A 71808-nucleotide genomic window follows, 5' to 3' on the forward strand; every position below is an offset into this window, starting at 1 on the left:
CCTGCAAGCTTAAATAATCCACAAACTTCATCCACATATATTAGATGTTCATCAGGATGTTTTGTTCCATCTCCCAAAAAAGGATTAGTTAGCAGTTTTTCTACCATACCCAAAGGAATTGCAAAGCAAGCATTTTCATTTTCAGTAGGTTCAGTAGGTTGAGGAGCAACTCTTTGCTCTACTGGTCAGGGTGAAGATACCCGAACAAGCCCCTCAGAGGATTACTTTCCATAGTAACAAGTGACAGTAAATTTCAGCACACTATATAAATTTTTCCTTACCAAATTCCACCTACCAAAGGCGCTTCACTCCCCGGCAACGGCGCCAGAAAAGAGTCTTGATGACCCACAAGTATAGGGGATCTATCATAGTCCTTTCGATAAGTAAGAGTGTCGAACCCAATGAGGAGCAAAAGGAAATGATAAGCGGTTTCCAGCAAGGTATTCTCTGCAAGTACTAAAATAAGTGGTAACAGATAGTTTTGTGATAAGATAATTCGTAACGAGCAACAAGTAACAAAAGTAAATAAGGTGCAGAAAGGTGGCCCAATCCTTTTTGTAGCAAAGGACAAGCCTGGACAAACTCTTATATGATGTAAAGCGCTCCCGAGGACACATGGGAATATCGTCAAGCTAGTTTTCATCACACTCATATGATTCGCGTTCGGTACTTTGATAATTTGGTATGTGGGTGGACCGGTGCTTGGGTGCTTCCCTTACTTGGACAAACATCCCACTTATGATTAACCTCTATTGCAAGCATCCGCAAATACAACAAAAGTATTAAGGTAAACCTAACCATAGCATGAAACATATGGATCCAAATCAGCCCCTTACGAAGCAACGCATAAACTAGGATTTAAGCTTCTGTCACTGTAGCAACCCATCATCTACTTATTACTTCCCAATGCCTTCCTCTAGGCCCAAACAATGGTGAAGTGTCATGTAGTCGATGTTCACATAACACCACTAGAGGAGAGACAACATACATCTCATCAAAATATCGAACGAATACCAAATTCACATGACTACTAATAGCAAGACTTCTCCCATGTCCTCAGGAACAAAAGTAACTACTCACAAAGCATAAACATTTTCATAATCAGAGGGGTATTAATATGTATATAGGATCTTAACATATGATCTTCCACCAATTAAACCAACTAGCATCAACTACAAGGAGTAATTAACACTACTAGCACCAATCCCGGACTTGGAGACAAGAATTGGATACAAGAGATGAACTAGGGTTTTGAGATGAGATGGTGCTGATGAAGATGTTGATGGAGATTGCCCTCTCCTGATGAGAGGAGCGTTGGTGATGATTTCCCCCTCCGGGAGGGAAGTTTCCCCGGCAGAACAGCCCCGCCAGAACCCTAGATTGGTTCCGCCAAGGTTCCGCCTCGTGGCGGCAGAGTTTCATCCGAGAAGATGGCTTATAATTTTTTTTCCCATCGAAAGAGTCCATATAGCAGAAGATGGTCACTGGAGGGCCACCAGGGGACCCACGAGGTAGGGGGGCGCGCCCAGGCGGGTAGGGTGCGCCCCCACCCTCGTGGGCAGGGTGTGGCCCCCCTGGTGAAGTTCTTGCGCTCAATGTTTTTTATATATTTGGAAAACATCATCCGTGAAGTTTCAGGACTTTTGGAGCTGTGCAGAATAGGTCTCTAATATTTGCTCCTTTTCCAGCTAGAATCCCAGCTGCCGACATTCTCCCTCTTTATGTAAACCTTGTGAAATGAGAGAGAATAGGCATAAGTATTGTGACATAATGAGTAATAACAGCCCATAATGCAATAAATATTGATATAAAAGCATGATGCAAAATGGACGTATCAGATATGATCCTTTGATTCCTTCTACTTTCGATAAGAAAATTTATTATGATAATAGCATGCCTCCTATATATGATGATTACATTGATGAAAGTGGGTTTGGAAGAGTGTCAACTCTAGGTAGCAGTGATCCCACTAATTTGTAGGGTGTTGAATCTTATTACGATATTGATGAAAGTGGATTTGGAGAGGTCATGGCTTTATTTAGTGATACATCCACTATTTTGGAAGAGGTTTCAATTGACTATGACAATAAAGTTGCTATCTATGATGATTATTATGATGACATGTATGCCCTAAAGAGTAATAAATCTTCTATGCTTGTGCATCATGAAAAGAGTGTTGTATGTGATAGTTATATTGTTGAATCCATTCATGATGTTTCTGAAAATTATTATGAGGAAGGAAATTATGCTCTTACCTATCTCAATAATATCAAGTTTCTTCTCTATGTGTTGACTGTTTTGAAATTGCACTTGTTTTGCCTTCCTATGGTAGTTGATTCTTGTTCCCATAAGTTGTTTGCTCACAAAATCCCTATGCATAGTAAGTGGGTTAGACCTAAAATGTGCTAGTAATATGCTTCATGATTCTCTCTTTATGTTTCAATTCTTATCTTTTATGTGAGCATCATTGAATCATCATGCCTAGCTAAAAAGGCATAAAAGAAAAGCGCTTGTCGGGAGACAACCCAACACTTTTACCTACTGTTTTTGTGTGTTCACATGATTATGCTACTGTATTGATCATGTTTTATTGCTTTTGTTTCAATAAAGTGCCAAGTAAAGCCTTTGGGATGGTCTATGGTGATAGTTGATTTGATCTTGCTGAAAAACAGAAACTTTTACGCTCAGGAAAAAATTCTCATTTTTAACAAAAGCGTGATAAAATTCTGATTCTTTTTGCAGAAGATTAATAGACAAATTTCCTAGGTTTTACTAATTTTTCAGAATTTTTGGAGTAGTAGAAGTATGGTTGGAGTACAGATCATTACAGACTGTTCTGTTTTTGACAGATTCTGTTTTCAATACATTTTGCTTGTTTTCTAGGTTCTATGGCTTATATTGCTCAATATAAATTGTGGAAATGATATGCTACAGTAGGAATTGTGTGGAAACAATTATGAATCTTTTCTTTGATAGTACCAAAAGTGAAATGGTTTGCTCTTTATCATACTAACCTATCTCACAAAGTTCCGTTAAGTTTTGTGTGATTGAAGTTTTCAAGTTTTTGGTGAGATGTCAATATGATGAGAATAAGGAGTGACAAGACCCTAATCTTGGGGATGCCCAAGGCACCCCAAGGTAATATTCAAGGAAGATCCAACCAACTAAGCGGGGCATCCCCTCTTTCGTCTCCAACATTATCGGTAAACCTCACTTGGAGCTATGTTTTCATTCGTCACATGATATGTGTTTTGATTGGAGCATCATTTTATTTTGTTATGATTTTCTTGATGTTATTTAGAATAATGTTTTTCATCTTTCATTTCGATAAAAGTGGCAATGATAGCTTTTGCCATGCTTATTTTGCAAATATACATGTTGCTGTTTGAAAACAGAAAGTTTACCGCTGTTGCAAAAATTACCTAGAAAATTCAGAATGTGATAAAATGTTGAAACCTTTTGCAAAATAAGCTCTGATAAATTTTCTACATTTTGGTAATTTTTCATAAATTTTGGAGTTAGGGAAGTATTTATACTCTTGCATTCTTTACGGACTGTATTGTTTTGGCAGATTGCTGTTATGTTTGCATTGTTTGCATATGTTTGCTTGTTTAATGATCCTATTTGAGGATAGGAGTATTAAATATGCAGAGGAATTTAGTATGCAGTGTTTAATAATAATTTTAGTGATTTACTACAGTAGAGATGATAAGGTTTTTGCACTGGTTTATACTAACTTATCTCACGAGTTCTTGTTGAGTTTTGTGTGGACGAAGTTTTTAAGATTTAGGGAAACCGAGATATAAAAGGAATTAAGGAGACACAAAAGCTCAAACTTGGGGATGCCCAAGGCACTCCAAGATAATATTTCAATAAGTCTCAAGCATCTAAGCTTGGGGATGCCCCGGTAGGCATCCCACCTTTCTTCTTCAACAATTATCGGTTAGTATCGGTTGAGCCTAAGTTTTTGCTTCTTCACATGATGTGCGCTATTATTGGAATGTTATTTTATTTTGTTTTTTGCTTGCTGTTGTAATAAAATGCTTAGATCTGAATGTTTTTAAATAAAATAGAGTCCTCAAATAGTTACCAGGGAGGCTAGGTAAGCGGTATTCACATCCCGTCAACGAAGCTCTTTTCTATGTCATTTCCTCTTGTACTTCACTTATATACTATGAGTAAATTGTTGAATAAATTTAATGTCATGAAGTTGAAATCATATCATGCCTAGTGGTAGCTTCACATTGGGTTTAGAAAGTGAAATATTTTCAGGCTTGACAATCACAATATTGGTCATACAAGCAATTCACGAATAATTAGTATAAGGAAGAGAACCTTCACATGCAAACACACTATAATGGAAATCTTTTGTGATTGTGAGCCCCCATCAAAATATTATATGCCAAAATTGTTGAGGTTGGACAAGGAAGACAACATAATGGTTTATGTTTGTTCATATTCACATAGAAGTTATATTGTCATAGACCCTTCAACATGTGGTGCTTGCCCCCATCCTTACTAGCCAAAAATCCCGCACCAAGTAGAGATACTACTTGTGCATCCAAAAACCCTTAAACCCAAATCTTATTTTCAAACGTCCATCATACCTACCTAAGGATTGAGCAAGATATTTCAAGTAAGTTGTCATCGGTGCAATAAGGCAATAAAAATTGCTTCTAAAAGTGTTAGATCATTTAGTGTAAGAGAAAATTGCTGGCAATCCCGTACATTCCTGATGGACCGGAGAGGGGGACATGACCTAGTGACTGCCGACGGCCGGCCATCGTGGAGTGGACAGCTTAAACAACACCAAGTCCATGACCTGAAGCACCGACTCGGTTGCCGGCACAATGATGTTCTGTCCACCACCTCCACAGAGCTTTACCGACGCCACAACACGAAAACACCTCCCCAATCGAACTGCAAGATCCCACATTGGCTTGCAAGAAGCCCGACTCCAAGGCGTACGCACCGGAACTCGCGCAAGGAGCAACCCACCCCAGGCAAGAGGACCACGTCAAACTCATGTCCCAGAGGCAAGGCTGCCTTGCCGGCCCAATGCCAACAAACACACTCGGAGAGGTGAACACCAACCCATCAGATCGGACAACTTCCGATCCAAATGGAAGCACTCATGGCAGCCGGCAACTCTGACGCCGAGCAGTCACATCGGCACCAGCTCCGCCCCCCTCGGCTCACCCAACCAAGTCCCGTCACCCCCATTCAACACCACGCCACAACCCACTAACCTCAGACCCGCCTCCACACCCACGAAAAGAGTTGCAGACACCATCGCCGCCAACAACTGCCACCCAACGACCTCGAGGTCACCAAGCCACGAGGCTCCTAGCACACGCCGTAGGGAGCCTCTGCTCGTCAGGTCCACCATCGCCACATCGCGCCCCCGAACACACCACCGCCCAACAACCACGCCCGTGCCCTGGAAAAGGAAGCTCGATGCGTACCAGCCATCCACGCCACAGGTAGGCCGCGCCGCGAGAGCCCGCCCTTGTGCCGCTGTGCCCTGAAGAAGCGACGCGATGCCATATCGATGTGCCGTCTCGTGCCGCCCAACACAGAGGGAGGGGAGAGAAGGCCCTGCTGCCATCGACGTCGACTGGGCATCGCCTGGCAGGACACCCTGGTGGTGGCCAGGGACGGGGAGGGAGGGATGGGAGGTGGCCCAGTGGCAACTAGGGTTCACCCTCCTCGTCGCTCGAGGGAGCGATGCGAGAGTGGCTTGGTGGATCTAATTGCCATCTCGTGTGTAACCCATTAACTTCCTTTGCGCTTTCCACCGTGCAGCACCTTTTATCTTTTTTCTCATTGTTAACCTTAAACTTATGTAAGGGCATCTCCACTGCTGACCCTTAAATCTCTAAAATCTATCTAACCCGCGTTTTCCAGACCGCGAAAGCGATCCAACGCAGTCCCGTATCGGTCCGCAGCAAGGTTTGGGCGTATTTTGTCCCGCAAACATGAGACACATGTGTGTATGTTGGGGGAGGGGCTTTACAAGAGTCCGAACCACTCACATGCCCGCTTCTGACCGCTCTGGCCCATCCCAAAACCCCTCCTTCACCCCCCACACGCTTCCCGCTCTCTGCCAGCTGCCCGCATTCATGCCGCTGTAGAGCGTGCCGCTACACATTGAAGACAGCTCAGGACGGACGCGACTTCTCACTGCCTTTGTCATTGTAGCGGCGTGCCGGCTCAGGGCGCCGCCTGCTGGACGCCTGGCTGAACATGCCTCCTCACCTCATTCAAACGCCTCCATTAAATCAGCATGGAAGCCGAGAAACCTACTCCGGCCAGATGTTCATTCACGAGTGGGCCGAATTAAACGCAACACCGAGCAAGCTCCTCATGTCCGCCCTCTATTTAAACGAGACCCGGCGCCGAGCAAGAATTGCACAAATCCGCCGCTCTCCATATCCTCCTTCATCATTTTCTCCACCTTTTCGATGGCATCCAAAGAGAAGTTCTTGATATGTCTCCAACGTATCTATAATTATCTATAATTTTTGATTGTTTCATGCTGTTATATTATCAATCTGGGATGTTTTATAATCATTTTATATTCATTTTATATCATTTGGTACTAACCTATTGACATAGTGCCAAGTGCCAGTTCCTATTTTTTCCGTATTTTTACATCGCAGAAAATCAATATCAGACGGAGTCCAAATGCCACGAAACTTTACGAAGATTTTTTATGGACCAGAAGGAACAAGTTGGGCCCTGGTAGCACCTGGGGGTAGTCCCGTGGAGGGGACAACCCACCAGGGCGCGCCAGGAGCGCCCTGGTGGGGTGTTCCCACCTCGGGTGCCCCCCGGACTGCCTCTTTGCTCTATAAATACCCAAATATTCCCAAAACCCTAGGGGAGTCGACGAAATATTCATCCAGCCGCCGCAAAGTCCAAAAATCCAATCTAGACACCATCTCGGATGGGGTTCACCACCTCCATTGGTGCCTCTTCGATGATGCCTGAGTAGTTCTTTGTAGACCTTCGGATCCATAGTTAGTAGCTAGATGGCTTCATCTCTCTCTCCTCAATACAATGGTCTCTTGGAGATCCATATGATGTAACTCTTTTTGCGGTGTGTTTGTTGGGATCTGATGAACTTTGAGTTTATGATCAGTCATATCTTTTTATATCCATGAAAGTGATTTGAGTTTCGTTGATCTCTTATATGCATGATCTCTTATAGCCTCGTATTTCTTCTCCGATATTTGGGTTTTGTTTGGCCAACTTGATCTATTTATCTTGCAATGGAAAGAGGTGCTTTGTAGTGGGTTCGATCTTATGGTGCTTGATCCCAGTGACAGAAAGGGAACCGACACGTATGTATCGTTGCTACTAAGGATAAAAGGATGGGGTCTATCTCTACATAGATAGATGTTGTCTACATCATGTCATCGTTCTTATTGCATCACTTCGTTTTTTCATGAACTTAATACACTAGATGCATGCTGGATAGCGGTCCATATGTGGAGTAATAGTAGTAGATGCAGGCAGGAGTCGGTCTACTAATCTTGGACCTGATGCCTATGTAATGATCATTACCTGGATATCGTCTTAATTATTTGAGGTTCTATCAATTGTCCAACAGTAATTTGTTTACCCACTGTTTGCTATCTTTCTTGAGAGAAGCCACTAGTGAAACCTACGCCCCCGGTCTTCTTCCTCATATATTTGCTTGTGATCTACTTTTCCTTTGCATTTTTATTTAGATGTATTAAACCAAAAATACAAAAATACTTTGCTGCAATTTATTTTATTTGCGATCTATTATTCCAACCTACTACAATTTTCTGGCATCGTTACCCGAAAGGGATTGACAACCCCTTTAACACGTCGGGTTGCGAGGTGTCACTACTAGGAAAATGCTTATACAAAGTAGCATAGTAGTAGTGTTGGAAAAGAGTAAACAAACTGCTGCTTTTTAGCAGTAGCGCTTTTCCTGGCAAGCGCTACTAGTAACTCTATAGTAGTAGAGCTGTGAAGCAGAAACACGCTACTACTATGTGGGGCCAGACAAGGCCACCGATGGTCGCCGGAGTTGTAGCGGTGTATAGAAAATAGTGTTACTACTAACAGTTTAGTAGCAGCGCTTGGTTTTACTGCGCCGCTACTGCTAGTGGACCCCACTTAGTAGTAGCGCTTTTCTTGAAGAGCGCTGCTACTAAGTCCAATAGCAGCAGCGCTTTTTGTAAAGCAGCGCTACTGCTAGTTGCGGCTTCTGCCACCTTTTCCACCCATCCCCCTCCTATCCCCCACTTTGCCCTCTCCCCCCCCCCCTCCTTTCCCCTCTCCTCTCTCCACTCTCCACCATTGTTGCTCTTCTTCTCTCTTCCTCCTACCTCTCTTCTCTCCTCATTAATGGCACCCTCCTCCATAAATGGCCTCTCTCTTTCTCCTACACCTCTCTTTCTCTCCCCCGTTAATGCCCCCATCCACCATAACCCCTCTCCATTAGTTAGCTAGCTAGATTCATCTCTCCTCCCCAACAACTAGATTTAGCTAGCTATTTAGCCAACCACACATGCTCTCTCGACCGTTCTCTCTCATCATCTAATTAACCGCGTTCTCTCTGTCTCTCTCGGGAGATATATAGGCGGTGAGTAAAAAGTTGTCCATTTCAAGAATGGGAATATGTGTGTGAATGAGAATATGTGTGTTTGGGATATATATATATATATATATATATATATGTGTGTGTGTATGTATATATATATATATATATATATATATATATATATATATATATATATATATAGGAAGAGGATTTTCTATCATAGCTTGCCCTAGAAATAGCTACCAGTACCGTTGGTTGTGCTTTGTGATTCGTACTAGCTGTGTGCTGTAGTACTGTTTGAAGCCCATGTGCTCTGAGATTTAGCTTTGTTGGCAGGCCGGTTCTGGCTACTTTATGCCTAGTTGGCTGACGAAAAGCCTGTCTGGGCGCGTGCGTACGAAAGGGTGGCCACCAGTAGCGTTGTGTATATCAGGTTCCAACTACCCGGCAGCACTTCGTGCAGGTTCTTATGTGTACGGCGCGCCGTTACGTCCCGTTTTTCTCGCACGTGACGCCCACCACGAGACGGGCGCAGGTTCGGTCTTGAATCCGTGACGGGTCCATGCATATGCCCAGAAGGAACCTATGTGAGCCACGTGTTGAACCTCTAGCTGCTACACTATGTATACGTACACATGAGTGTCTTCTCGCGTGCAGCACGTCCACGTCACTCGCATGTTGTGCAACACATGTGGTCTGCCATCATACGGCTCATGTGATATGGTCTTGTTGGTTTGAAAAAGTCGTACGTGTGTGTAATGGAGCTGTACTTGTCACACGCCTGTACGTATCAGTCCTGCTGTGGCTTCAGTTTCATGAGATTGGGTTGGTCTTTGAATGCATGTACACAGTTTCACGACCTGCCGTAGTAATGCATGCCCATTTAGGCTGGTGAGCGAGCACTTAAGACGCGTGCGTACAGGCCTGTGCGAGTGTCAGTTGACTCGTCCGACGACGCAATTAAAAGCCATCTGTAAACTTTGTTCGTATAATATGCTCTCACGACCTCCCCGTCGAGCGGTGCAGCCATCATACTAGTTGCGCGCTTACGGAAGTATGAGCCGGGATCCTTCAGGCTTCATGGTGCCGAGCGCGCACGGCGCCGGTGTTGATCCCCTCCTCCGGGCTGAATGGATCCCGGACGGCAACGGAGGCGGCATTACGAGGTGGAAGGTAAGCTTTCATCCATGCCCTCCCCGGCGCTCCGGCCGACGTACATTAAGCTCTTGTGTTTTGACGCCACTTCTCCGCTAAGGACGCACCGCCGGACACCTTGATTCCATGCACCGCGAAGCAGATAAAAGACATGGGCACAGGGATCATTGACGCGTCGAACTATCTCACTGCAACGGGCGTGGAGGTGACTACGGTGAGTATTGAATCCTATATCACCAAAGGTAACTAGACATATGTCTAACTCTTTCGCTAATTGCAGGTCAGGCTGCTAGGAAAAATGGTGAATAAGCAAGTGTCTGATAACTCCGTCTTCTTCACCCTGGCCGACGGGACGGGTTGCGTCAAGGCACGCGTCTGGTGAGTGCGTACAGCAAGAACAGCTTGTCCCCCCTCCCCCGCCCCCACCCAGTTCACCCATGTCTGGCACTTTGTTAGCCTGACCAACATATCTGCCTCTTTTCAGGTCCGAGAACGGCATCGATGTCATGTGTTCAGCGAGCATCAGGTAACCAAAACAGCGAGCGTGATTGTGGGTTAATTCTCTATGGATCCAAAAACATGCAGATTGATTAAGTTTGTGGATGTCATTGTTCGTGCCTTTCTATCAAACCAAAAGTGATGGCGTGTACGTCAAAATAACCGGTCGCTTGCGTGCCGAGCTCGGCGTGCCCGTAGTTGCAGCCTATTCATTGAGGTTAGCATGACTTGTAAGTTGTTATGGTAGTGCTATCATATTGAAACCATGTGTTCGTGATTATTAACCCCGCTTCAGTGTGGTAACAAATTTCAACGATATCACTCATCATTTCCTGGACTGCATCTATGTTCATCTGTGATGTGAAGCGACCATGCTAAACGCGTCGTGCACTCTCTTGCTCTCGTCCCATTTGCCGCATCCGCACCGCTGGCTAGCACTGCACGCCGTGTCCCAGAGGTTGATTAAAATCAGATCAAATCGTGTAGTGTGTGTAGAGTCCAGAGTAGCAGGTTGCTCACCATTCTTTTTTGTGATCCATGCCAGCGTCGTCTGAGTGTGAAGGCCGAGGAAGAAAATCTCACTGATATGATAATGGGATTTCTGGACCAGCCAGGGATCAGGTACGAAATCATCACAAAACGGCACGTGTTAAATCACATAAGAAACAGACATTTTTAGTGTTCTGAATTTTTTTATTTTTTTGCAATGGCTATTTATCAGCGCACTCGAGCATGGAGTTAGTGTGAACCTGGTGGTGGAACGTCTTGGTATACCAGAATCAGAAGCAAGGTGAGTTTAGTCCGGCATGTTATATTGTGTGCTAATTTTATCAGTCACTGCCTAGCTGACAAAACAATAGTAGTTGTGTGCATTCTTATTGTTACTTCTAAAATCACTTGGCAAATGACGACAACCATGCATTCTTATCGATACAGATCGACGCTCGACAAGCTTGCTGATCTCGGATGCGTGTTACAGACAATTGACGATGACCACTTCATATCTTGTGTTGAATAGTATGTCATTCAGTTGTGCTGTCATTCTGAATCGTCGCTTTGAACCAGTTCAAGAAGGCATTGCCCGAATACCTTGTCTTTCTATTAATACATCAGGCATGACCCTACAAATGGACTATGCTTCAGACACGACGGCTTAATTTAGTTTAGATAGAAAAGATACACATCAAGTTCACTCGCCAGCCTCTTTTAGTTCACACGAGGGTTAAGTCTGAGTGCTTGAATGCCGTCAAAAACACTAGTAACTAAGGTGGTGAGGTCAACATCCATACAGCTGTTGAATAAATTCAGTAAAAAAAACTAGCCGATGTTCATGAAAAGTACTGGAACTCTACTCCTTTTGGCACCGATCGAAGGGCTTCGGCAGCTGGATGGGGTTGTCCTTCATACCAAGCACTTCAAACAGCAGGATCATCCTTGTATTGTCAATGTCGCCACCGATCTACAGAAATACCGAGTAAACATGTGTTAACCCCCCTACACCTTTATTATTATCACCTCTCCAATTCCTTACTCACCGAAGACAATTCACGTTGCATTTTAGTCCCCATCCATTGCCTTGCAAAGTGCAAAGCGAATATCCCGCTCGATTCCCTGATTAATACACAAAATGACATATGTTGTCATCCGGTAATCTCAGTGAACAGAGTATTCTGTAAACAAGTATTGTCATCTTACCTCTTGCATACCCAAGGTCCTATGACATTCCTAGGGAACCAGTTGTACCAGCCTGCTGTCTTTGGCTTCCAGCCGTCGAAGTAAGCATCAATGCATTTGATTATGGTAGCCAAAAGCTCGTCCGCCAACTGGCCATGCTCCTCTTGTAGCTCATCCATTGGCTTGTCGCCATTGCTCATCATCGGGTCCAGTATTGTAGTTCGCCTTCTCTGGAAGTCGAAGAAGTATGTCGCCCAGGAGTGGTTGTGATGGATGGGCAGAACAAACTAAAACAGGGCAACAAACCATGTTACAATATATAGATCATCCCTCGTCTTCAAGTAGAATGCTTATAATCGCCAACGGAAAATCTGAAGACATGTACCATCATGCATAGATGAACAATGTGCGCCAACTGGTCGCCCACAAAAAGATCTCTTATATAATCCTCATCGACGTACCCCTCATCCCTGAACACATGATTCTGCACATAGAAAATCGGATACAGAAATGTCAGGGAGCCCCATATCTATCATTACTAATTGATTGCCTGATACGAAGGCACGACACTTCAAAAAAGGAACAACCCTTACCACAAAATCAGGTTCCAGGAAATGACGCCAGCAACTCCATACTTTGCCGCAAAGTCAACGTCAAGCTGCTGAAACCTTCTCATGAATATGTTCATCATCTCGAAGCTGACTACTCCATCGACCACCAGCTCTTTCTGTATTTCAATCGCGGTAAATTCAATGTAGCTTGGCAAGGCAGAGATGATCCAATTGCTGCAAAAAGAAAAAAAAAGCATAATACCTAAATTAAATGCTTTCCCTAAAAATTTAACATAAAAGCAATAAAAAAGGGCTTCAGATTCATGTGGATCATACTTTTTAACTATCTCCCCTGCCAAGCTCATAAATTTCAAATACAGATGGCATATATCTGCCGGCGCGCGTTCTGGCAGTTTGTACTCCATGACGAAAGGGGAACTGGCCAATGGACCTGGAACGACCTTCCTCTTTGGTCTTGGCGCCGACCGAGAGCTTGTCTCGGTCAATGCCACGTTTAGATTAACTGTAGACACAGCAAGCTCCTCGCGGATATCAAGCTCTGCGATCATTATATTTTTGGTCCTGGTTACTGGCGACAGAGAGGGAGTGCTCGCAATTGGGATCAGGCGTGCTTGGCCTGATCTTGGGATGCCGATCGACGGCGCAACCCTGATAGGTGCCATCGGTGTCTCTGCACAAGCCAGCTGATCTGTTCGACGATAAGAAAGGGTTAGCATAATTAGTACCAGGATAATCACAGTCAACACAATATGGAAAAAAATTGTGCTGAAAATTAACACCTTCCGCTCCGATGGCTGCTGTGAACTCCGCTAGTAAAGGCCCACGCCGCACGACATGATTCGTTTGGTTTTTTCTGTCCCCCCTTGGTGATACTGGCCTGCCCGGAACATTGATTGTGTTGTTCTGTGGCGGGTCGTCTATGCGAAGGTCAAACGATGGGCAACCATCGATATCATTGTGTGTGTCCGTCTCATGCTGCACGCCATTGTACGCTTGGTTTAGCCGGTCCCTCATTGGTGGCAATGTCTTGTTTTGTGTATGGACTGACATGGCCTGCGGCGGGGCGTCTTTTTCAAGGTCAAATGATGGGCAGACATTGAAAACGTCATGTGCGTCCACCTCGGTAATACGCAAGTTTCGTCCCCCCTCGGCATCCATTGGCCCTGGCTGTTCACAGTGCACTGGGTAGCTGTCCTCAAGAGCCTGTGAGATGACCAATTCTCTTCCGTCAGATGCATCTATCTCCTCTATGTGTGTGATTGGCTGCGCGGCGGTTGTGCTACATCCGACCCCAATATCTCTTTCGGCCTCCTCTACGAGCTTTCCAAGAGGCGTCCACCCTCTCTCAGAGTCGCTGCCATCCTCCACAGCCTCCACGTTTCTCATTCTTTTCCTGTGAGATGTCTTCTTTATCCTTTTTGGCATCGCTTCCGAACCATTTGGTGATGGCTGAAGCGGCGATGCTCCTCGAGCACCATGTGACATCCTTGGGGTGGGGCTTATCATACATGGAGATGCTGCGTTTTGCTTATCTGAAACATCTGAAAAAAGATTTGTCGTCAGTGAACGAAAATACTGAAACGTAAATATGAAAATTTAACACGATCGGGGGTCGGACCGGGTGAACTTTCTATACCTGTGTCATCATCATCAATGTTTATGATGTCCCTTTTTGATGCATTTGTGTGTTGGTCTGCCGTCGCAAACACACGGGAGATGTCTTCCCTTGATTTCTGAGCTTCGAGGCATAAGCGATGTCTCATCCCTGTGCGGATTTGTGCCCATTCGTTCAAATGCCTGTTGTTCTCCGCATTCATCTCCCTGTCCGATGTCGCCAAAATTTCCTCACAGTTCTGCGTGAATTGAGTCACTTTCTGAATGCACAGAGCTCTCAGCTGCATCACATGTTTGTATGTTCAGTATAGCAATGCACAGAAAGTATACCCACAACCCCTAGGATGCACAGCGTCAATAAACAAAATGGTGATAGTTATGCGTCGTAGACTTACAATGTTATTCGTTTGACGGGGGCTGTAGTTTGCGCGTCCATTCCGTGCATGGATTCTTCCGGCGCCTGCATCGATGTTTCTCCTTTTCGATGGATTCCACTGATAACACACGGAAGTAGGAGCTCGAGGCTTCAGAAAAACATATCAAACAAGCTGGAGTCAGTATGCGTGTTCAAACATTAATCTTTTGTGGACCTAATATATCAACGTGACACCAATATCTAGCACATGTCTTACCAGCAGCTTCCCATACACATGATTAGGAGATCCCTTTTTAGTGTACGAGTCAGCTAGTATAATTTTGTTGATGTCAGTGCTCGTGTACGCCTTCACCCTTGGGAATACATCATGAGGAATGTTGGGAATGCCACCACTTGAAGTGTCTAGATTGTCGATGTAGAACACCTGCCATTTGACATGAATATCAGAGTTAGGATGAAGGACATTCAGGTCACAGGCATTCAGGTCAGAGTTAGGATTGTCGAAAGGACTCCCCACCCACCACCCCCCCACTGACCTGCAGAAAAGGAAGACACCCAGAAATGTTCGGCTTCGATTTCCCTGAGAACAACTCAGATTTCACCCTTGATGCTGATCTTAGCACATCAGCACGCGCGTACCCGGCCCCGTTAAACATATTTATCAAATCTGGCTCATATATAGCTCCCCAGTAGTCTGTCATGAAGTACTCATTCTTCAAATTGGGAGCCAGCACGTACGACACCGCACAAATTACGAAAGCCATCTTGAAGGCCTTGCTCTCAGCCACAGTCATAGGACGGCCATGCTCCATGAGCACCACCTTTGCTACAGAGGCTGGGTTGTGTTCATTCTCTGAAAGGCTGAGTGCCATCCTGATGGTTTGCACAACCTCGTCTGACACGATTGACCCCGACGTCATCACTGATGCTCCTCCGCACGGTATTCCCATGACTGTGGCCACATCTTCATCATAGAATCACGTGTCGCGGCGTAGGCCTGCAATGATGGAGCTAGCTTCCTCATCAACTTTGCTATACACCCATAGCAAAAACTCTCTGTCAGTCCTTGTAAGCTTCGGTATATCAAGTAGCCCTCCAAATCCTATCTCATGCACTAACTTCCTCTTCTCAGGATTCAGTTTGGATATCAAATCTTACAGTTTCAGAACGCTACACCTTGAACCAACCATGGGCTTTTTCCTTTTCCCCTTTCTGTTGTCATCCGAGCCAAATTCAGATGAGCTGTGCGCGACCATGGACGGGATGCAAACCCCCTCACCGTCGTCAGACGAGATGTCATGATGGTCTTCATTCAAGCGCCGGTGCCCGGATGGGCCAACGCCATAGTCCATCCCCCTGTCAGGCCAACCAAAGTCAATAAGAAAAAAAATTGAATGAAGGGGGTTCCCCCCTGCCCCATTATATTAGAATGAAGCAAAGCAGCAGTACAGAACTGAGTTCAAGAAAACTAAAAACCACAGCAACATAATGGTTCCCGGCTTACTAAACCAAATGAGACCAGAAGTTCTCTCAACTACTCAAGTCAATAAGAAATCCACAATCATAATCTCTGCAGCTATCAATTATGGTGTGCGCATGAACAAAGCAGACGTTCAACTATTCTAACAGGCTTGCTGTGCAAGACCGAAGAACTGTGTGTGTACCTGCCTGGAAAACCGAGCCAAACGCCCCGCCGCCCCCGCCCTTGCCCCTCTACCGACGGCGAGGCGCGCAGATCCGATTCCCGCTGTCCCGGAGCCGTAGCGCGTTCGTGCCACCGAGCATCTCACATGAGTAGGTTGTTTCGCTGTGCTTTGCGAATTGAGTGTTGGGCGCGGTGTGAGGGGCGGAAGCGGAAAATGTGCGCGGGTAGCGGCGAGATTGAGGAGGAGGCTGCGCTCTGCGCTGGGTGGGGGTTTAGGACTGGGAGGGCGAAGCGGGCCAGACCCTGTTTGCCACCGCATACGCGTGCCTGGCCACTGTCCCTGTTCACAAGTCTAATCGTATACGAAAACCCCTTCTGCCACCAAAAAATAGAAAAAGAAAATAAATATACTACCGCGCGTTTGGCTCAAATTTTGTACCCAGCTGTGTCCGGAAAATTCACGCGCGCCTTTACGCGACAACGTGTGCGTGATGCGCTCCGCGGACCCCATGATGCAGACAGCCATGTTTTTTATATTGTACTTTGGAATTTTACATTAGGCCTAACAAAAGATTTATTCCGTTCATTACCATAAAAAAGAAAACTTATTCCGTTCATTTCATCCATCCGTTCATTCCATAATTATCAATGTTCCGAGTGTATGATAAGGCAGTTGGCGTCCTCCGTAACCGATATCGGTTCCACGAACAAACGGGTGCACGTGCATCGAGGTTAACTTCGACGGACCCATCACTTATTTTTGGCTGTTCCCATACCAAGGTTACCGGCCCTCCTCCCCCCTAAATCCACCAGCTCCACGGTTGATATCTTCGGTTCCACCTGAGATGGTTTGCCTGGTCGGTTCCGAGTGTGTGATAAGGCGGTTGGCGTCCCTCGTAACTGATATCGGTTCCACGAACAAACGGGTGGCCGTGCATCGAGGTTACCTTCGACGGACCCATCACTGATTTTTGGCGGGTCCCGTACCAGGGTAACCGGTCCTCCTCCCCCTAAATCCATCGGCTCCATGGTTGATATCGTCAGTTCCACCTGAGATGGTTTGCCTCGTCGGTTCCGAGTGTGATAAGGCGGTTCGCGTCCTTCGTAACCGATCGGTTCCACGAACGAACGGGCACACGTGCATCAAGGTTAACTTCGACGGACCCATCACTTATTTTTGGCGCTTCCCGTACCGAGGTTCCGGCCCTCCTCCACCCTAAATCCATCGGCTCCACGGTTGATAACTTCGGTTCCACCTGAGATGGTTTGCCTGGTCGTTTCCGAGGGTGTGACAAGGCGGTTGGCGTCCTCCGTAACTGATATCGGTTCCACGAACAAACGTGTGGCCGTGCATCGAGGTTAACTTTGACGGACCCATCACTGATTTTTGGCGGGTCCCGTACCAGGGTTACCGGTCCTCCTCCCCCCTAAATCCATCGGCTCCATGGTTGATATCGTCAGTTCCACCTGAGATGGTTTGCCTCGCCGGTTCCGAGTGTGTGATAAGGCGGTTCGCGTCCTCCATAACTGATCGGTTCCACGAACGAACGGGCGCACGTGCATCGAGGTTAACTTCGACGGACCCATCACTTATTTTTGGTGGTTCCCGTACCGACGTTACCGGCCCTCCTCCCCCCTAAATCCACCGTCTCCATGGTTGATATCTTCGGTTCCACCTGAGATGGTTTGCCTGGTCGGTTCCGAGTGTGTGATAAGGCGGTTGGCGTCCTCCGTAACCGATATCGGTTCCACGAACAAACGGGTGGCCGTGCATCGAGGTTAACTTTGACGGACCCATCACTGATTTTTGGCGGGTCCCGTACCAGGGTTACCGGACCTCCTCCCCCCCTAAATCCATCGGCTCCATGGTTGATATCGTCAGTTCCACCTGAGATGGTTTGCCTCGTCGGTTCCGAGTGTGTGATAAGGCAGTTCGCGTCCTCCGTAACCGATCGGTTCCACGAACGAACGGGCGCACGTGCACCGAGGTTAACTTCGACGGACCCATCACTTATTTTTGGCTGTTCCCGTACCAGGGTTACCGGCCCTCCTCCCCCCTAAATCCACCGTCTCCACGGTTGATATCTTCGGTTCCACCTGAGATGGTTTGCCTGGTCGGTTCCAAGTCTGTGATAAGGCGGTTGACGTCCTCCCTAACCGATATTGGTTCCACGAACGAATGGGCGCACGTGCATCGAGGTTAACTTCGACGGACCCATCACTGATTTTTGGCGGGTCCCGTACTAGGGTTACCGGACTTCCTCCCCCCTAAATCCTTCGGCTCCATGGTTGATATCGTCAGTTCCACCTGAGATGGTTTGGCTCGTCGGTTCCGAGTGTGTGATAAGGCGGTTCGCGTCCTCCGTAACCGATCGGTTCCACGAACGAACGGGTGCACGTGCATCGAGGTTAACTTCGACGGACCCATCACTTATTTTTGGCGGATCCTGTACCCGGGTTACCGGACCTCCTCCACCCTAAATCCACCGGCTCCACGGTCGATATCGTCAGTTCCACCTGAGATGGTTTGCCTGGTCAGTTCCGAGTGTGTGATAAGGCGGTTCGCGTCCTCCGTAACCAATCGGTTCCACGAACAAACGGGTGGCCGTGCATCGAGGTTAACTTCGACGGACCCATCACTGATTTTTGGCGGGTCCCATACCAGGGTTACCGGCCCTCCTCCCCCCTAAATCCATCGGCTCCATGGTTGATATCGTCAGTTCCACCTGAGATGGTTTGCCTCGTCGGTTCCGAGTGTGTGGTAAGGCGGTTCGCGTCCTCCGTAAACGATCGGTTCCACGAATGAACGGGCGCACGTGCATCGAGGGTAACTTCGACGGACCCATCACTTATTTTTGGCAGTTCCCGTACCGAGGTTACCGGCCCTCCTCCCCCCTAAATCCACCGGCTCCACAGTTGATATCTTCGGTTCCACCTGAGATGGTTTGCCTCGTCGGTTCCGAGTGTGTGATAAGGCGGTTCGTGTCCTCCGTAACCAATCGGTTCCACGAACGAACGGGCGCACGTGCAACGAGGTTAACTTCGACGGACCGATCACTTATTTTTGGCGGTTCCCGTACCGAGGTTACCGGCCCTCCTCCCCCCTAAATCCACCATCTCCACGGTTGATATCTTCGGTTCCACCTTAGATGGTTTGCCTGGTCGGTTTCGAGTGTGTGATAAGGCGGTTGGTGTCCTCCCTAACCGATATCGGTTCCATGAACAAACGGGTGGCCATGCATCGAGGTTAACTTCAACGGACCCATCACTGATTTTTGGCGGGTCTCGTACCAGGGTTACCGGCCCTCCTCCCCCCTAAATCCATCGGCTCCATGGTTGATATCGTCAGTTCCACCTGAGATGGTTTGCCTCGTCGGTTCCGAGTGTGTGATAAGGTGGTTCGCGCCCTCCGTAACCGATCGGTTCCATGAACGAACGGGCGCACGTGCACCGAGGTTAACTTCGATAGACCCATCACGTATTTTTGGCCATTCCCGTTCCAGGGTTACCGGCCCTCTTCCCCCCTAAATCCACCGTCTCCATGGTTGATATCTTCGGTTCCACATGACATGGTTTGCCTGGTCGGTTCCGAGTGTGTGATAAGGCGGTTGGCCTCCTCCCTAACCGATATCGGTTCCATGAACGAACGGGCGCATGTGCATCGAGGTTAACTTTGATGGACCCATCACTGATTTTTGGCGGGTTCCGTACCAGGGTTACCGGACCTCCCCCCCCCTAAATCCATCGGATCCATGGTTGATATCGTCAGTTCCACCTGAGATGGTTTGCCTTGTCGGTTCCGAGTGTGTGATAAGGCGGTTCGCGTCCTCCGTAACCGATCGGTTCCACGACGAACGGGCGCACGTGCATCGAGGTTAACTTCGATGGAACCATCACTGATTTTTGGCGGGTCCCGTACCCGGGTTACCGGACCTCCTCCCCCCTAAATCCACCGGCTCCACGGTTGATATCGCCAGTTCCACCTGAGATGGTTTGCCTGGTCGGTTCCGAGTGTGTGATAAGGCGGTTCGCGTCCTCCGTAACCGATCGGTTCCACGCACAAACGGGTGGCCGTGCATCGAGGTTAACTTCGACGGACCCATCACTGATTTTTGGCGGGTCCCGTACCAGCGTTACCGGCCCTCCTCCCCCCTAAATCCATCGGCTCCATGGTTGATATCGTCAGTTCCACCTGAGATGGTTTGCCTCGTTGGTTCCGAGTGTGTGATAAGGCGGTTCGCGTCCTCCGTAACTGATCGGTTCGACGAACGAACGGGCACACGTGCACCGAGGTTAACTTCGACGGACCCATCACTTATTTTTGGCTGTTCCCATACCAGGGTTACCGGCCCTCCTCCCCCCTAAATCCACCGTCTCCACGGTTGATATCTTCGGTTCCACCTGACATGGTTTGCCTGGTCGGTTCCAAGTGTGTGATAAGGCGGTTGGCGTCCTCCCTAAACGATATCGGTTCCACGAACGAACGGGCGCACATGCATCGAGGTTAACTTCGACGGACCCATCACTGATTTTTGGCGGGTCCCGTACCAGGGTTACCGGACCTCCACCCCCCTAAATCCATCGGCTCCATGGTTGATATCGTCAGTTCCACCTGAGATGGTTTGCCTCGTCGGTTCCGAGTATGTGATAAGGCGGTTCGCGTCCTCCGTAACCGATATCGGTTCCACGAACAAACGGGTGGCCGTGAATCGAGGTTAACTTCGACGAACCCATCACTGATTTTTGGCGGGTCCCGTACCAGGGTTACCGGCCCTCCTCCCCCCTAAATCCATCGGCTCCATGGTTGATATCGTCAGTTCCACCTGAGATGGTTTGCCTCGTCGGTTCCGAGTGTGTGATAAGGCGGTTCGCGTCCTCCGTAAGTGATCGGTTCCACGAACGAATGGGCGCACGTGCACCGAGGTTAACTTCGACGGACCCATCACTTATTTTTAGCTGTTCCCATACCAGGGTTACCGGCCCTCCTCCCCCCTAAATCCACCGTCTTCACGGTTGATATCTTCGGTTCCACCTGACATGGTTTGCCTGGTCGGTTCCGAGTGTGTGATAAGGCAGTTAGCGTCCTCCCTAACCGATATCGGTTCCACGAACGAATGGGCGCATGTGCATCGAGGTTAACTTCGACGGACCCATCACTGATTTTTGGCGGGTCCCGTACCAGGGTTACCGGACCTCCTCCCCCCTAAATCCATCGGCTCCATGGTTGATATCATTAGTTCCACCTGAGATGGTTTGCCTCGTCGGTTCCGAGTATGTGATAAGGCGGTTCGCGTCCTCCGTAACCGATCGGTTCCACGAACGAATGGGCGCACGTGCATCGAGGTTAACTTCGACGGACCCATCACTGATTTTTGGTGGGTCCCGTACCCGGGTTATCGGACCTCCTCCCCCCTAAATCCACCGGCTCCATGGTTGATTTCGTCAGTTCCACCTGAGATGGTTTGCCTGGTCGGTTCCGAGTGTGTGATAAGGCGGTTTGCGTCCTCCGTAACCGATCGGTTCCACGAACAAACGGGTGGCCGTGCATCAAGGTTAACTTCGACGGACCCATCACTGATTTTTGGCGGGTCCCGTACCAGTGTTACCGGCCCTCCTCCCCCCTAAATCCATCGGCTCCATGGTTGATATCATCAGTTCCACCTGAGATGGTTTGCCTCGTCGGTTCTGAGTGCGTGATAAGGCGGTTCGCGTCCTCCGTAACCGATCGGTTCCACGAACGAACGGGCGCACGTGCATTGAGGTTAACTTCGACGGACCCATCACTTATTTTTGGCGGTTCCCGTACCGAGGTTACCGGCCCCCCTCCCCCCTAAATCCACCGGCCCCATGGTTGATATCTTCGGTTCCACCTGAGATGGTTTGCCTGGTCGGTTCCGAGTGTGTGATAAGGCAGTTGGCGTCCTCCGTAACCGATATCGATTCCACGAACAAACGGGTGGCCGTGCATCGAGGTTAACTTCGACGGACCCATCACTGATTTTTGGCGGGTCCCGTACCAGGGTTACCGGCCCTCCTCCCCCCTAAATCCATCGGCTCCATGGTTGATATCGTCAGTTCCAGCTGAGATGGTTTCCCTCGTCGGTTCCGAGTGTGTGATAAGGCGGTTCGCGCCCTCCATAACCGATCGGTTCCACGAACGAATGGGCGCACGTGCATTGAGGTTAACTTCGACGGACCCATCACTTTTTTTTGGCGGTTCCCGTACCGAGGTTACCGGCCCTCCTCCCCCCAAAATCCACCGGCTCCACGGTTGATATCTTCGGTTCCTCCTGAGATGGTTTGCCTGGTCGGTTCCGAGTGTGTGATAAGGCAGTTGGCGTCCTCCGTAACCGATATCGGTTCCACGAACAAACGGGTGGCCGTGCATCGAGGTTAACTTCAACGGACCCATCACTGATTTTTGGCGGGTCCCGTACCAGGGTTACCGGCCCTCCTCCCCCCTAAATCCATCGGCTCCATGGTTGATATCTTCAGTTCCACCTGAGATGGTTTGCCTCGTCGGTTCTGAGTGTGTGATAATTCGGTTCGCGTCCTCCGTAACCGATCGGTTCCACGAACGAACGGGCGCACGTGCATCGAGGTTAACTTCGACGGACCCATCACTTATTTTTGGCGGTTCCCGTACCGAGGTTACCGGCCCTCCTCCCCCCTAAATCCACCGGCTCCACGGTTGATATCTTCGGTTCCACCTGAGATGGTTTGCCTGGTCGGTTCCGAGTGTGTGATAAGGCGGTTGGCGTCCTCCGTAACCGATATCGGTTCCACGAACAAACGGGTGGCCGTGCATCGAGGTTAACTTTGACGGACCCATCACTGTTTTTTGGCACGTCCCGTACCGAGGTTACCGACCCTCCTCCCCCTTAAATCCACCGGCTCCATGGTTGATATCGTCGGTTTCCACTTGAGATGGTTTGCCTCGTTGGGTCCGAGTGTGTGATAAGGCGGTTCGCGTCCTCCATAACCGATTGGTTCTATCATTGATTGTGTGATAAAGTGGTTAGCGTCCTTGGTAACTAATACCGGTTCCACGAACAAAAGGGTGCCCCTACTTCGAAGTTAACTTCGACGGCCCCATCATTGATTCTCGGTGTTTCCGTGTCACGGTTACTAGTCCCCTCCCCTCAAAAATCAGTTGGCTCCGTCGCTTGTCTCGTCTGTTCCACCTGAGATAGTTTGCCTCGTGTGTTCCGAGTGTGTGATAATGCGGTTCGCGTCCTCCGTAACCGATATCGGTTCCACGAATGAAAAGGGTGCCCGTGCTTCGAAGTTAACTCTGACGGGCCCATCATCGATTTTTGGCGGTTCCCGATCCGCGATTACCAGTCCCCCTCTCCTATAAATCCATCGGTTCCATCATTGGTCTTGTCGGATCCACTCCCAGCATCAACCGGTTCCGGTTCTTCACGAGGTATTTCCTCAGTTCCGAGTGTGTGATAAATCGGTTATTCAGACGACTTTTACGGCCCCATAAAATGGAATCGACTAGGCTTAAATGCCATCTTTCACGCAAAATGTTGTCGCGCGCATTCGCCGCAACGGTAATGTGTACGCTTGGCGCGGATGGCTGCCTGTCGCGCGCTAGAGGGGACGAAAACGCTCAAAAGAAAATCTTTTTTCTGGGCAAGCTTGTGAGTTGTGACGACATGGATTGATACCCCACTGGTTATAAAAAGGCTGCAAGACTTTTTCATGGACTCGTCCACTCCACACACAAAGCCACAGCACAGGCTCTCTAGAGAGCGCGCAGGCCATCTCACTGCTCACAATGTCATCCGGTAGCCATGGCAGCTCTGCCTCTTCTCGTTTCCGGAGCGGAGGTACCTCTCCCATCCCGTATCGCGTGCACCCCATGGACTACGAACCTTCCGTTAACTGCTACTGCGGCCGAAAGGCACCGCTCCTGACCTCTTGGACCGACGCCAATCCCGGCCGGAGGTACCTGTGCTGTTCACGGGCGACGGTAAGTGAGATCTGACTCTTATAGCCATGACTTTATCTTCTGTGCGTATTCTTGATATGATAATATTGTGTGATATGGCAGCAGGGATGCGGGTTCTGGCGCTGGTTTGACCCGAGGGCTAGCCCCTACCTTAGACAGCTACTCCTCGATCTGCGAAGCAAGATCGTTCGCATGGAGGGCGAGAACGCACTACTGCACATGTCTCTGGAGCAAGCCCTGTGCAAAGCAAGGCGCCGACAGAGCTTCAGCTCGCGGCTCGTTGCGTTTCTACTGATGGTAATTCTGTTCTTCATCTGCGTCTCGGCTTGGTCTAGTGTACCGTCTGCTTGATCTTTGCATCTGTGATGTCGATGGTCATAAGTTATGTAGGTCCTAAGGCGAGTAATCAAGGCTGTGAAAACACCCAAAAAAATGTATCTGGAAGCTGTGTCGTGGTGGGCGCGTTACTAATGAGAGGGAAACTTGTATTAGACTCTGTGTGAGTGTTGTATGGTGCAAATCGTGTCCATTAAGACTGGAGTGTGCCGGCTGTTCCATTATGCTGTTAGTATAAATAATCATCAAGTTGTTTTCCATGGTATCTCGATCAAAAGCGCGGTAGCTCTGCTAAGTGTCATCAGACTGTACAAGGTGTAAGCGCTGACCTGCGCGTTCTGTTGTGCTGCGGCCTATGATGGACAACCGACAGCTCGTGATCACCGTATCCATCTTGGCAAGCTCTCAGTTATACTTTCGGAGCGTGCGAGCGTTTTTCGGCAAACTGTGGGCGCGCAGTGTATGACGTGACCGTGAGGTCCGTTGCCACACAAAAAAAACACATACTGTATTCGCTGTGTACGCTCATGTCGTCGAGAGACTTGCCGCACGCAAGAACGCGACGCGTGCCATGAGGAGCAAGATGGTGACGGGTGCGGCCATCATGGTCTGGCTGGCTACATGGGCGGGTCTTCTCTTTTTGATCAACTCGCTCACGGCGCTTGTGTGTAACCCATCGGTGTTGAAGTTGTAACACCCTCGATACGACTATAGCTCCCACGTGTCGAGGCACGACTTAGAGACATAATCGCATTGAAGGCATATGTCGCAAGTGAGGTAATCTTCACACAACCCATGTAATACATAAGGAAAAGAGATACATAGTTGCCTTACAATCGCCACTTCACACAATTACATGAATAAACATTACATCAATCAAATACACTCATGGTCCGACTACGGAACCAAAATAAAAGAAGAACCCCAAATGCGACACGGTCCCCGATCGACCCCAACTGGGCTCCACTACTGATCAACTAGAACGAAACAACATAAAGAACACGATCTTCATCGAGCTCCTCCTGAGCTTGGTTGCGTCATCTGCACGGACTCATCGGCACCTGCAAACTGGTTTTGGAAGTATCTGTGAGCCACAGGGACTCAGCAATCTCGCACCCTCGCGATCAAGACTATTTAAGCTTATGGGTAAGGTAAAAGGTATGAGGTGGAGCTGCAGCAAGCGACTAGCATATATGGTGGCTAACATACGCAAATGAGAGCGAGAAGAGAAGGCAAAGCACGGTCGAGAAACTATGATCAAGAAGTGATCCTAAAACAACCTACGTCAAGCATAACTCCAACAACCGTGTTCACTTCCCAGACTCCGCCGGAAAGAGACCATCATGGTTACACACGCAGTTGATTCATTTTAATTAAGGTTAAGTTTAGGTTTTCTACAACCGGACGTTAACAAATTCCCATCTGCCCATAACCGCGGGCACGGCTTTCGAAAGTTCAAATCCCTGCAGGGGTGTCCCAACTTAGCCCATCACAAGCTCTCACGGTCAACGAAGGAATAGACCTCCACCCGAGACATTCCGATCAGACTCGGTATCCCGGTACAACAAGACATTTTGACAGGGTAAAACTAAACCAGCAACACCGCCCGAATGTGCCGACAAATCCCGATAGGAGCTGCACATATCTCTTTCTCAGGGCACACTCAGATGAGCCAGACGTCGGGTAAGCCAGCCCAGAGTTGCCCCTGGTAGCCTCGGACATCGCTTAGTTGGACCAACACTCAGAGGAGCACTGACCCGGGGGGGGGGGTAAAATAAAGATGACCCTTGGGCTGGCCGACCCAAGGGAAAGAAAAAGGCTAGGTGGCGAATGGTAAAACCAATGTTGGGCATTGCTGGAAGAGCTTTACTTAAGGCGAACTGTCAAGGGGTTCCCATAATAGCCCAACCGCGTAAGGGACGCAAAATCCAGGAACATAACACCGATATGACGGAAACTAGGGCGGCAAGAGTGGAACAAAACACCAGGCATAAGGCCGAGCCTTCCATCCTTTACCAAGTATATAGATGCATTAAGATAACATAGCAATATAATGATATCCCAACAAGTAAATAAAAGATGTTCCAACAAGAAACGGCCTCCGATCTTCACCTGTAACTAGCAACGCTATAAGAGGGGCTGAGCAAAGCGGTAACATAGCCAATCAACTGTTTGCTAGGACAATGGTGGGTTAGAGGTTTGACATGGCAATTTGGGAGGCCGACAAGCAAATGGTAGGCATCGTAGCAATGGCATAGCAAAAGAGCGAGCAAACTAGCATAGCAAAGATAGTAGTGATTTCGAGGGTATGATCATCTTGCCTGAAATCCCGCAAGGAAGAAGAACGAGTCCATGAAGAAGATAAACAGACGTAGACGAACGGGTCCTCACAAACGCGACGTTATCGGAATCAACCTGAAGAAACAACACCGGAAAGAAGCAAACAATCATGGTAAACAACCACCACATAAACATGGCATGATGCACAATCAAGTATGATGCATGTCCGGTTTAATGAAGCATGGCATGGCGAGGTGCACAAGCAAACCTACAACTTAAATGGGGCTCAATATGCATCGGGATGCATATTGACAAAACACAACATCAATTATTTAGTTCTCTCTCGTTTATGTACCCAACAATATTAAATGTTGTTAAACATGGCAAGAGAGTGAAGCAAAGCAAAACTACCTATCTAGTCAAGTTTAAATGAGGCCGAGAACAACAAACAACAAATTCCGGTAAATCCCCATATGCATATTTTAGATTAGGTCCTGTTCTGCCCTAAACACAATTTTAGGGTTGTTAAACATGCAAAGTAAGGCCACCATGATAAACTAGGCAAAATTCTACCCCAATTACATATAAATTTTATTAAATTCAGAGTTACGGTTATCTAGTTATGAATTAAATCATTTTAGCATGGCATAGGAGCAATTTTAAACAAACATCATTTTAAACATTTTAAACATAGATGAAAGTTGGATATTATTAATCTACACAAAATTCTGAGCAAGTTTTATATATAAAACATTTTAATCTGATGCACGGTTAGTGAGTTATTAAATGCATGAACTAGAGGGACTTTTCTACAAAACTAGCAATCTCTGGATAAATCGTTAAATGCAGATCTGGAAAAAAATTGGCTATGGGCCGAACTGCACATGGATCCATAGGGCAAACAGGAGAGGGGGGCGGTTCACCCATGGGCTCGGCCCAGGAAGGAGGGGGAGGCAGGCCGACGCGGGGGCGGCGCGCTGGGCCGGACTCGGGCGCTGGGCCTGGGAGGCCAACGCGGCCGACACGCTGGAGCTGGCCTGGTGCGGAGGCTGGGCCGGGCCCACGAGGCGCAGGGCGTCCTCCTCCTCGATCCCGCCTGGATCGAGGGAGGCAGGGGGGCGGCGGCGGCGCCAGGAAACTCCGGCGAGGGCGCAGCAACGGCGGGGGCCGGAGAGTGATGGGGAACGCCGGGGACGGCGCGGGGGCTGCCGGATCTGGCCAGAGGTGGCCGGATCCAGGCGATGGCGACGTGGAGATGGCGGATGCGGTGGCTGGCGATGGCGGATGCGGCGACCGGCGATGAAGGCAGCGAGGCGGCGAGAGGAGGCGGGCGGTGGCGCTGGGCGGCGATGGTCGTCGGCGGGGAGGCGCTAGGCGACGGGCGAAGAGGCGGCTGGCGATGGAATTCTGCGGTGGCGGCGCGGAGCCTCGGGCCCGGGAGGGCCGGATCTGGGCTGCTCCGGGCCCCGACGAAGTGGGGCGGCGCGGGCGCTAACATGGCGCGCTGCGGTTGGTCGAGCGGAGCGGTGGAGCTGAGGTGGCGGGCTCCTATTGGTGGGAGTGAGGTGGCCGGCGAGATGGACACGTCCGGCGCGGCATGGACGCGTCCAGCGGCGCGAGGGGAGGAGAAGCTAGGGTTTCATCCGCGAATTGATCCGAAATTTCGGGGAGGGGTGCTCTTTTATGGGTAGAGGGAGCTAGGAGAGTCCAAATGAGGTGCGGTTTTCGGCCACGCGATCATGATCGAACGACCGAGATGATGGAGCAGAGTTAGGTGGGGTTTGGGCCAAATTGGAGAGGTGTTGGGTTGCAACACACACGAGGCCTTCTCGGTCCCTCGGTTAACCGTTGGAGTATCAAACGAAGTCCAAATGGTACGAAACTTGACAGGCGGTCTACAGGTAGTAAACCAAGGCCGCTTGGTAAGTCTCGGTCCAATCCGGAAATGTTTAATCCCCACACACAAAAGAAAGCTCGAAATGACCACCGAAGGAGAACGAAGCGCCGAAATGCAAAACGGACAACGGGGAAAATTCTCGGATGCATGAGACGAACACGTATGCAAATGAAATGCGCATGATGACATGATATGCAATGCATGACACGCAAGCAATGACAAGGCAACAACAGCGAATAACTGAACGACACCTGGCACATCGGTCTCGGGGCGTTACAACACTCCACCACTACGAGAGGATCTTGTCCCGAGATCTAGAATGGCACCGGAGGGAAAACAAAAGAGAAAGAGAAGCGGTAAAACTAAGTTGCTTCTTTGACAAACGAGTGAAACCAAAGAACCTTGAAAAGGTTAAGCCATTTCGAGAAAAGAATACAACAGAGATAAATGAAGTTGAAAGCACTCCTTTAGCAAAGAGGAAACAAGGAAGAAACAACTTCGGACATCACTCCGATTAAAAGGAAAGGAATTGAATAAGAACTTGGAAGGAGGGCACGACACTCTGGTTAAATGGATAAGCACGAAAGAACATGATCCTCACAATTCGAGATGATGAGAGAAAAGAGAAACATCACAATGCCTCCGGAACAAAAGTAAGAATGGAATGGAGTGAACGAAGGGAAACAAGGTCTTGAGGGAGCACGCTGACACCAAAAGCTAGAACGGAATTGTTGGAAAAAACCAACAACGAAAAGGATAAACTTGATATGGTCTTATGGAATACATCTCAAATTATGAGGTGACAACCCGCCACTCACGTGAAAAGAATTGGATTGGTATCAACAAGGAGACGAGAAACTTATTCGCCGGGAGGATAAATGAAAACTTGGATCATATATTATCACCATTAATAGCATTACTCCTTAGGGGAAAGCTTTAGGTGAAATATAACCCAAGATAACTCCAACAAAGAGATTAATGGATTTAAAATACCCCATTCTTAACAACCTGTGAATCATGAAACATGAACTCAAATTATCAAGAATGGCATAATACCACCTCCAAAGATACGGTAGACAGAAATGCACTCTGGATAACAAGATGAAGAAAGCTTTAGCTCGTTTGAAAAGAATCTCGATGAACACTTCGAGAAAGAATTTAATCCTTGATGAACCACCCTGTAGAACCTCCATGAAGAACTCCGTTAAACAAAAGAATGATTAAACGGAAAGAAAGGGTAGTTGAAAACACAAGGTGGAACCTTGTAATGATTTAGAAAGATCTCCGTGAAGATATAATTGCGAGAACTTTGGACTCCGGAAAAGAAAGATGAACAAAAGAAATCAAGAATTTGATTAGCCTCCAGAATAGGGAATTAATCATTTGGATGAAACAAGAATAAGAATTACATTATGCTTATCCATCACCAATTTAAATTGATGACAATCAACGGATTTGGCACACTACTCATTCTCGTAGAAAGGATTAAGAGAGATATCGCATAACTCGAGAAAATCTTCAACGAACCACCGGTAGGATTGAAAAGAACGAAAGAATTGATATGACAAGAAAGAAGAAAATCTTGAACGAACCATCGTAAGAAATGAAAATGAACGAAGAGAAGATAAAGAAACACCGGAAAGAATTATAAAATGAACAAAGATGCTTGAGAGGATTTAGATACATGAGAACAAAGAGCTCACGAGCCGATTGAAGATTACTTGAATGAAGCACCGGTAAAATTAGGAGAACGAGAGCTGAAGCTGAAATGGATAATCTTCGATGATGGGCTCCGGATAACAGACTGAGAAGACTCTTGAATTACTCCGGATAGGTGAAAAAGAATTCTCACGATCAAAACAATTACGAGAGGATGGCAACACGCTAGAATCACGAATCTTGAAGAGAATGGAGCAAGATTAAAGAGAAACTCTTCTTCGGTCTTCAAAAGATGCGAATGACACCGAGAAACACCACCAAGAATTATTGAGGCACACCGGAAGAATCAAAAGCGAAGAGGTTGAGCCAACTATGAAAAGAATTTGAAAGATCTTGGAGAAAAGTATTTGATTGATGATAACGCATCCTTACGTCAAACTTGGAGAAGAATTTAGGATAGCTCCGGGAAAATTAGAAGAGTCAGGTAAGATCCTGGGAAAAGACCTGTGGGTTAGGGCCCACTCAAAATAAGCACCGTTGAAAAGATTTAAAAGAGAGAAAGCACCGGTTCAATAAAATGACTTAAATAGATAACAACCTCGAAAGATCTTGAACGAACGCAGAGTGGAAGCACAAATCTTCGAGATATCTTGAGCACTCCAGAAAAAATGAATCGGGAGGAGTGGATGATTAAGAGGTGCACTGGCGTAAGAAAAGCATTGGACAAAAAGAAAAGACAATGCTCAATACCAAAGTTTGAATTGAAACCACCGGAGAAGATAAAGAAACGAAGAATGATGAGCTAGAAGCTCCGTTAGTATCTTCATGAGAAACACCGGATACGAATATTGATAGAAGAGAATGGAGAGACTTCACAAGAATAAAAGGATACTTGATTTAAGAAATTTGAGTCCTTAAAGAAAAACAAGGGAGGGAGGGCGGGAAAAACAAAGGCAACTTGGAGACGGATGAAACAAACACCGTTGAGAAAAATGATAATTGATCTTGCTGATGTTGAAATGATCGGATCCACTTGAAGAGAAAACACGCCGGTTGGAAAAAGAATTGACATGACCATCTCGATGATCAAGAAGGATTGGTATCCACATAGAAATATGAGAGCACCACTTAGGAAAGGTATGGAATCAACATTTGACTTCGAAGCAACTCGAATACCACAACTCAAAACAAAACAAAGGATTGGCTTACAGAATAAGCCGAAACAAACATATGATAGAGATTTCGTCCGAAGTTTTTGTGGTGGGGCCTACACGGGCTCGATCGTACAACGCCATCATGTACAAGGCAGTGCACATGACATACGAAGCGTCCCCGAGTCGGCATAGCCAAGGACTCTTTAAGACACAACGAGACCACTGCAAAACCGACCGTGAATAGGCGGACCACTAGACGTCGAACCCCAATTTCATATCACATATCCGTCGGAAATATATCCTAAGAGCTACTTGAATTCCCACCTATGAAACTCCCGAAATTTTCTGGTTATGCAATCAGGTGTTGGGGATGCAGGGGAAGCATAATATCTCACCCAAATCTAGCAAATCCTACATCCAGCTGTATCCATCCTTCAACACATAACCAAGAAACCTTCGGAAATCATCTACCTCAACCTTCGAAAAGCATCCGTTATACAAGTTATGGCGATACTCCCGAACTCCCGCCCCAGTACTGGGTGGCGTCGAGGTTATCTCACCAACGAACTGCATAAAAGAGATTTTCGATGTTGGCGTACTAAACTCAGGTATTCCAGAACTGCAACGATAAAATTATGACGACAACACCTCAGAGCTCAACTCCCCGGGACACTTCCACTAAACCCCTGACAGGAGGCACCAAGACAATGTTCTCATCATAAAACCATCGGAACGATTCCAAGATACCCGCGTGATCCTAAAATTTTTTTTAGTGAAATTTGAGAAAAGAAGAGTCAAAACTCTACGTCAGGATGCCTTACCAGAGCGATGAGGAGACTGGGAAGTAAAAAGAATTCCTAACTCTCCGATATATAATTCCTAGAAGACTCAAAACATTTTTCTAGACACAACTCGACCGCTAAAAACGATCAAGCAATGGGGCTCCTAAGGTCGGGAAGGCTCTGATACCAACTTGTAACACCCTCGATGCGACTATAGCTCCCACGTGTCGAGGCACGACTTAGAGACATAATCGCATTGAAGGCATATGTCGCAAGTGAGGTAATCTTCACACAACCCATGTAATACATAAGGGAAAGAGATACATAGTTGGCTTACAATCGCCACTTCACACAATTACATGAATAAACATTACATCAATCAAATACACTCATGGTCCGACTACGGAACCAAAATAAAAGAAGAACCCCAAATGCGACACGGTCCCCGATCGACCCCAACTGGGCTCCACTACTGATCAACTAGAACGAAACAACATAAAGAACATGATCTTCATCGAGCTCCTCCTGAGCTTGGTTGCGTCATCTGCACGGACTCATCGGCACCTGCAAACTGGTTTTGGAAGTATCTGTGAGCCACAGGGACTCAGCAATCTCGCACCCTCGCGATCAAGACTATTTAAGCTTATGGGTAAGGTAAAAGGTATGAGGTGGAGCTGCAGCAAGCGACTAGCATATATGGTGGCTAACATACGCAAATGAGAGCGAGAAGAGAAGGCAAAGCACGGTCGAGAAACTATGATCAATAAGTGATCCTAAAACAACCTACGTCAAGCATAACTCCAACAACCGTGTTCACTTCCCGGACTCCGCCGGAAAGAGACCATCACGGTTACACACGCAATTGATTCATTTTAATTAAGGTTAAGTTTAGGTTTTCTACAACCGGACGTTAACAAATTCCCATCTGCCCATAACCGCGGGCACGGCTTTCGAAAGTTCAAATCCCTGCAGGGGTGTCCCAACTTAGCCCATCACAAGCTCTCACGGTCAACGAAGGAATAGACCTCCACCCGAGACATTCCGATCAAACTCGGTATCCCGGTACAACAAGACATTTCGACAGGGTAAAACTAAACCAGCAACACCGCCCGAATGTGCCGACAAATCCCGACAGGAGCTGCACATATCTCTTTCTCAGGGCACACTCAAATGAGCCAGACGTCGGGTAAGCCAGCCCAGAGTTGCCCCTGGTAGCCTCGGACATCGCTCAGTTGGACCAACACTCAGAGGAGCACTGACCCGGGGGGGGGGGGTAAAATAAAGATGACCCTTGGGCTGGCCGACCCAAGGGAAAGAAAAAGGCTAGGTGGCGAATGGTAAAACCAATGTTGGGCATTGCTGGAAGAGCTTTACTTAAGGCGAACTGTCAAGGGGTTCCCATAATAGCCCAACCGCGTAAGGGACGCAAAATCCGGGAACATAACACCGATATGATGGAAACTAGGGCGGCAAGAGTGGAACAAAACACCAGGCATATGGCCGAGCCTTCCACCCTTTACCAAGTATATAGATGCATTAAGATAACATAGCAATATAATGATATCCCAACAAGTAAATAAAAGATGTTCCAACAAGGAACGGCCTCCGATCTTCGCCTGCAACTAGCAACGCTATAAGAGGGGCTGAGCAAAGCGGTAACATAGCCAATCAACGGTTTGCTAGGACAATGGTGGGTTAGAGGTTTGACATGGCAATTTGGGAGGCCGACAAACAAATGGTAGGCATCGTAGCAATGGCATAGCAAAAGAGCGAGCAAACTAGCATAGCAAAGATAGTAGTGATTTCGAGGGTATGATCATCTTGCCTGAAATCCCGCAAGGAAGAAGAACGAGTCCATGAAGAAAATAAACGGACGTAGACGAACGGGTCCTCACAAACGCGACGTTATCGGAATCACCCCAAAGAAACAACACCGGAAAGAAGCAAACAATCGTGCTAAACAACCACCACATAAACATGGCATGATGCACAATCAAGTTTGATGCATGTCCGGTTTAATGAAGCATGGCATGGCGAGGTGCACAAGCAAACCTACAACTTAAATGGGGCTCAATATGCATCGGGATGCATATTGACAAAACACCACATCAATTATTTAGTTCTCTCTCGTTTATGTACCCAACAATATTAAATGTTGTTAAACATGGCAAGAGAGTGAAGCAAAGCAAAACTACCTATCTAGTCAAGTTTAAATGAGGCCGGGAACAACAAACAACAAATTCCGGTAAATCCCCATATGCATATTTTAGATTAGGTCCTGTTCTGCCCTAAACACAATTTTAGGGTTGTTAAACATGCAAAGTAAGGCTACCATGATAAACTAGGAAAAATTCTACCCCAATTACATATAAAGTTTATTAAATTCGGAGTTACGGTTATTTAGTTATGAATTAAATCATTTTAGCATGGCATAGGAGCAATTTTAAACAAACATCATTTTAAACATTTTAAACATAGATGAAAGTTGGATATTATTAATCTACACAAAATTCTGAGCAAGTTTCATATATAAAACATTTTAATCCGATGCACGGTTAGTGAGTTATTAAATGCATGAACTAGAGGGACTTTTCTGCAAAACTGGCAATCTCTGGATAAATCGTTAAATCGCAGATCTGGAAAAAAAATTGGCTATGGGCCGAAACTGCACATGGATCCATAGGGCAAACAGGAGAGGGGGGCGGCTCACCCATGGGCTTGGCCCAGGAAGGAGGGGGAGGCAGGCCGACGCGGGGGCGGCGCGCTGGGCCGGACTCGGGCGCTGGGCCTGGGAGGCCAAGGCGGCCGATGCGCTGGAGCTGGCCTGGTGCGGGGGCTGGGCCGGGCCCACGAGGCGCAGGGCGTCCTCCTCCTCGATCCCGCCTGGATCGAGGGAGGCAGGGGGCGGCGGCGGCGCCAGGAAACTCCGGCGAGGGCGCAGCAACGGCGGGGGCCGGAGAGTGATGGGGAACGCCGGGGACGGCGCGGGGGCTGCCGGATCTGGCCGGAGGTGGCCAGATCCGGGCGATGGCGACGTGGAGATGGCGGATGCGGTGGCTGGCGATGGCGGACGCGGCGACCGGCGATGGAGGCAGCGAGGCGGCGAGTGGAGGCGGGCGGTGGCGCTGGGCGGCGATGGTCGTCGGCGTGGAGGCGCTAGGCGACGGGCGAAGAGGCGGCTGGCGATGGAATTTTGCGGTGGCGGCGCGGAGCCTCGGGCCCGGGAGGGCCGGATCTGGGCTGCTCCGGGCCCCGACGAAGTGGGGCGGCGCGGGCGCTGACATGGCGCGCTGCGGTTGGTCGAGCGGAGCGGTGGAGCTGAGGTGGCGGGCTCCTATTGGTGGGAGTGAGGTGGCCGGCGAGATGGATACGTCCGGCGCGGCGTGGACGCGTCCGGCGGCGCGAGGGGAGGAGAAGCTAGGGATTCATCCGCGAATTGATCCGAAATTTCGGGGAGGGGTGCTTTTTTATAGGTAGAGGGAGCTAGGAGAGTCCAAATGAGGTGCGGTTTTCGGCCACGCGATCGTGATCGAACGACCGAGATGATGGAGCAGAGTTAGGTGGGTTTTGGGCCAAATTGGAGAGGTGTTGGGCTGCAACACACACGAGGCCTTCTCGGTCCCTCGGTTAACCGTTGGAGTATCAAACGAAGTCCAAATGGTACGAAACTTGACAGGCGGTCTACCGGTAGTAAACCAAGGCCGCTTGGCAAGTCTCGGTCCAATCCGGAAATGTTTAGTCCCCACACACAAAAGAAAGCTTGAAATGACCACCGGAGGAGAACGAAGCGCTGGAATGCAAAACGGACAACGGGGAAAATTCTCGGATGCATGAGACAAATACGTATGCAAATGAAATGCGCATGATGACATGATATGCAATGCATGACATGCAAGCAATGACAAGGCAACAACAACGAATAACTGAACAACACCTGGTACATCGGTCTCGGGGCGTTACAGAAGTCCAGTTGTGTCTAGGTCGTGGCTTCGTCGGTTTATCCAAGCCACATGTATCGGTCGTTGTTAATTCTGTCGAGTGTGTCCATGGCATTTGTATCACCGTTTCGTTCCTGCATCTTACCCATCTTTTTTTACAATTTTTTTATTCAAATCATAAAATAGTACAAAGTAGTTAACCCTTACAAGCACACTGAAACGTAAACACAAAGGATCATGAACACCTAACCTAGAGTACCCTAAAACAACCATAATACAAGAAGATCTTCGGAGCCCGGTGTCATCATCCCTGAATCTTAAGAGAAGACCCCTGCAGCAGAAGGATATGCAAGCAGGTCATCATCTTCGACCACGGTACAATTGCCGTCATTCTGCTTCCTCCTTTCTTGACACCAGCGCTGAGAGGGCATGGGTATCAATCCAACACCCCTGAAACAGCCGTCGCCATCTTTGGCTTTGAGTACCGCGAAAAGTGTCCCTTCCGAAAGGAAGAGAACTCAAGCCATCCGACCGATCCAGCACCGCGGTCGGGCCAACCGCCCGGATAAAGCAGGATCTTCCACCAGCATCGGCGCAGAGAAAGGAGAAGAACAGCAGCAGCAAATCATACCGACAAGAAAGAAGAAGGATCTTCGTCTCCATACATCCATCGCCCATCTGAGAACCCAAACGGCCAGTGCCAATGGACCTCCATCCACCATAGCCCGCGACCTCGACGAGATCCGAGGATCCCCCACCCCGCTGGCACCTAGACGAAGGCAAAAGCCTCGCCTGACCGCGAACGGAGCTCAGAGAAATTTATTCCGACACGACACCACCGCAACGGCCTCGGCAACGTCTTCCTCAACTCTAACCCTACCACACACCCACCAAGCGAACAGACCCTAGGTTCCCCCTCCCTCCCGCCGTCGGAGCGGCCAACGGAGAGAGAGGGGGAACAGGCGGCGCGCAAGGGAACCCTCGTCGCCTCCATAGATCGCCTCGTGCGATCCTACTTTTCCGGAGCGGAGCAAAAGCAATCGGCCGATCAAAAAACAAGTAACATTTCTGCATCTTACCAACTGATGCGTGTGGTTTCTAACGTGTTATTTTTTGCAGTTTTGCTAAAGCACATCTAGATATGCCATAAGTATTGCACATCTAAGTCCTATGTCATTGATCTTACGTCGAGATTCGTGTGGATATTTTTTTTATTTTCCTCTTTGTGCTTGATTCACTCATTTAGATGTGCAATAACTAGGGCACATCTAGATGTGCCGTAGACACACCTTATTTTTTGTGGTTAAGTAAACGCAATCCGACCTTATTTTTTGTGGTTAAGTAAACGCAATCCGACCCATTGGCGCGCCTCCGTAGGGCAGATCGAACTTTTTTTTAGTGTGGCCAGATCGAATTCAGGGTCGAATAGCCCACTTTGTCTGTGTGTGCATGTGTTACCTGGTGACCAAAAAAATGTACAAAAACATAAATCGTGACTTTAAAAACTGTAAAGCGTTCTCACCGTAAACACGAAATCGTGGGAGTCTGTGTCGTGAGATGCCCGTATTACCACGTACGACCACGTCTATGCAAAAACGATACTCAGAACGTAATGCCCACGATTTGTACGATATATTTTTGTAAACGAATCCCAAATTATGGAGACAAAAAAAGCACTGCGTCATCGGGGTCCCCGGCATGCCGCTTTCGGTGGGTGTCTGAAAACTAAAAAGCCGTGGTGTCGCTAACCATTTTTGTGCGTCCTCGTTTGGCATCTACAACACCAATTGCTGAACGGGGATCTGCGAAAAGACGCAGCCCAGTTGAAGCTCGTCTCCATCGCCGTGCTCGGTAGTGGCGGCTGGAATGGATAGCCCGCATGATGCTACAGCCGGAGGTAAGTAGTAGTTGATCTTCCATTCTATATTCCCTAGTGTTTTTGCTGGTTAGGATCCCCGCATCTGGTATCTTAGCATCTGCCACTCGCTGTAGTGTTCTCGGCAACGCCGCCACCATCGACCGTGGGTACCTCCGAGGGAAGCCAGCTCGCCGGTTCATTACGCGCGCGCGACGTGATCCTGCCGGAAGGCGCGCGTCGCGTCCACTTCATGGGGGCCGGCGCGGGGGGTGAGCCTCTCACGTTTACCGTAGCGTCTGAAGATACGGTGATCGATTGCAATGGAGGGGCTATTCCTGCACCTCAGCCCGCTCGCACGGACGGCGGCACGGCCGGCATGCCCTCGCCGCGGTCTCAGACCAACGTCGACCACGAGTCGTCGCCCCCTACCTCTGTCGCCACCAGGGGCGGAGCCAGAATTTTGGTAGGGGGACCAAGTCAAGTTCATTTTTTCTGGAGCAAAAGTAAATAACTAGAACCTTGCTATACATACAATGAATTTTCGTCCAACACAATTAGTTGTTCGACATATGAAAATTTTGCATCACAAATAGGAAGTTATATAATATAATTCGCATCATGATCACGATTATCTCAAGGACAGTACAAGATAGGATCGTACCATCAGAAATCACACAACCGAAAAAAGTAAACAACAAAAAGCTGATGTATAAATTAAACAACAATACAAGACGGGAATTGAGATTATTAGATGATGTGATGTAGTGATGTGTTAAACCATGTGTCCTTGGTTAGTTCCCGTTGGTTAGATACGGAAGATTTGGCAACTGAAGAAAGTTGCGTCACGCCGTCGCCGTAAGAATAGGATCAAGAGTAGCAGCAGGGCTGGGAGAGCAGAGGCGGCTGGGCAGGCTAGGGCACGGAACGGCTGCGGATATTTTTCTGCGTACTAATCACAGGAGAGCACAACGCCCGAGGAGACTTGAGCCAATAGCCCAACCTGACTACTAGTGGGCTTCACATGGGCCTTATTCCCTTTTCTAAACTTAACGCTTAGATAGGGGGGGGGCAAGTATGTAGATATACGTGGGATTACATGCTTCGTATCGCTAATTAGACAGCATCGCTCGATCGTTAGGGGGGGCCAGGCCCCTGCTCGCCCCCCTTGTCTCCGCCACTGGTCGCCACCGAGGGATACGCGCGCCGTCAGAGGTGATGTGGCGCCCATCACTTGTGATCCAAATTCTGGCTTCCCATATTGATATTTCATACCTACTTGATCTTTTCTCAGAAACCGCAACGGCAGCTCCTGCAGCCGATCGACAATGGAGGGGGGAGGTCGGACCAACTCAATCCAGCGCGCCTTTAGCCTCGCCGCGGAGAGAGGCTCGCCTGTCGTCTTCGAGCCGGCCATGGGTATGGTCTTCTCATCAGAGCAAGAGGCGCACGAGTTTTACAACGCCTATTCTTGGGAAGTTGGGTTCGGGATCAAGCGGGGAAACAAGTATACCACGAAGCCCGCATGCTACAAAACAATGCATGAATTCCTCTGCTCGTGCGAGGTGGGAAAAACTCTTGGATCATACACAGGGTTCCATTTTTTTATGCATTCTTTTGCTTTCGTTCCGCGCACGATAGAGCTTATTAGTGTGTTACATCCAACGCAGGGATCCAACAAGGAGGAGAACACAAAATCTGCTAGGACAAAATGCAAGGCTATGGTCAGGCTAAAGAGGACTGCAGATGATGGATGGTACTTCTCCACAGTCGTCCTGACCCATAACCATGAGCTTGCAGACACTGCGGGAGAGAAGAAGGTGTGGAAGTGCCACAATACCATTGACTCGTCCATCAAAGAACTGATCAAGCATATGTGGTCTAACAACATCCCTGTGAACAAGGTTTATGGCGTGATGTCCGGTATACACGGGCGTCACGAAGAGGTTCCCTTCGGCAAGCGTTGTCTGAAGAATCTATGCGCAACCCTCGTACATGATTCAAGCCTCGACGACATCACGAAGACGCTCGATATATTCAGTAAGATGCAAGCGCAAAACCCTGATTTTTTTTACGCGGTGAAGGTCGACTCAGAGAGGCGTGTGCATGGCATTCTTTGGTGTCACTCGAAGAGCCGAGCTGACTATCATCTGTTTGGTGACGTGCTGACCTTCGACACCACTTATAAGAGTAATCTGTATGAGATGCCTGTGGGTCTTTTCGTTGGAGTGAACAATCACTACCAATCTGCGCTGTTCGGGTGTGTTATTCTCAGAGAAGAAACAGAAGACTCATTCAAGTGGGCATTTTCTACCTTTGTTGAAGCCAACGGCGGGAAGACGCCACAGACGATACTCACAGGTACCAGGCAACTTAGTGTCATGTTTGTCTGTATATAAGGCATGCATTCCTCCTTATAAATCCTGACTCGTTTGTTCTGTGAATTATCAGATCAATGCCGACAGATGGAAGTTGCTATCGCTCGTACAATGCCCTCTACAGTCCACCGTTTGTGCAAATGGCACGTTATGAAAAGTATAAAGGAGAATCTTGGGGCATTATATAAGAAAGGGACCCCATTCCGAATTGACTTAATTCGTCTCACGAATGAGATGATGACTGTCGATGAGTTCGCCCGTGGATGGGCTTATCTAATGGACACCTATGGACTTGCTGGCAACAGGTACATGGCACATATATATGATTGCTGTGACAAATGGGCCAAACCCTACCTCAGCTCGAACTTCTGCGCCAAGATGTGTAGCACGCAATGTAATGAGTGCATGAATAATGTGCTGAAAAGCTATGTTTCGCTTTCAGCACCTCTCAACCGTTTTGTGCTGCAGTATAACAAGCTCATAGCACAGCGGTGCGAGGATGAAGACTTTGAGATGGCACACACAAAGAAGGTAAATAAATTTTTCATCGTAAACTCTCCGCCCCCCTAGCTAGTTTAGGTAACTCTCACTCTGATTGTATTCACCGTAGGGGCGTGCTTATATACATGCACGAGAGAGAGTACAAGAGGGAGGGAGAGAGATTACAACGGCACGAGGCCCACGATCAACTATACGTGCGGGACAAACGTGCGCATGCAGTTAGTGATCCTAGAGACCAGGACGTGGAGAGTTATCCTCCTGTACGTGATGGGGCTGGTGACATGTTCCAACACCCCCCCGCAGCCACAACGTGGGGTTCGCGAACGTTGAGGCTAGAACGGAAGTCGTGGAAGACGGTCGTCGGCGGCCCTTTGGTGAAGACGTCGGCGAACTGCGAGCTTGTTGGAACATGCAGGACGCGTATCTCACCGAGCGCCACGCGCTCACGCACGAAGTGGAGATTGATCTCGATATGCTTTGTGCGTTGGTGTTGCACCGGGTTGCTGGACATGTAGACCGCGCTCACATTGTCACAATAGACCACCGTGGCGCGAGACGGAGTATGATGAAGCTCGGTGAGGAGTTGACGGAGCCAGACAGACTCGGCGACGGCGTGAGCGACCGCACGGTACTCGGCTTCCGCGCTGGAGCGGGAGACGGTGTGCTGCCTCTTCGACGACCAGGTGACGAGGTTAGGCCCGAGGAACACGCAGTAGCCGGAGGTGGACTTGCGGGTGTCGGGACACCCGGCCCAGTCAGCGTCGGAGTAGGCCACCAGCTCAGTAGTGGGGGCACGATGAAGCTGAAGACCAAGGTGCGTTGTGCCGCGAAGATACCGAAGAATCCGTTTCACGAGCTGGAAGTGGCAGTCGCGAGGGGCATGCATGAAGAGGCAGCACTGCTGTACGGCGTAGGAGAGGTCAGGGCAGGTCAGTGTAAGGTACTGAAGCGCCCCGGCCAGACTGCGGTAGAGCGAGGGGTCGTGGAAGAGCTCCCCAGTGGCAGTAGACAGCTTGGCGAGGGTGTCGACCGGAGTGGAGAGCGGCTTGCAGTTGAGCATGCCGGCCCGATCAAGGATCTCGAGGGCATACTGTTCCTGGGAGAGAAACAGCCCGCGGTTGGTGGTGGTGACGTTAATCCCCAGGAAATGATGGAGAGCGCCAAGATCCGTCATGGCAAACTCACGGTGCAAGGCCCGAATGATGGAGTCGAGGGCAGCACGCGAGTTGGCGGTGAGGATGATATCATCCACGTACAGCAGCAGGTAGGCGAGCTGACCCCCGCGGTGAAGGATGAAGAGCGAGGAGTCAGCCCGCGAGTCGAGGAAGCCGAGCGTGCGGAGGTGAGCGGTGAACCGGGCGAACCAGGCGCGCGGCGCTTGTTTGAGACCGTACAAGGAACGGTTCAAGCGGCACACATGGGACGGCGAAGTAGAGTCGACGAAGCCGGACGGTTGGTGACTGTAGACGGTTTCGGTGAGATGGCCGTGGAGGGAGGCATTCTTCACGTCGAGCTAATGGATAGGCCACGATTGCCCCGCAGCGACGCTCAAGACGGTGCGGATGGTGGCCGGTTTGATAACCGGACTGAAGGTCTCGCCGTAGTCCACGCCAGCTTGCTGAGTGAAGCCGCGGAGCACCCACCGTGCTTTGTACCACGAGAGGGAGCCATCAGGATTGAACTTGTGCCGGAATATCCATTTGCCTGTAACAATGTTGGCACCTGCAGGACGAGACACTAGACACCAAGTTTTATTCCGAGTCAGTGCATTAAACTCTTCGAGCATAGCGTTGTACCAGTTAGGGTCTTTGAGGGCCGCTCGGTAGGAAGAGGGAATGGGGCTGAGTGTAGGAGAGGAGGCGTGTAGGGAGATGATCTATTTTGGTTGGGAGAAACCGGTCTTGCTGCGGGTGCGCATGCCATGCAAATGCGTTGGTGGCTGGACGGCAACAGCTCGTGGGGGAAGGGGAGGGACGGGGCGGGCGGGAGGATCAGCAGGCGCAAAGGGACTGGTGGGGCTGCTGGTGGGTGGCCCAGATGGCGCGGGGTTGGGGGACTGGACGCGCGGGGTTGGGGGCGCGGGGTTGGCTGTTGGCGTGGGAGGCGCGGGGGTTACGTGCATGGGAGTGCATGGCGGGGGTGGCGCGGGTGGAGTGCATGGTGGCGATAGCCCCGAGGTGGGGGAGGGCGGCTGAGTGGAGCCGATCCGTGCGGATCCCGCGGAGGATCGCGGGTGGTATGGGTACGAGGTAGGTAAGGCTCGGGGTTCGGGGAGGATTTCGATGCCAGGATGCGCTGTGGCGGGCAGGGGTGAGGGTCGGGGTGTGGCAGGTGCTGGGAAGTAAGGAAATTGCGTCTCGTCAAATGTGACCTGCCGAGAAATAATGACCTTGCGAGAAACGAGGTCAAGGCAGCGGTAGCCTTTGTGCTCGAGGGGGTACCCGAGGAAGACACATCGGGATGACTGGGGGCGAGTTTGTGAGGGCTGGTGGCTAAGGTATTGGGAAAACATAGACACCCAAAGACTCGTAGATGGTCATAGGATGGTGGGTGTCCGAGGAGACGAAAGTATGGAGTGTCAGAGTTAATGGCCGTGGAAGGACGCCGGTTAAGGAGGTGGGTGGCTGTATGGAGGGCTTCGACCCAGAATGGTGGTGGAAGATTGGCATGAAGAATAAGAACGCGAAGGATGTCATTCGTGGTGCGAATTAGGCGCTCGGCCTTTCCATTTTGCGCAGATGTATGTGGGCAGGACAGGAGAAAGGAGGCGCCGTATCTAGAAAAGAGGTCTCGGAGAGAGGTGGAAAGGAATTCACCGCCGTTGTCACATTGCACGCATTGGATGTGGACATGAAACTGCGTGGAAACGTACGTGTGAAAGCGGTGTAAGACGTCCGCAGTGTCGGATTTGTTGCGTAGGGGGGAGGTCCATGAGTAATGGGTGTAATCGTCAAGTATGGCAAGATAGTATTGGAAACCCGAAAAACTACTAACAGGAGAAGTCCACAAATCACAGTGTATTAATTGAAATGGCGCAGTAGTTTTGGAGTGCGAAGAGGAAAAAGGCAGCCGTGGATGCTTGCCTAACTGGCACGAGGAACAAACATGAGTTTTGGCCGTGCCATTATTACATGATGGAAGGAAATCTCGAGCTAAAATGGAAGTAGTCTTGGAGCTGGGGTGTCCCAAGCGCTGATGCCATACGTCGCCAACCACCGAAAGTGCTGCTTGGATCTTTGAGTCGTGGAAGAATGGGTACAAGTCACCGTGGCTACTGGACCTCATGATGATCCGTCGAATGGCTAGGTCCTTCATGGTGAAACCAAAAGGGTCAAATTCAATACTACAAGAATTATCGATAGTAAAGCGACGGACGGATATTAAGTTTTTGATGATGGTGGGAGAGATAAGAACATCATTGAGGGAGAAGGAAGAGAGAGAGGTGGAACCGACGGCCGTAACAGGGAGACGGGAACCATCACCAACAACTATGCCCTGAGATTGATGCCATGACGGAGAACAAAACTTAGTGAGAATGTCTATCTTACCAGCCACGTGAGAAGAGGCGCCGGTGTCCAGGAACCAGTCCTGGCCGCCGCCGGCGTTGTGCTGCTGCGTCAACAGGTTTTGGAGGGCAGCATAGAGCTGGTTGTACTGCTCCCAGGTGGGGCCGCTGCTTGGTGGTGAAGGGGTGGAGACGGGGTACGCCTAATGGGCTGGCGGCGGTCGCGGCCCGAGGACACCAGCTGCGTTCGGCGCGGCCCAGGGCGCCCGCGGATGCTGGAGCGTTGGGGCGGGGATCATGGCGCCGTAGGTGGCGAAGTAGCCCGCCTGGATCGCCGGGGCCGTCAGTGGTGGTCCACCGCGACCGGAGGAGGAGCCACCTGTGTTGGAGCCACGGCCGCGCCCACGCCCGGCCCTGTCGCCGGTGTTGGTGGTCGCGGGAGCCTTGCCCCTGTTGGAGGAGGGGCGATCAGTGGGAGTGGAGCCGCCGCCGGCGCCCGTGTTGATGGTGAGGGCGGTGGCGGTGGCCTCCGGACGCCCATCCGGACGGGCCCGCTCGTTGAGGGAGATCTCCTCCATGAGGAGACGAGAGCGGCCCTGGACGAAGTTGGGGAACGGCGACTGCATCGGGAGCAACGTCGCCATGACGTGAAACTTGAGGTTGAGGCCGCGGATGAGCTGCAGGGTTAGGGTTTGATCGGAGATGCGCTCGCCCACGTCGCCGAGCGCGTCGGCCAGCGTTTTGAGACGCCGGCTGTACTTAGAGATCGTGAGATCACCCTGGACAAGATTGCGGAACTCGGCGCCAAGGACGACCGCACGCCCGGGCAGGTTGTCCATGAAGAGGACGTAGAGCTGAGACCAGATGTCGTGGGCGGAGCTGTCGGGGGACGCGACGACGTCCATGAGGTCCTCGTCGACCACACCGTGCAGCCACAGCACGACGGTGAGGTCGTCGTTGCGCCACACGGCACTCTGCGCGAGTGGCTCGGTGGCGATGTCGAGGTGGTGCTGCACTTCATGTTTGTAGGCAATAACATAGAAAAGCTGACGCCACCGAGAGTAGTTACCAAACTCAAGCTGCAGCTTGGAGGAGAAATAGTGCGCGATGGAGGGAGGCAGGACGGGCGCGGAGGAGGGGCCGACATCGGAGGTGCCGGGCGCGAGGCGAGGGACGATGGCGCCGCCCATGCCACCGAGCGCAAGGCGTCGAACAGGAGTGCTGCCCGCGGTGCGGAGGATCCCCGCGGCAGGCGTAGGGTTGGGGAGGACAGCGCGCGGGGCCGAGGACGACGAGGAAGGAGCCGCGGCCATCAAAGGAACATCGGGCGCGGGTGGGGCAGAGGTCAGCGAGGCGGCGGCCGGTGCGGGAGGCACGACGCGAGCAGTGTTCGGGAGGAAGGGGTTGGACTTGGGTGGGTCGAGATCCGCCGAGCGGGTGCGGCGGAGGAGGTGGTTCGTTGCAGAACCAGGGAGAGGATCGGAAGATGATCTGATACCAAGCTAGTTTAGGTAACTCTCACTCTGATTGTATTCACTGTAGGGGCGTGCTTATATACATGCACGAGAGAGTACAAGAGGGAGGGAGAGAGATTACAATGGCACGAGGCCCACGATCAACTATACGTGCGGGACAAACGTGCGCATGCAGTTAGTGATCCTAGAGACCAGGACGTGGAGAGTTATCCTCCGGTACGTGATGGGGCTGGTGACGTGTTCCAACACCCCTAGTGGTTCATTGTTTGGAATCTTCTTAATGACTTGTGGTTCCCATGGTTTCTTACAGGATGGTAAGGTCCTCCATACAAACTTTCCTATCGAGCGTCACGCGTCCAAGGTTTACACGCGCTCCTTGTTCAAGTTGTTCTCCGCTGAGTTGTTCGAGTCCGGTAGTTACCTCGTTCAAGGGCCGCAATTAGATGGACGTGTTGTGGAGCACGTGGACTCGAGTCGCCGTGCTCACTAGTGTAAGGTTAGCTATGAGATCATGGTTGACCGCGAGAACGATACCTACAGTTGCGAATGTGCCATGTTTGAGCAGATTGTCGGAGTAAATAACCATGGGTAGCCTAGCCGGCTCCCCCTGGCCCTTCTGAAAAAATTACGAGCCGATTCGGCCCTCAAGAATCCAAGACGCAGGGCCGCCTTCCCCTTGCCGGCTGTCTCCAGGCCGGCTATCGAAAGGCGGCCCGACTTCAGCCCTCATGAAGAGAAGCCGCGGGAGGGCCGGCTCCGAGAAGCCGGCCGCGGGAAGGCCGACTCCAAGAAGCCGGCTCCCATAAAGCGGTCAAGATCGTACCCTCGAAGTCTGCATCCACATAACAGCGATGTGACGGGGCGTGGCTACAGTGAAGCCTGCCACCCCCGAATCCCGGAGCACGCCTCGCACAGTGCGCTATACGGGTGGCCATGACCCGTCCGGCGCAGCACTGTTGCCACGTTGACCCTGATGTCATCCACGACGGGCTACCAGTACGGCCCACGGGCGGTGGGCCCCTTCGGGCAGAGAGACACCCGAAGGCGGCCAGACCTCCCCCAGTCGGCCCAAGATAGAGCCGGCTCCCCACAGCCGGCTTGCCACTTCCCTCGAAGAAGACGCCCCATTAAGGAGACAAGACGCGGTGGGGCTACAGTGATCGCCCACCGGGCAGCGGCACTGTAGCCACGCCCACTTCGGCGAAGCCCTCGCCACCAAGATTGAGCAACAGTAACCAGCCGCCGACAAGGCCCTGACAGTGGGGCCTGCCTGTCGACCAAGGAGCCGGCAACCGGCGGGATCCACTAGCCGGCGGGCCCCAGCAGCCGGCGCAGAAGCCGGAGAGCGTAGACACAGACGGCTAGGCCCCGTGCCTAGCCGGATTACCATTGTACCCCCGGGGGGTAGGCCTATATAAACCCCCCGGGGCATCCATGCAAAGAGAGATCAATCCCTGCTAGTGTTAGACACCACATAGGGAGGAGAAGAGAGCAAGCCGTGCCCTTCTTCCTCCTCTCGCCAACAGCTCAAGGAGCACCGTGTAGCTACTTGTTCATCTAGTGACCATGCGGAGACCCCGCAGAGCAGCAGTAGGGGTGTTATCTCCACGGAGAGCCTCGAAGCTGGGTAAGATTCGCCAGCGTGCATGTCTTCGCCTCATCCCGTTTCCAGGCACCGGCGATGTCTTACTGGCTCCCACAATGATAAGCCACTCGTTGGCATATGTCGCACCTACCACCCGACATTTGGCGCCCACCGTGGGGCTAGGTGCATCGTCGTCCGGAGACCTGTTCTGGACGGGAACCCTCTTCCTCCCCCGCGAGCGTAGCCAGCCCGGCACGCCCGATGGCGCTTGCCACGACATACTACAAGGCGTCACCAACATCTGTGCGGCGAGCAGCCTCGCCAATCTCCTTGACAAGACTCTCATCTCTGACGAGCTCGCCCCCGATGCGGGCACCGACCACCTCGTCAACCTCCTCGGCTAGCTCCACGTCTCCGGCGAGCCTGCCGTGGACTTGGAGTCGGTTGGCTCCACCGATCTGATGCCTGTCAACTTCGACACGGCCTCGCTCGACACGTTCCCCACCAACGTCGCGATCTACAACGACCTGCTTCCCCGGGCCGATGGCTGCGACGCTGTCACCACCGAGGTGATGGTCATCGGCCACGGCGGCGCTTCTGACGAGAGCGCCCACGATGCCCCGCACGCGGCGGTCCACGACTTGTCCATCCCCCCCCCGGCCGATGTCGATGCTGAAGCACTGGAAGCTCGCCGCCTCGCCCTCCTCGCGGAGGGCCGGAAGTTGGTTTCCATGAGACACCTCGCTGAGGCCCACCGACGCGAGGCCGACCGTGCCGCCTTTGGCACGCCGCCCCCAGGCGGGCCTAGCCGGGCCGGCGTTGTCAGACAGCGCGGCGCTGTCGTCGCCGATATGCTAGGAGTCGACCGCCAAGTCTACGCTACTCCACTCGAGAACCTGCGCGCCGCCCAGGTGGCCATAGACGAGCTAGATGGACCGGGGGCCGAAGAGCTCCCCCACATGACCCGACACATCCAGCAGCTGATCGATGCAGCCGCGCAGCGGCACGAAGCCGACGCCCGCGCGAAAAGCCCTCCCCCACGCCGAGATCACGGCGCGACGTCTCGGACGCCGACTACGGGTAAAACCCGCGCGCGGCGCATGAAAGAACCGGCTGCTAGCCGAAGCCGAACCCGAATCTCCATCGAGCGAGACGCAGAAGGCCACCCCCGGGCCGTGGAGTGGCGGGGCAACCTGCCTCCGCCCCGGCCCCATGGAGAGAGATATCCCACCCCGCCGCCTGTTGCGCATCCGACTCTCAGCGGCCGGCTAGGTCGCCGCGAAGGAGTCGGCCAGAACGACGCCCGCCATCGGATCGACCGCCTGGCGCGATCCCTGGCGCTAGAAGAAGAAGACGATGTCGGCCCGCCTTGCTTCGGCCCCCACATCCGCGACGAGCCTTTCCCCAAAGGGTTCTCGCTCCCAAGAGACACGCCCAAGTACAACGGCTCCGTGAAGCCGGAAGATTGGTTGATCGACTACTCCACGGCGGTTAGCATAGCCAACGGCAATAGGCGCGTTGCCGTGAAATACGTGTGTAGGATCTAAAGTATGTCTAGAGGGGGGTGATTAGACTACTTGACCAAAATAAAACTTAACCTTTTCCCAATTTTAGTTCTTGGCAGATTTTAGCTAATTTAGGACAAGTCAAGCAATCATCACATAATTCAAGCAAGCATGCAAAGAGTATATAGGCAGCGGAAAGTAAAGCATGCAACTTGCAAGAATGTAAAGGGAAGGGTTTGGAGAATTCAAACGCAATTGGAGACACGGATGTTTTTCCCGTGGTTCGGATAGGTGGTGCTATCCTACATCCATGTTGATGGAGACTTCAACCCACGAAGGGTAACGGTTGCGCGAGTCCACACAGGGCTCCACCCAAGGGTAACGGTTGCGCGAGTCCACACAGGGCTCCACCCACGAAGGGTCCACGAAGAAGCAACCACCCACAAAGGGTCCATGAAGAAGCAACCTTGTCTATCCCACCATGGCCATCGCCCACACAGGACTTGCCTCACTAGCGGTAGATCTTCACGAAGTAGGCGATCTCCTTGCCCTTACAAACTCCTTGGTTCAACTCCACAATCTTGTCAGAGGCTCCCAAGTGACACCTAGCCAATCTAGGAGACACCACTCTCCAAGAAGTAACAAATGGTGTGTAGGTAATGAACTCCTTGCTCTTGTGCTTCAAATAATAGTCTCCCCAACACTCAACTCTCTCTCATAGGATTCGGATTTGGTGGAAAGAAGATTTGAGTGGAAAGCAACTTGGGAAGGCTAGAGATCAAGATTCATATGGTAGGAATGGAATATCTTGGTCTCAACACATGAGTAGGTGGTTCTCTCTCAGAACATATGAGTTGGAATGGTGTGTGTGTTCTGATGGCTCTCTCTATGAATGAAGAAGATGTGGAGGGGTATATATAGCCTCCACACAAAATCCAACTGTTACACACAGTTTTCCAATCTCGGTGGAACCGAATCACAAACTCGGTCGGACCGAAAATGTAAACCTAGTGACCATTAGAGATTTTTGGTGGGACTGACGTGCAACTCGGTAGGACCGATATGGTTAGGGTTTGGGCATAACGTAATCTCGGTGCGACCGATAACACAAACTCGGTGAGACCGAATTTGGTAATTAGCTAACCAGAGAGTTGGTCAAGCAAACTCGGTGGGACCGATTTGCTCTTTCGGTGAGACCGAAAGTTACAAAGGGGAAACACTGAATTTACATTGCAATCTCGGTGGGACCGATTTGCTCTTTCGGTGAGACCGAAAAGTTACGAAAGGGAAACAGAGAGTTTGCAACCCCATCTCGGTGAGACCGAGATCCCTACCGGTAGGACCGAATTGCTAGGGTTTGGCAGTGGCTAATGACAAGTGAAACTCGGTGGCGCCGGATAGGAAGAATCGGTAGGACCGGGTTTGGCTTAGGGTTTATGTCAAATGTGGATATGGGAAAGTAGTTGAGGGTTTTGGAGCATATCACTAAGCACATGAATCAAGAGGCTCATTAAGCAACACCTCATCCCTCCTTGATAGTATTGGCTTTTCCTAAAGACTCAATGTGATCTTGGATCACTAAAATATAAAATGAAGAGTCTTGAGCTTTTGAGCTTGAGCCAATCCTTTTTCCTTAGCATTTTGAGGGTTCCACTTTCACATCCATGCCATGCCAATCATTGAGCTTTCCTGAAATAATCATCTTGGAATAGCATTAGCTCAATGAGCTATATGTTGTTATGAATTACCAAAACCACCTAGGGATAGTTGCACTTTCAACGTGCCCCTCATGCTGCAGGGCACGGCGCGGACCTGGCTCAACAGCCTCAAGCCATACAGCATCAACAGCTGGCTAGACTTCACAGAAGCCTTCATCCGCAACTTCACCAGCACCTACAAGCGGGCTCCCAAGCCCAGACAGCTCTCCTTGTGCGTACAAGGCCCCGCCGAGTCCACTCGCGACTACCTCACGCGTTGGGCCGAGCTCCGCAACTCTTGCGAAGGGGTGCACGAGGTGCAAGCCGTAGAATACTTCACTGCCGGGTGCCGAGAAGGCACCCTCCTCAAGCATAAGCTCCTCTGCGACTAGCCGACTATCCTCGATGAGCTTCTGATCATAGCGGACAAGTACGCCACCGCCGACTCCTCGATGAAGACCGAACTCCGGGTAGACGCGTCCGGAAAGGTACTCAACCCGGCGCCCAAGACGCCGGCTGGAGACTCCGGCCGACGCCCACACCAGAATGACCACAAGCGCAAGGGCCCGGTGCCGCCCTCCACCAGTCGGCAGGTGGCCACAGTCGAAGACGAGCAGCCCGAAGCGCGGCCAGCACCCAAGAAGCAGAGGGGCGGCAAGCCGGCTTGGCAGCCGACCTTCTCCTACGAGCAGACTCTCGATGCCCCGTGCAAGTTCCACAGCGATGCGAAGCCGTCCAACCACACGACCCGGAAGTGCCACTGGCTCACCCGAATCTCTAAAGGCGAAGGGCTCGCGCCGCCTCCGCCTGCCGTTCCGCCACCTCCGGCTCTGCAGCCGCCGGCCGCTCGGCCCGCAGTCGGAGCCGTGCGTGATGAGTTCCCCGACGAGCATGCCGCCTATATCATCTTTACAAGTCAGCCCGAAGACTGGCGCAGCAAACGCCGAGAGCACCAAGAAGTCAGCATGGTTGCTGCCAACCCCGCCAAGCACATGCACTGGTCAGAAAAACCTATCAGCTGGAGCCGGACCGACCACCCAGAGGTGATGCCGTCTCCCGGCTCTTATGCGTTGGTTTTGGATGCCAACCTTGCAACGGATAGACGCGCTGCCCGATTCTCCCGCGTGCTGATAGACGGCGGGAGCAGCATCAACATCCTGTACCGTGACACCATGGAGAAGCTGAATGTCAAGGCGAAGCAACTCATGCCTACTCGGACTGTGTTCCATGGCATCGTACCCGGCCTGTCCTGCGCCCCCATTGGCAAGATCAAGATTGATGTACTTTTTGGGGACAAGGAGCATTTCCGCTGGGAAGCGATCTGGTTTGAAGTGGTGGACCTGGAGAGCCCTTACCATGTATTGCTTGGCCGACCTGCCTTGGCCAAGTTCATGGCAGTTCCCCACTATGCATACCTCAAGATGAAGATACCAAGCACCAAAGGCGTCATCACCATAGCCGGCGATTACAAGAAGTCCTCTGAGTGCGCAGCAGCCAGCAGTCGGCTGGCCGAGTCCCTTGTGATTGCCGAAGAAAAGAAGATGTTGGACCGAGTCGTGGCCATGGCCGGCAAGCAGTCGGCCTTGTCCCCCGATCCCAAGGAGCATGATGCTCAAGGATCTTTCCAGCCGGCCAAGGAGACGAAGAAGATACCTCTTGACCCCGAGCGCCCAGAGAGGTTTGCCGTCATCGGGGCAAACCTAAACAGCAAATAGGAAGGCGAGCTCGCCGATTTCCTCCGTGAGAATCGGGACATCTTTGCATGGTCCCTCAAGGACATGCCGGGCGTCCCGAAGGAATTCGCCGAGCACAAACTACACGTCCGAGAAGACGCAAAGCCAGTCAAACAACCCCTCCGCCGACTCTCGGAGGAGAAATGCAGGATTGTGGGAGAAGAGATAGCCCGGCTTCTGGCAGCCGGCTTCATTATGGAAGTTTTCTTTCCAGAGTGGCTCGCCAACCCGGTCCTCGTGCTAAAGAAAAACAACAAGTGGCACATGTGTATAGACTACACGAGCCTCAACAAGGCCTGCCCCAAAGATCCCTTTGCCCTGCCAAGGATTGACGAAGTGATAGACTCCACGGCCGGATGCGAGCTGTTGAGTTTCTTGGATGCTTACTCAGGGTATCACCAGATAAAGTTAAATCCGGCAGACCGCCTTCATCACGCCATTCGGAGCCTTCTGCTACCTGACTATGACATTCGGCTTGAGAAATGCCGGTGCCACTTTTCAGTGTTGCATGCAGAAGTGCCTCCTCAAGCAACTCGGCAGAAATGCCCATGTCTACGTAGACGACATTGTAGTGAAGACGGAAAAGCGCGGCACCTTGCTGGAAGACCTCAAGGAAACATTTGAGAACCTACGCCGGTTCGAAATCAAGCTTAACCCCGAGAAATGCGTGTTCGGAGTGACAGCCGACCAGCTCCTAGGCTTCCTGGTCTCCGAACGCGGCATCGAATGCAACCCAGTAAAGATCAAGGCCATTGAGAGAATGGCGATTCCCACCAAACTTCGAGACGTCTAGAAGTTTACCGGATGCTTGGCCTCCCTGAACCGCTTCATCAGCCGGCTCGGAGAGAAAGCTCTTCCTCTCTACCGCCTCATGAAGAAGACCAACCACTTCGAGTGGAATGACCAAGCCGATCAAGCTTTTCACGAGCTGAAGAAGATGCTGGCCACGCCGCCTGTCCTGGCGGCGCCGACTGAGAAAGAGCCCATGCTCCTCTACATTGCCGCAACCAGCCGGGTGGTCAGCACCGTCATCGTAGTCCAACGCCCAGAAGAAGGCCGAGCCCAGCCGGTCCAGAGGCCGGTGTACTATTTGAGCGAGGTGGTGTCTACCTCGAAGCAGAACTACCCGCACTACCAGAAGATGTGCTACGGCGTGTACTTCGCCGCCAAGAAGCTGAAGCCCTACTTCCAAGAGCATCCCATCACAGTTGTATGCACCGCCCCGCTGGCCGAGATCATAGCAGCCGGGATGCATCCGGCCGGGTGGCGAAATGGGCCATCAAGCTGGCCCCCTATACGATCTTCTACCAGCCTCGCACCGCCATCAAGTCCCAAGCATTGGCTGACTTCCTCGTCGACTGGGCCGAGACCCAGTACCTACCGCCGGCTCCCGACTCCACTCATTCGCGCATACACTTTGATGGGTCCAAGATGCGCACCGGCTTGGGAGCCGGCATCATCCTCACCTCTCCCAAAGGCGACAAGCTCAGATACACGCTGCAAATTCACTTTGCCGCCTCCAACAATGTGGCCGAGTATGAGGCACTCATACACGGGCTCCGGCTTGCCAAAGAACTCGGCATTCGCCGGCTCCTATGTTATGGCGACTCGGACTTGGTGGTCCAGCAATCATCCGGCGACTGGGATGCCAAGGACGCAAATATGGCAATCTACCGCTTCCTCGTTCAGCAGATCGGTGGGTATTTTGAAGGATGCGAGTTTCTCCATGTACCACGAGCCGACAACGAGCCAGCTGATGCCCTGGCTCGAATAGGTTCCACTCGGCAAGCAATACCAACCGGTGTCTCTCTACAACGCCTCCTCAAGCCGTCTATCAAGCCGTCTCCAGAGTCCGATTCCATCTTTGTGCCGCCTGACCCCGACGCAGCCGGCTCGAAGAACCAAGCAGGTGACCTGGGGACTTCGATAGTCGGCCAGGGGGTATCAGCAGGCGGATCGGGGACTTCCGTAGTTACGACCGACCCGGGGACTGCCTCACCCGGCTCGGGGACTGCGGTAGTCGGCCCGGAGACTACACCAACACAACAGGCGGCGGCCGACTCTAGCATTTCACCGCCCAGCCCGCCCGCCCTGGTCGCAGTAGCCGTTCTGGCAATAGAAGAAGTCACAGCTCCGTCATGGGCTCAATCCATCCTCAACTTCCTAATAAACCAAGATCTGCCGGCTGACGAAGTAGAGGCAAGACAAGTCCAACGCCGAGCCGGAGCATACACAATCGTCAACAGAGAACTCGTCAAGCGCAGTGTCACTGGAGTCCTCCAGCGATGCGTTGAGCAAGAGGAGGGCATTGCAATCCTCAGGGACATCCACCAAGGAGAATGCGGCCACCATGCGGCCTCAAGATCACTCGTCGCCAAAGCCTTCCGCCATGGTTTCTTTTGGCCGACTGCTTTGGATGATGCCAAGAAGTTAGTTAAACATTGCAAAGGGTGCCAACTCTTCAGCTCCAAGCAACACATGCCGGCTTCAGCACTCAAGACCATTCCCCTCACTTGGCCCTTCGCCGTTTGGGGACTGGACATGGTGGGCCCATTCAAGACGGCGCACGGCGGCATGACACATCTGCTTGTCGCCGTGGATAAATTCACCAAATGGATTGAGGCAAAGCCGATCAAGAAGCTGAATGGACCGACTGCCGTGACATTTATCACAGATATAACAACTCGGTACGGCGTACCACACAGCATCATCACCGACAATGGCACGAATTTCGCCAAGGGAGCCTTGGCACGTTTCTGCGCGACGCAAGGCATCCGGTTGGACCTAGCGTCCGTCGCCCACCCGCAATCAAACGGCCAGGTCGAGCGAGCCAACGGCCTCATCCTTTCCGGCATCAAGCCCCGACTGATCGTAAAACTGTAGCGTTCAGCCGGCTGTTGGCTCGATGAGCTGTCGGCTGTCATCTGGAGTCTGCGCACTACACCAAACAAGTCAACTGGCTTCACTCCTTTCTTCCTCGTATATGGTGCCGAGGTGGTCATCCCAACTGACACCGAGTTCGACTCGCCTCGGGTAACCATGTACACGGAAGCCAAGGACAAGGAAGCACGAGAAGACGGCGTCGACCTGCTAGAAGAAGGCCGGCTATTAGCCCTCAGCCGGTCCGCCATCTATCAGCAGGGCCTGCGCCGCTACCACAGCCGGAAGGTCAAGCCAAGATCCTTCCAAGAGGGCGATCTTGTGCTCCGGCTGATCCAGCGAACAGCCGGCCAGCACAAGCTTCGGCCCCTTGGGAGGGCCCCTTCGTCATCAGCAGAGCCTTAGGCAACGACTCCTACTACCTGATCGACGCGCAGAAGCCGAAGGCACGAAAGAGAGACGACTCCAGCAAGGAGTAGGAATGACCATGGAACGCCAACCTCCTCCGAAGGTTTTACAGTTGAAATGCAGTATGTATCACGCTAACTTTTGTACTAAGTTCGAGACAATAGGCCCCCCGAGGAGAGCTCGGGGACTGCCATCTTTTGTCTATGAAATGAAAAGTATCATGCTTATGGCCTTGTCATTGCATTCACTTTTTTCCGTCCGGCACCGGGTTCAACTAGTCGGCCCGGGGACTGGCCGCCTGGAGTTATATTAGAAGTTCTACCCGCAGTCAGACAAGTAGTGTGTCGGCTCCCAAGCTTTCTCTTGCCAAAAGTCACAGTTCGAAGAACCGGCTGTCCGACTGGCAAGAGTTAAGGGCAGGAACGGGTGCCCACATGAAAAACGGCTAGGGACTAACGGACTAATATAACAAAAGCCAGTTTTTCTCCCACCACCGACCGGCTACCAGAGTAGCCGACCGGCTGGCTTCCATTCACCTCGCTCCAATCTAAGAAAGCTCGAGTACTTGCCTTCCCAGAAGGGGAAGGCGGCAAATGAAACAGCCTAAGGATAAAAAGCATACATGAATGGAAACCAAGCACGCAATAATATTTACATAAAAGACCTTCAAAAGGTCAGCATTCGACATAGTTTGAATACACCCCCAGTGGGTGGAACTGCACAAGTTTGATAAAATTGTTCAAAAGGCAACAAGCAGGGAAAAAGAAAGACGGCAGACTAAGCCAAGGGAGCGACTGGCGAGTCGGGAAGGTCGGTGGAGACGGCAGTGCCGGCTGGAGGAGTGGCCGGCTGGCGAACCTCGGCATGATCACCGCCTCCCGCAGAGGGCGCGCGAGCACGCGCCTCATTGCTGGAGGCACGATCAGGCTGAGGCTGGCTGGCTGCTTCACCGGCCGGCTCAACGTCTTCGCCCTCCTCTCCTTCGTCGTCTTTGCCTTCATCGCTGGAGGCGATCTCCTTTGCCGAGTCTTCACCCACTGCCGGGTCCATCCCGAACCACTCCTCCGGCTGGGCAGCCCCGTCATCATTAATTTCAGGAGCGAAGACGCTGATGTTAGTACACTCGGCGATCGTCGAAGCGCGCTGAGGGATAGCCGGCCGCACCTCCTCCAGCTCTTCGTCAGCCTCCAGCCGCCAGGTGCGCAGCTGGTCCAGGTTCAGCCCCGGATACCAAGCTCGGACGAACTCCAACGCCCGCCCAGCTCCAAGCCAGGACGCTGATGCTTTCCAAGCCTTGAAGCGGCCAACCGCAACTTCCAGCCAGTCGGCAGTCCGACTCGGGGTGCGGGGAATCGTCTCGCTTGGCCAAAGGGCGGCCAACACCTGCGCCCCGACGCGCTGGAGGCGGCGGAGCATACGATGAGCCGGCTGCAGCCGCGCTTGGACCGCCAAGAGTTGCTCCTCAAGCGTCCGACTCGCGTCCGGCGCGATGTCGGCCCCCGCCTGACGGCGCGCTTCGCGATGGGCCTCGATGGTTTGGGTAGCAAAGACGGAGTAGCCGGTAAAGTAGTCTGCACAGAGAATAAAAAGCAGCACAAGTCAGAACACAAATCAGGCGGCAAGGGGCATGCAAGGAGCGAGGAAGGCAGCTTACCGTCGATCAAATCCTCAATACGGCCGAAGCCTTCATTCAGCGCTTGCCTGGTCTCAGCCCAGCCCGCCGCTTCGGTCTCGAACTCGGCCTTCAGGGCGGCTTCGTTATCCTGTGCCTTCTTCAGGGCCGCCTTGTGGCTCTCCTCCTGGTCAGCCAGCTTCTTGGCCAGGTGGTCGCACTCCAGGACCAAGGCATCATACTCAGTTTCCTTGGCGCGAAGGGCGGCCTGCGCCTCACTGAGCTGCCCCCTCAAGTCGGCATTGGCTCCTGCAAGCATGAAGACAAAGGAAAAATTAATAAGTGGAAGTCGTCAAGGAAGATCCGACCCGGCTGCTCAGCAGTCGGCCCGAATCTCAGGGGCTACACCCAGTGGGTGCGCTGACGCGCCCCCATAGAAGATGAACGAGACAAACACGCACTCCGGCTGCTGGTCAGGTCCTCAGTTCTCCGGCCCAGCTCCTGAGCCTGGGAGTTGAAGGCGGCTGCGCGAAGGTTATGATACTCCTGGAAGATTATACAGGAGGCAAGGATAAGTTAAGTTGTCAGGACCTAGTAAGTTCCAAACCGCCTGCGCAGCAGCCGGCTTGCAACTCGGGGACTACACCCAGTGGGTGCGCTGACGCGCCCCCACGGAAGAAATCGAAAGAGCAAAATAACCAAGGACAGAAGAATCACCCGGATGACGGCCCGCGTCGAGAGAAACTCTTGAGTGTATCGCTGCAGCGAGGCGGCCTGAGCTTGAAGCCGGTTCCGGACCTCCTGGGCAGCCGCGTTCAGCTCGCCCGTCCCCCCGCTGGGAGTCCACTCGGACATGCTGACGCTGGCCGTCTCCAGGGCCTCCGCCGTCTGGCTGGCGCCCGCTACTTAGTGCGGTTCCGGCGCGGAGGCGCCACCCCCTGCACGCCAGCGCAATGCCGGCTGCACCTCGAGGCCGGCCCCTGCCGCCGGCTCGCCCCTGGACGGCTGCTTTGGCGCCGCAGCTGATTGGCCGCTTTGGCCCGCTCCAATCGGCGTCGTCTGGGACACCCCCTCCATGAAGATCATGGGATCCTCCCGCCTCTCCATCACCGGCGGGCCTTGGTCGACCTCCTCCGACGGGGGCACGGGAACGTCGGGGGCCACGGCGCGGAAGGGAGCAATGAGCAGCGGAGGCCGGTTGTGCGAAGCCTCCGCCTTCGTCTCCGTGGCTGCCGCCTTCGCCCGGGCCTTGGCCGCCGCGTCGGCCTGCTCCTTCGTCGCCTGGGCAGTCCTTCGCTCCGCCGCCTCCCACTCCTCCCGCGCCTCCGGCGCATTCCGCTTCGTGGCCTTCTTAAGGTTGGCGCGGGGATCCACGCGGCGGGAGCTTGAGGACCCTCCAGTCGGCCCGACTACGGAGCCGCCAGGACCTCGCTCGAGAGAAAGCGGCGCCCTGTCTGGCAAGAAAAGAAAGGTTTAGAAGAGTTTCGGATGAAGAAGACAAAAAATATATACGCAAGACATTCGACGACTTACGCAGAGATCGCTTGCGGCTGCTTCACCGCCTTGCGGAAGCGGACCACCTTCGCGGCTGCCTCATCCCGCTTGGTCACTGCCGTGGAGGCCTTGGATTTTTTCGGCCGGCTGCCGAAGAAGGTCGACGCGGCCCGGCGCTTCTGCGCGCCGCCACGGGCAGCCGGCACGACAGACGAGCCCGCGCCTTGATGATCGGGCGCCGGCTGGCGGTGCGGGGCGACTTCGACCTCGTCGTCATCCGGCCAGTCCTCGAAGCTGGCCCCGAGTCCCGCGCCTCCGGCCTCGTCGCCTTCCCCCACGATGGCGTCTTCCATGGCGGCCGCTCCCAGGTCCGGATCGTCGGCATCGTCCACCGTGCGGTCGGGGAGGAGCTGGCGCTCTACCCCCGCAACCCCGGCTGTCGGCGGGAGAAGAGAGTTCTGCGAAAGGCAAACGAACTGATCAAGAGTCGGCTATCATGAGGCCGGCTACAAAAAGGAAGAAAAGAAGAAAGAACTTACGGCAGGCGGAGGATTGGCGCGGGAATACGGCTCCTTGTCGTATCGCCAATCCTCGACGAGCTTGCAGTTGGAGATATAATTCACCATGTAAGACACCTCTGCGTGAGGCATCTCCCTGGTGCTCAGCCGACACGGGTCGAAGCGGCAGCTCATTTGGCAGATCATGTGAGGCCGGCCTTGGAGCGGAAGAACCCGGCGCTCCACGAAGGCGGCCACCAAGTCGGCTCCGGTCAGGCCCTCCGACTGGATCATCAACCAAAGCCGGGAGACGGCTGCGTTCCCGGCCTGAGACAGCGACCTGGCCCGGTAACTTCACGAAGGCTGCCTCCCAGCCGGCGGGCCGGCTATGTAATCCGGTAGGTTGACGTAGTCGCCTTGCTGGGCGACGTTCTTCACGTAGAAATAAGAATTCTGCCAAAGCTTCACCGACTGGATCAGCGGAATGGACGGGAACGGATTGTTCTCGCTCACCCGCCTCATGGCAATGAAGGCTCCGCAGGGGGCGGGCACGCCCGTGATGACGGTGTCGAGCTTGCTTTGGAAGAACTCCCCCCAGAGCTCGAGCGTGGGGAGAACTCCAAGAAAGCCCTCGCACAGGGTGACGAAGGCCGACAGCAGCATCACCGCGTTGGGCATAAGGTGATGCGGCTGGAGGTGGTAGAACTCGAGGAAGGCTCGAAGGAATCTGCTCGCCGGGAGGCCGAAGCCGCGCAGGCAGTGCGAGCGGAAGATCACCCGCTCGCCCTCCTCCGGTGCCGGCGAAATCTCCCTCGCCGGCGCTTGACGAACCCGCACAAGGTTCTCGCCGGGCAGACGCCGCGTCCGGCGGAGGAACTCGACATGGTCCTCATGGATGTTGGAGCCATCCCATGAGCTCGACAGCGCCATGGGAGCGACGTGGCGGGGAGCAAGACGAAGCGACGGCGGAACGGCGCGACAAAGAGTTGCTGCGGCAAAGAGAAGAAGAAGGAGGGCGAGAAGGGGCGGAGTGAGGGAGAGCGCGCGACCCTCTGCCGCTCCCCCTCCTCCTCCTCCTACTTATAGACCATGCGGCGGAGCCGAGGAGGCGCGGCGTGGGGGAACGTGGGGATCAACTGCGCCCACTCCCCCACGTCCCGCGATTATTGTGCCTTGATGGCAGAATAAAACCGTTGTGGGGAGGCGAGCGGTCCATGTGGGCCGCAGAAGATCCGTGCTCGAACCGAGGCCTGCAAGTGGCAGGCCTGGGCCTGCGGCGGCGTCCCGTCGCGCGCGCACGTTGGCAGGATTTCCTCGCCACGTGGCCCGCGTTCCCGCCTACGAGAAACGGAGCTTTTCCGAAGACGGCGCGCACAAGCAAAGCCGGCACCTCGGGATAGGAAGCTGACCTAGCTTCTCGTCCCTTTATCAGCCTCGAAGCTCGATCAGCTTCGGGGACTACTGTCAGAGTAAATAACCTTGCGTCTTCAAGAATCCCCCTGGCCCTTCTGAAAAAATTACGAGCCGATTCAGCCCTCAAGAATCCAAGACGCAGGGCCGCCTTCCCCTTGCCGGCTGTCTCCAGGCCGGCTATCGAAAGGCGGCCCGACTTCAGCCCTCATGAAGAGAAGCCGCGGGAGGGCCGGCTCCGATAAGCCGCCGCGAGAAGGCCGACTCCAAGAAGCCGGCTCCCATAAAGCAGTCAAGATCGTACCCTCGAAGTCTGCATCCACATAACGGCGATGTGACGGGGCGTGGCTACAGTGAAGCCTGCCACCCCCGAATCCCGGAGCACGCCTGGCACAATGCGCTGTACGGGTGGCCATGACCCGTCCGGCACAGCACTGTTGCCACGTTGACCCTGATGTCATCCACGACGGGCTACCAGTACGGCCCACGGGCGGTGGGCCCCTTCGGGCAGAGAGACACCCGAAGGCGGCCAGACCTCCCCCAGTCGGCCCAAGATAGAGCCGGCTCCCCACAGCCGGCTTGCCACCTCCCTCGAAGAAGACGCCCCATTAAGGAGACAAGACGCGGTGGGGCTACAGTGATCGCCCACCGGGCAGCGGCACTGTAGCCACGCCCACTTCGGCGAAGCCCTCGCCACCAAGATTGAGCAACAGTAACCAGCCGCCGACAAGGCCCTGACAGTGGGGCCTGCCTGTCAACCAAGGAGCCGGCAACCGGCGGGATCCACTAGCCGGCGGGCCCCAGCAGCCGGCGCAGAAGCCGGAGAGCGTAGACACAGACGGCTGGGCCCCGCGCCTAGCCGGATTACCATTGTACCCCCCGGGGGTAGGCCTATATAAACCCCCCGGGGCATCCATGCAAAGAGAGATCAATCCCTGCTAGTCTCAGACACCACATAGGGAGGAGAAGAGAGCAAGCCGTGCCCTTCTTCCTCCTCTCGCCAACAGCTCAAAGAGCACCATGTAGCTACTTGTTCATCTAGTGACCATGCGGAGACCCCGCAGAGCAGCAGTAGGGGTGTTATCTCCACGGAGAGCCCCGAAGTTGGGTAAGATTCGCCGGCGTGCTTGTCTTCGCCTCATCCCGTTTCCAGGCACCGGCGATGTCTTACTGGCTCCCACAATGATAAGCCACTCGTTGGCATATGTCGCACCTACCACCCGACACACATGGGTATCCTTTGTCGGCATGCTCTGAAGGTATTTTTTTTACCATAAACATTTCCAATCACATTTGATCCACCCTTAGTACACGAGAGATTTGATCCAATTGCTCTCCCCATTTCAGGTGATGGTGCACGTTGGTGTGTGCCGAATCCCTAGTCATTACATTTTGAAAAGGTGGAGTAGGGATGCCCGTGATGTTCTTCCTGATCACTTAAAATGTTATAAGAAGGACTCGGACCTGGGGGTGTCTAAGACATTTAGGCACAACATTTTATATGTGCGTGCTCTGCAGGTTGTCAAGCTTGGCAATATGAGTGTCCCGCTCTTCAACCACGCTCAGCGACTGGTAGCCCTGGAGAAAGAACTGAATGCCATGGCTGAGGAAGAAGCAGAAAACAAATCAGCTGGCTTGTGCGGGTCTGAAACATTGAGGTGCACGTCTCCTGCTACCCTTTCTGAAGAAATTCCGAACTCAGGGGCATATGCCGGTGAAGCTGCGCCCCTGATCTCATGTCTGAACCGGTCGACGTCCCTTTGCCACCGCAGAGAATGCCCCCTGACCTTGCGTCTGATCCGGTCGATGCGCCTTTGCCGCCGCAGAGAAGGCCCTCTCATGGTCGTCCAAAATCTCAGAGCATGAAATCGGTGCTAGAGCAGAAAGGGAAGAAGCCAGCGGTGACCTGCGCCGTGTGCGGTTCTGAAGAACACCATACCGAGGAATGTGAATGTCTGCAGATGCCTGAGCGCAGCGATAGCAGCGAAGACAGCGAGCCTGAACATCCGGACCCCGCACCGTCAGGTTCGTGTGTTCGTAGGGCGCAGCCGATGAGGCCCAACAAAAGGCAGTCTGAAACTGAAGCTTCAGATGTGTGTGTCAGTAAGACTGCCGCTGCACCATGGTTTTCTCGAGGAACAACGCAGCATCATGGTCTCCGCCACAACGGGGCGTCTTCGTCGGCTAATGCCATTGATCGCACACCAAAGATGAAGCCTCTCGCTCCACCACGCAGATGCAGCGTCTGTGGCGAGAAAGGACACTACAAATCTTCTTGCCCTGATCACGATGCCAGTCCAAAGCCGGCCCAAACTCGTCGATGCAAAAAATGTGGGATCGGAAAGCACAACTCCAGGACCTGCACTGTGCTCCCCCAATTCAAACGACCTCGTCGCGGAGACTAGATACAAACTGGACACAACTGCCTTGCTTTACATCTTTCTTCTAGTTCTTTGATCAGCATCAGACCATGGTATTGGGTGCCGAACTGAGTTGTTGTTTTTATGAGATCTCTTGTTTTATCAACCGCAACTGTGCTTGAATATTTGTATCCTTGCCATTGTTGTATTATGCATGACCGGCTTGACCAAATACTTTGTATTGCTTGCACTTAGTTCTCTGAAGTTAAATGCCTAAAACATATTTGTGTCTACTGTGATGGCCCATCAGAATTCATCTAAGTCTTGTTTGAAGGGCGTCGTTCTGGAAACAAGTAGTCACCTGTGTCTAGATTGGATGGTGCAAGAGCAAGGAAAAAAATATTATGCATATCTTTCCACCTCGTCTATGCACTTGTCTCCAGCTTGGAAAAACATAATGGTTCAGAACTTTGGAGATTGTAACTTTGGAGATCCAATAAAGAGCAGAACTCGGACAATAGACAGATTGGTATTTTGAGACTGACTGCATTTAGATTCCAGGGTTCAGACAAATAGCTCCCCCAGGTCACTTTGACAAGGAGTGATGGTCGTAGTGTCTCTGTGAGAATACAGGAAGTTTGACTAGCTAAACTAGCTGGTACATGAACTTACCTAGCTAATACAGTAACTTATAACTAGCTAGTACTCCACGCGCACTGGTGTCCGTATTACTTCTGTTCACATAAACGTGCTTGTGAAGTGCAGAAACTGCGGAAAACCGGCAACTTCAGACTGAGTGCTCGTTGTCGTATCTCTGTCCATTGCCATTTCGCTGCTGCAACCACAACTTGCAATGACTGGTCAAAACGCGGCAGCTCGCATGATTAGGCGTAGCACCACAAAGGCAACTAATAAAGTGAAAAGAAAATCTGCAGTTTGTTAAGTAAACTAGCTGTGAAGCACCTGAAGTTGCTCTGAAGAATGGATGGCACTTGTACCGTTCAGAAACTTCAGAAAAAATGGACGAGACCACATGTGCTCCACATGCAGAAAATTCTGGAACGTCCTCGGCTTTCTCTGTTTTGGCTTCAGGTTCCAAAGATGCTGCTAGCGTCATTGCACATGGAGCCTTGTCCCCTCCTTGTACTCACGTACAGCAGCATGGACCGCTGCATGCTAACAGTTGCATAGCTTTTCTCTGACACATGGGCTGCAAAACACACCACAAACACCTCTTTAGTTTAACCCTCACATGGTCAGCACGGATCACGGCGCATGCATTGTGTGGCTATGATAGCTATGTCCCTAGAAAGCTATGGTAGGCACAATTTTGCCTATATATATATATATACTAGGTATATGCCCGTGCGTTGCACCGGGAGTTGATTTCTTTTTGACGCGACAGGGGAGCATACGGGCACACATGATGCCAATAAAATAACAAAAATGAGATTATGTTTTAGTTATGAAGCATGGAACTTCTGACAACTTTGTCCTGAGATATTCTAAAGCCAAAGAATATCACAGAGGGAAATCAAATTATCTGAACGACATGATGTTATTTCCCAAAAGAAGTTAGCTTTACATTTAAAATTTAAAATTTCCAATTGGTCCTCTTTATATGTAAATAAAAAGGTGGGTGTCAATATTACAATACACTTGCCAAACATGTTTCTCTACGAAGAACTATCACCAAGAATCACCTGCCAATAATAAAAACTGAGAGCAAATCTGCAAAATAATAAATTGTTAACAATACCTTGAATAATATAAATCTCACTGTTCTTGCACACCCTTGAGAGCATACCATATTTTCCCTTCAGACTATACTCTCGTCTATGAACATAAAAAGAAAACAATAGAAACTAAATTCAAGTCTGCATAATAACACAAAGCATCATTAAAAGTTTAGTAATATAATTACCTTTTTTTTGTACACCATGTGAATGGAGACACACCATACCATCCTTGTTACCTTTTGACTGCTCTTCTATTTGTGAGAATTCCAGTAAGTAGATGGCAATTTAGCAAAGGAGCTCACTTAACAGTTTGTATAGTGCATGTAGAAGCTGATCCGCCTGTTGCTAATACGATGAATGCAAGGAGCTCACCTCGGTGGGTGCGACGGACATGGTGAACGTAGCGCGGAGGCAACGGCGGCCGTGGCGCAGCGTCACCGAGAGGACGGCCTTGAGGTGCTTTACACCGGTGAGCCCATCCCGGCTGCCGTCGCCGACGTATACAGGTTCTCTTCCACGACTGATGAACGTGCCCACAAAGGATCGGCCAGAGAGAGAAGAAAGAGATATATGCACACAAATGATTGGCCAGAGATAGAAAAAAGAGATATATGCAGGATCGGTCAGAGATAGAAGAAAGAGATATATGCAGCAACCTAGAGATTCTTTTTCATTGGCGCCAGGTAAAACATGCATGGTCATAGAAGAAAGGAAGTGATTGAAAGAGGGAAGGAGATTGATCACCGTTTGATTGAAAGAAGGAAGGAGATTGATCACGTCATGAAGAAATTGATTGCCATGCATGAATTGATTGCGTTTGGATTGATTACGCCTGGTTACCTTATGTGAATTACTCTATTTGTTTACCAAAGATAGAGGAGGGAGAAAAGAAAATCGGTAGGAAGAAAACCGGTGGGGAGAAAACCGCTGGAGGGAGAAAAGAAAATCGCTCGAGGGCAGGGGGAGTCGTACCACAGGGTTGGACGAAGAGGGGGAACGTAAGAGGGGAAACGGAACACTCCGTTTCTTTTAGATAGTAGATATATATATATATATATAGTGTTACTATTCTTCACCCAGGGTGCAGAATAAGTTATTCTTCACCCGAGGTAATCTTACGATCGCTTTTAAATAAAAAACATTTAGAATATAAATAATTACATGCATATTGATTTAATATGTAAAATTTGATATAAAAAAGCAAAAATATAGGTTATAAGACCAGAAAAATCACATTTTATGTATGTTTTACATTATGTTTTTACATTCATAATTTTACGTAACATAAAATATTTTTTACGGCAAGTACACATTTTCTTACGTTCTCTTTTTATGTATGAAATAAGACAAAATTTACGAAACGTAAAAATACGGTGCATTGAGGTCAAAATAGAGAGGGGGTGAAGAATAACTATTCCTCACCCAGGATGACGAATAGCGTGTGTGTGTCTATATATATATATATATATATATATATATATATATATAGGTAAAATGTTTGGGGCATCTAGGTGCCTGGGCACCTGGCTGGGCTTTAATTAATGCCTCATGGATTCAAACCCATTAAATTTTGCATGTAAGATTTTCCATATGTGATACTAGCACGCATGCATATATTTCCAAACAATACATCCATCCATAACTTCCCTTCCATGCATGATCGTCCTTTGATTGGTCCAAAATAAAAATATATACCTTAGTAACAGACAACATGCTTGATATACCCAAGGTACGGTAGATGGAAATGATATACCAAGGAAATATACAAAATCAAAGGGCATAGGTATGGAGAACTGATGAAGATACATGGTACGTTGGTCTCAAAGGATATATGTAGGTATCACATACTCTCCACTATGTATGAAAAACTAATGGAGATACACGATGTTGGGCTCGATTTAAAAAAAAATACCCACATACGTATTGTCTTATAATGTGGGTATATAATACCTTGTAATTTTCTTAAATGTCTTAAACATCTATGGGTATATGATACCTTCAATTCTTAAAATATTTACATTGAGTCGCAAGTATTCGTATGGACGTTATATTCTATTCCCACAAATAAATGGACGTTATATCCTAACTAGTGGATAGCCATTTTTTGTATGATATATTCATCGTACGTATCACATACTCTCTACTGTGTATAAAGAACTGATGGTTCTACCATTTTTTATTTTTTATTGTGTTGTTTAATAATTTTTGGGCACGTCAATAGTTTTGCTAATATTCTTTTTATATCAATTTTTATATATTTTAAATATGGTAACTTTTTCTGTGGTATATTATTGCTAGCTGTGTCACATATCATGGGTATATATTTTTTGGAATATGCTTTATGGCTATGTCACACTCATTTACTTTTATAATGTAAAATGCATTGTATATGACATACCCACAATATTTAAAAATATTTGTGGGTATTTGATTCTTTGGAATGCTTTTCTAAAGTGACAAAAGAACACATTGCATTTTTATATGATAGTTTTCTAATAGGTATCTGATAATAAAAGTGGAAAATGTTTCAGCCACGAGACAACTGTGGGTATGTGAAATTTATGGATATGCATGAGATATTTTGTCTAATATGTGAACTACGAATTATTCTCCTTAAACACATTACTAGCATTTGTTTAAATTAGATTATTGAAAAAAAACGTCCCACATAACAGTACCATATACCTCCTATTAATACTCGCACGAAAAAATATCTCCATATACCAAAGAACATGAACGCATACAAATCATGAGGCATTTATTTCTGATTTCTCTCTCCTATTTACATTAATGACTCCAAATATGCAACGTCACCATGCATGTTATTCTCTTTCCTTTTTTCTACTACAGAATTGTGGATCCGTGTGCATGAGCCTTATCTATGGTATCCAAGTAGCGTTTAATGCATTAATACACATACCCATTGCAATAGCACACATCTAAATGCAATCGAACGGTGGAAAGGCAAGGAGCCTGGGCACCTAGGTGTCCCAAACTGCCGGTTGAACGCGCAAGGAAAAGCTGTCCACAAGCCGAGCGCGCCGACGGACACGAGCAAAGCTTGCCGAGGGACACGAGCAGAGGCCGGCACAGTGATACATGGCAAATAAGATGAACTGTGCGAGCGATGTCAGAGACATCAAACGCGAATTAGATTAGAGTTGCATGTGAGATACGTGGCATACAGTTGATCCATCCGAGCTGTTTGTGATGGAATAAGTCGTGTGTGTTGCGGGCAAACGCTTGCTGGTATATAACCTTAAATTTAACCAAAAAAGTGTTAATGTATGTTACAAAAACTGTATAGCTGGAAAGTATGTTCCAATAAGACTCCAACGATATAATCTTTGGCGTCATGCACTCGTATTTTATTAGTTAAATCCTACTTATAAATCAGGACGGGGTATAGTAGGTAACTAAACCGTAAATGTTTTTTTGTATTAATCGTATGTGTACGTGTCCTTTCGTCCTCCTCTCCCATGTCTTGTCACCCCGCTGCCGCAGACGGCTTACAGCGCAAGCTTGCGCAACGCGCGGGGGCGTTCTTTTTGCCAAACGGTGACACCAATGAATCGTCGGTGAGCCCGTTCCTGCGCAATCTCGCAGGTTCCCGCGCAAGCTTCCCACCCGACTCGGTGAAATCCCAGAAAATCCCAATGCTTACCGGCCTGCTATAAAAACCCTCACGGCTAGCGAGTCATGCGTCGCATTTTCCCATCCCTCCCTGTAGCTTATCTCATGTGCTTCTCCCAAGATCGCCAATGGCACCGGTCCGTCGTCGTCGCTTAGCCACTCCGCCGTCATTAGAGGACAGCTCCAGCAAGGAGGCTACACCGCTACGGCGGCACAGTCCCTGGCATAGTGTAGTGCGTGTGGCGTCCCTGTTGGGTGTGTGTGGAACACCCACCACACGCTCCACCACCGCTGCCCGTCGGCAGCTGTTGCCGGCCATCGTTGCTGCCACACCACCGTCGAAAGCCAGGGCCATCTCCCGCTCCACCGCCGCGGCCCGAAGGCGGGAGGTGGCCGTAGTGGCCGTGATACGTCTCCAAGGTATCTATAATTTTTGATTGTTCCATGCTGTTTTATTATCAATCTTGGATGTTTTATAATCATTTTATAGTAATTTTGTATAATGTTTTGATACTAACCTATTGACATAGTGCCAAGTGCCAGTTGCTTATTTTTCTATGTTTTTTACATCGCAGAAAATCAATATCAAACGGAGTCCAAATGCCACGAAACTTCACAGAGATTTTTTATGGGCCAGAAGGAAGGCAATGGGCCCTGGTTGCACCTGGGGCCAACCCATCAGGGCGTGCCAGGAGGCCTTGGCGCGCCTCGGTGGGCTGTGCCCACCTCGGGTGCCCCCCTGACCGCCTCTTTGCTCTATAAATACCCCAAAAATACCAGAACCCTAGGGGAGTCGACGAAATATTCATCCAGCCGCCACAGAGTCCAGAATCACCATATGCAATCTAGACACCATCACAGAAGGGTTCACCACTTCCATTGGTGCCTCTCCGATGATGCGTGAGTAGTTCTTTGTAGACCTTCGGGTCCGTAGTTAGTAGCTAGATGGCTTCATCTCTCTCTCTCTCTTGATCCTGAATACAATGGTCTCTTTGAGATCCATATGATGTAACTCTTTTGCGGTGTGTTTGTTGGGATCGATGAACTTCGAGTTTATGATCAGATCTATGTTTTTATATCTATGAAAGTATTTGAGTTTCTTTGATCTCTTTTATGCGTGATCTCTTATAGCCTCGTATTTCTTCTCCGATATTTGGGTTTTGTCTGGCCAACTTGATCTATTTATCTTGCAATGGGAAGAGGTGCCCGGTAGTGGGTTCGATCTTACGGTGCTTGATCCCAGTGACAGAAAGGGAACCGACACGTATGTATCGTTGCCACTAAGGATAAAAAGACGAGATCTATATCTACCGCCATATAGATAAACGGATCTTGTCTACATCATGTCATCGTTCTTATTGAATTACTCTATTTTTCCATGAACTTAATACACTAGATGCATGCTGGATAGTGGTTGATGTGTGGAGTAACAGTAGTAGATGCAGGCAGGAGTCGGTCTACTAATCTTGGACGTGATGCCTATGTAATGATCATTGCCTGGATATCGTCATAATTATTTGAAGTTCTATCAATTGCCCAACAGTAATTTGTTCACCCACCGTTTGCTATTTTTCTCGAGAGAAGCCACTAGTGAAACCTGCGGCCCCGGGTCTTCTTTCTCATATATTTGCCTTTGCGATCTACTTTTCTCTTGCATTTATTTTCAGATCTATTAAAACAGAAATCCAAAAATACCTTGCTGCAATTTATTTTATTTGGCATCCGATCTATCAATTTACTACAATTTACCTCACGCCTGTTTGCCTATCTTGAGGCGTTGTACCCCGTAAGGGATTGACAACCCCTTTAACACGTTGGGTTGCGAGGTGTTGTTATTTGTGTGCTGGTGCTGCTTACGTTGAGTTGCTTGGTTCTCCTACTGGTTCGATACCTTGGTTTCATAACTGAGGAAAATACCTACCGTCGCTGTGGTACATCATCGCTCCCTCTCCAGGGAAATACCGACGTAGTTCCAGCTACCATCAAGGAGAATTTCTGGCGTCGTTGCTGGGGAGAATCAAGTCAAGATAGCCTCCCGTGAACACACCATTTAAACATAACCAGGTTCCTAATCATAAATCTCATCTCCTCGCAATTTAAATTATTTGCCATGTGTCTCTCGTTTTCCTCTCCCCCACTTCACAAAAATTTGTCGTTTTATTCGCCTCTCTTTTTCCGTTCGTCGTTTTCCTGCCGGATCTATTTTTGTGTGCGTTCTTGTTTGCGTAGTCATGATGTCTCAAAGAAAAAAGTATGATGTTCCTTACCCAAATATTTTGCTTGAAATTGAGGAAAGTACTAAAGAATATATGACTACACAATTTGAGCATAATAAGTATTTTACCGAAGAACTTAAGGAGCACTCCGGTGTGCTAGATGCTATTACAATACTACTTGATGATATTAGTAGATAAGTTTGCAATCTCCAATCTAAGTATGCTTTTGCCGAAAATTTGTTAGGAAAAATATCCTATGCACAAGCTACCTTAGTGAATCAAATGGCCGCTAAACCAATCTCATTAGAGGATAAAAGTGATGAAGATCTTAAAATGATTGGTGTTTCTTCTATTGATTCCTTGTTTATTAAAGTTAAGAGTGATGAAAAAGGGACTGGAGAAGAGTTAACTTTAGGTAGAAGGCGTCCCAATATTTTGGAGGGTGAAAATCTTGTTGAGAAAATGGATGAAAGTGGGTTTGGAGAGGTCAAAACTCTAGCTAGTGATGCACCCACTCTTTTGTATTACAAAGACTTTTATTATGATAGTTTCTCTTTGATTGGTTGTATTTCTTTATTGCAATCCATGATAAATTCACCCCATGCTTTTGAACAAAACAAAGCTTTTACTAAACATATTGTTGATGCTATGATGAAAGCTTTGGAAGAAAAGTTGGAATTAGAAGTTTCAATTCCTAGAAAATTACATGATCAGTGGGAACCTACTATCAAATTCAAGATTAAAAATTATGAATGTTTTGCTTTGTGTGACTTGGGTGCTAGTGTTTCCACAATTCCGAAATCTTTATGTGATGTGCTTGGTCTTACCAATCTTGAAGAATGTTCCTTGAATTTGCACTTGGAGGATTCTACTATTAAAAAGCCTATGGGAAGAATTAATGATGTTCTTATTATTGCAAATAGGAATTATGTGCACATAGATTTTATTGTTCTTGATATTGATTGCAATCCGTGTTGTCCAATTATTCTTGGTAGACCGTTTTTACGCACTATCGGTGCCGTGATTGATATGCAAGAATGCAATATTAAGTTCCAATTTCCTTTGAGGAAAGGTATGGAAAACTTTCCTAGAACTAGAATCAAGCCACCTTATGAATCAATCATGAGGGCATCTTATGGATCTCGAACCAAAGATGACAAAACTTAGATCCATGCTTTATGCCTAGCTAAGGGCATAAAACTAT

The 71808-nt window shown here is 50.5% G+C and overlaps 2 protein-coding genes and 1 pseudogene across 2 annotated transcripts; 2 read left to right on the forward strand and 1 right to left on the reverse strand.

The window, feature by feature from the left end:
* Positions 1 to 9526: 9526 nt before the first annotated feature.
* Positions 9527 to 11428, forward strand: LOC125541386 (replication protein A 32 kDa subunit B-like). Its single transcript, XM_087539767.1, has 9 exons — positions 9527 to 9754; positions 9837 to 9950; positions 10017 to 10114; positions 10221 to 10262; positions 10374 to 10451; positions 10601 to 10691; positions 10779 to 10855; positions 10956 to 11024; positions 11171 to 11428. Exons 1-9 carry the CDS (start codon positions 9638 to 9640, stop codon positions 11250 to 11252), a joined length of 768 nt encoding a protein of 255 aa, XP_087395893.1. The 5' UTR covers positions 9527 to 9637; the 3' UTR covers positions 11253 to 11428.
* Positions 11429 to 37846: 26418 nt separating this feature from the next.
* On the forward strand, positions 37847 to 40997 carry LOC125541387 (protein FAR1-RELATED SEQUENCE 5-like). The gene is made up of 4 exons (XM_087539768.1): positions 37847 to 38018; positions 39271 to 39541; positions 39647 to 40337; positions 40428 to 40997. The coding sequence occupies exons 2-4, from the start codon at positions 39305 to 39307 to the stop codon at positions 40922 to 40924; spliced, it is 1425 nt and encodes a 474-aa protein (XP_087395894.1). The 5' UTR covers positions 37847 to 38018; positions 39271 to 39304; the 3' UTR covers positions 40925 to 40997.
* Positions 40998 to 41016: 19 nt separating this feature from the next.
* LOC147984530 (uncharacterized) lies at positions 41017 to 60176 on the reverse strand (annotated as a pseudogene).
* Between the last annotated feature and the right edge of the window lie 11632 nt (positions 60177 to 71808).

The sequence above is a fragment of the Triticum urartu genome, chromosome 2A, assembly GCF_056163025.1.
Source record: "Triticum urartu cultivar PI428250 chromosome 2A, HENAU_Tu73, whole genome shotgun sequence".
NCBI lineage: Eukaryota > Viridiplantae > Streptophyta > Magnoliopsida > Poales > Poaceae > Triticum > Triticum urartu.

What these genes read in the sequence shown, in the direction of transcription:
- LOC125541387 (XM_087539768.1), top strand. Translation starts at nt 39,305, where the DNA reads ATGGAGGGGGGAGGTCGGACCAACTCAATCCAGCGCGCCTTTAGCCTC. An exon ending in AATTCCTCTGCTCGTGCGAG is followed by an intron (nt 39,542 to 39,646) that starts GTGGGAAAAACT and finishes CATCCAACGCAG; the next exon opens with GGATCCAACAAGGAGGAGAA. An exon ending in GCCACAGACGATACTCACAG is followed by an intron (nt 40,338 to 40,427) that starts GTACCAGGCAAC and finishes GTGAATTATCAG; the next exon opens with ATCAATGCCGACAGATGGAA.
- LOC125541386 (XM_087539767.1), top strand. Translation starts at nt 9,638, where the DNA reads ATGAGCCGGGATCCTTCAGGCTTCATGGTGCCGAGCGCGCACGGCGCC. An exon ending in CTGGACCAGCCAGGGATCAG is followed by an intron (nt 10,856 to 10,955) that starts GTACGAAATCAT and finishes GCTATTTATCAG; the next exon opens with CGCACTCGAGCATGGAGTTA. An exon ending in ATACCAGAATCAGAAGCAAG is followed by an intron (nt 11,025 to 11,170) that starts GTGAGTTTAGTC and finishes TTATCGATACAG; the next exon opens with ATCGACGCTCGACAAGCTTG.